The sequence below is a fragment of the Protopterus annectens genome, chromosome 10.part0, assembly GCF_019279795.1.
Source record: "Protopterus annectens isolate FY-2018-M chromosome 10.part0, PAN1.0, whole genome shotgun sequence".
NCBI classification, from domain to species: domain Eukaryota; kingdom Metazoa; phylum Chordata; order Ceratodontiformes; family Protopteridae; genus Protopterus; species Protopterus annectens.
Window position 1 is genome coordinate 697,637,099 of NC_056744.1, and position 72,089 is coordinate 697,709,187.

Below are 72,089 nucleotides of genomic sequence, written 5' to 3' on the forward strand. Positions count from 1 at the left end.
CCCAGGCCAATAATAGTTCAGCATAATATGTCTCTTGGTATGGTTTATGCCCATATGACCTGCAAAAGGAATGTCATGGGGTATGGCTAGAAGTGCCAGATGGTAGACTCTGGGTGCTACCAACTGCTGTATTCTCTCACCCTCTAGCCCTCCCTCAGGGGTCCATTCTCTATACAGTAACCATTTGTTCCAGTATACAGACTCCCTTTTCCTTGAGAATCAGGCACCTCCCTAGCTACCTCCCTCAAGCCTTGTGATGTAGGGTCTGACAGCTGAGCCTGTCTCAGCTTTCTCTTTGTAACCCTTCCCAGCTCCCCTTCCACTGAAAGTATGGTACCTCTGACAGCGGTTCCTTTGTCAGCCTGTGTACTACTACTCATCTCTGAGCTTGCAGCCACTCTGCCCAAGGAAACATCAGTACCCAGAAGCAGCTGTGGTTCACCTTCAGTCTCACTGCTACATGGTAGCTCCCTCCCTGAAGTAGCCACCTCACCAGTCCTGGCTTCAAGCATGCGGTCAGTCTGGGTCCCCCCCCAGGCTACCAGATCCACATGCCTGTCTCCAAGCCTGACTGCACGCAACTGCATGCACACAAGGTACTGCATTATCAAAATCATTACCTATCAGGACATCTGCAGGTATATCCTCAAACACACCTACTTGCTTGCTTCCTTTTCCACCTCCCCAGTCAAGGTGAACCCTAGCCAAAGGTATTTGGAATGGGGACCCTCCTAAAGCTCTGATTGGAGTAGACTGCCCAAGCAAGTAGTCTTTCTCTTTAACCATTGCAGGCTTCACAATGGCTAGGTCAAAGGCTGTGTCTCTCTTAGCAGTGGCCTGTTTCCCATCTACTAAGCTGGGATATAACCTCTTGTGGTAGTTTGGTACCCTTGTTATCTCCAGACAATTTACCACAGGCATTCTGTTATTCCAACTTGTTCGGTCCCCTACCTTTTGTTCCCCACCTTGGCTCTGTGGACATCTATATGATACATGGCCCCACTGGTTACATTTAAAACATTTAACACCTGATCCTGGCCTTCTATCTGAACTAGTGACTTCCCCTGTTACTGGAGGACTTTGTTGGGGTGGCTTAGGCTGCCCACCATGGGTTCCCTTATATCCATGTACAGCACTGGGTATCCCCTTCCTGTGCAGTGATGCCATACTTGCTAATTAGAGATCTCCTTTTTTCCCCAGATAATGTGCAGTGTTCCATTCCGTATCTGTCAACCAGATTCTCATGTCCTCAGGCAAAGTGCTAAGGGCTTGTTCCCTCACCAAAAGGTGTGACAGCCCTTCAAAAGTAGTGACATGACACCCACTCACCCACCTATAAAAATAAGCAGTTAACTCAGCAATATAATCACACACACTTTCATCTGCTTTGCGTCTATGCTCAGAAACTTTTTTCTATAAGATTCAGGTATTAACTTAAAACACTCTAATAAACATTTGTTTTACTTTGTTATAGTCTAACCAATCAATATCAGACAATTTAGAAACAGCAGTTACAGCTTTACCATAGAGTAAGGAGGTCAGGAACTGAACCCAGAACCTTTGGTCAGCATTATACTGTTTACATACCATTTCAAACATATGAATTAAACCATCAAAATGATCACCCTCTGTAAATTGTGGAAGAAAATAACTGACCTTTATTTCTTCTGTGGTTCGGTTATTCCCTTCCTCATTACCTACATGACCCTGGCGAAGAGCCACCATCTCCCTCTAATGTTGCCTCTGCCTCTCATTTTCTTCAGCCTCCAAATGTCGCAGTCTCTCTGCTGATTCTGCTTCAATCTCCAAATGCCGCAGTTTCTCTTTTGATTCTAATTCCAAACGTTTGGACTCCAGTTCAAGTCTCTTTAACTCAGATGGATTCTTAAGTCCTCTGAGGAAAAGTTGAACTGTTAATTTTCTCTGAGCTGTACATCCCCAATCCCAGTCTGGTTGTCTTCCTGGTTGCTGGTCTGTGATGCAGCTGTGACTAAGGCTGCAATCATTTCCCCTTTAGTCAGGTTGGCATATACTATTCCTTTGGCTTGGTACATCACAGACAACTGGCTCCTTGTCAGCTTGCCATAATCCTCTGCTGACATCCTTGCCTGCTCTCCCTGACTAACTAAGCAAACAAAAAGAAATAAATAAAACTATTGTGACATGAAACTGTGAATGTTCACCATGTGGCTGCTTGAGAGTACAAACACTTTCTGCTTATAGGCTACAGAAGTTCAATATCCACACCACTGTTCACCAGTAAGTGAGGTGGAGATCCCACCACTGCCAACCAATATGTGATGACCCACCACCTCTGGGCCAGTAATCAAGTAGCCTCAATCCTCACCACTGACACCTGTGGGGAACATTCACTAGGAGGATAACAGGTATACAGACACAGTATCTCCAGATGCAGCTCTCTGCATCAAGCACAATCAAGCACAAATTCCCTTAAGAGCACATAAGGAACACAGTCAGTCTGTGGGCTGGTTCCTCTCTCTTTCTCCAGATCCCCAATAAGACTCCACACTTGCACAGCTATAGAGTTGAGTCCTTAGCCTGGGTTCCAAGCCAAGTCTTCCAACACTCTCTCTGTCCAACCAGTGCTTCGTGTCCCTGCCCAAGTAGCTAACTCATACACTATTTGAGATTTGATTTGCGCACACACACTCACACACACACACACACACACACACACACACACAGACACACACACACACACACACACACACACGGGAAAGGCAGGCAAAGGTTTACTAGCTGTGCCCCCTTTTACCCAGACTATAAAGTAATTATCACTACCACCAGAACCCCTCACCAGCTACTTTAAGGCCCTTAACAAAGAGTGTCCAATTTTACTATGTAATATTAATACTAATACAAATGGTAGTTTGACCAAGAGCAAGGCTATTAGGAGTGGCACACAGTGTCACCAAATAAATATGCAAATACTCTCAAAACTTAAATATCTCTGCAAAGATTAGCCACAATGAAAGGTTTAAATATATGTAATAATAAATAATAAAAGAACAATTAAATACTAAGTATATATCCACAGTGACATCAGAGTTCAAAATCACAGGAAATATTTAAAATAACATTGAAGGACAGGCTCATACAAATAAAGAAAAACAACATCTAAACTAAGCATCACTATATTCCTCACTAAATCTAAGATAATCACTATTCCCTACTTACATAACAGAGCAAGGCAGGTGATGTGGTGAATGGTCCTTCTTGTTGTCAGGCCCAAGACAGAATACACAATGCTCTGTCTTACAAAGAGACTTCTCAAATAATATCTAAAATATTACTTCTTTGATAGCTGACAGAATGACATGACTTCTAGTCATCTGACTTCCAGTTCCCATGCAAACCCCCCATTGCTGAAAGTTGGCAGGATTTAGCACCTACCTGTAAAAATACACACACAAGGGCTTTTGCTCAGATCTGTGGCAGGTGCTAGAAGTCATAAAACATAGCATCTTTATGGCCTAGCCCGTAAAGTGATTTAATTTCAGATAAAAGTACCTCACAAAGAGGATCCTAGGCCTTAAACACTTGTCCTATATGGACAGACTCAAAAAACTCCAACTATTCTTCGTCTCATATCGCCTACTTAGAGGCGATCTCTGCTTAATTTACAAAGCCATGTCTGACCCAGCTCTGTTAGAAATGCTACATCTAAAGAAATCCCAATCCCTCCACACCACATGCTCCAGAGACCTCAACCTCATTACCATAATCAACAGAACTTGCTGGAGGGACAGGTTCATAACCCAGAGACTGCCCATGCTATGGAACAGACTTCCCATACATGTCAAACAGAGCACCTCACTGGCCCTCTTCAAGAGAAATCTTGATGAGTAGATGGGAAACAGAAAATTCACCCCGAGGATCACTCCAGTGGCTCTACTCAACAGAGGCACTGGGAACTAAGGTTGGGTGGCACAATGCCAGGGTAATCATATGGACTAGGCTTGTAAAGGCTCCAAGGCCATTAGCCTAGTACACACCTATGGACCTATATATTTAAGTTTGCTGGACTGAGGTTAACTTTCCAGTTTCCTCTATTAAAACATATACATTTAAATGGTTACAATAGTGCATGTACACTTCTGTTCTCTCCAGTAGGGCACACTGTAGATACATTTTAAACACAAGCACTTTACAAATACCTTTTCAACACAAACATCTTTACAAATCAGTTTGTTATATACATGACATATAGTTCTAATACATTTGTAACACACATATCTTGTATAAATCAGCTGAATATTCACAAATGACATATAATTATTTAAAAATTTCCAGCTAGCTGTGCTGCCAGTACCTCCTATCATCACAGAGGGCACTACTAATCACTGCTGCATGATGGACAGCAGCAAGCACTTAAAACACAGGACACTGGTTTCTAAATTCTAGAGCCAGTAAAACAACTATACTTACAGCTTTCTGCTTTCCAACTCAGATGGACCAAGCACCATCTACTACCATGAGATGGGCTATCCTGGTCCTCTTACTGTAAAAACACAACAAAGATTGCTTGAGACTGTAATGTTATAAATAAACAACTTAAAAAATACCTGTACTGGAAAGGCTCACATAGACTCTGCTACAGTTTGCTGTGATGGAAAGGTTAGTTTGCTTTTTATTGTTGTATTCTGTATTACTTTATTGCTTTTTTCTGTTTTGTATACTGTGATTTGTTTTCTTTACACTGTGTTTTACTTGTATTCTGCTTTTAACTGCATATTAAAACTTGAAAAGACACCACAGCTCTGTCTCTTTTGAGTCAGACAAAATGTGTTCCCACCCTCACACCTGGTTACTGTTGTGTTCTTAAACACCACTGTCCTTCTAGTTGCCTGCCCCTTATGTCAATTTGACCATATATCTCATTTCCTCTCTGCTTTTACTGGTTGGTGTGAGTAACCACATTATCATTTTGTGAAATCACACCCCTTCAACTATTTAAATGTATTGGCCATCCTACTGTATTCCATAGTACCAGAATAAAAAATTGACCACCCCCTTTTAATCTATCTTGCTGTTTTAAAAATAGTGACTCTCCTCTAAAACTTAACTCTTTAGAAAGGTAAAACTTAAGTTACCTACTTTCACATCTAACTCCTCTAGTGCACACTGCAGTGTTTAGAATAAAACTTTTTTTTTTATCTTACCTTTAAGCATCTATTGCAAGACCACCAGTTATTGGAGAACCCACATTCTGCCTCTTAGTAGTCATAGTTTCATAGTTTCATAGTATAGTACTTGGCTATCTGCCCTGGGGCATTTGTAAGCCTAGCCATAGTGATGTGGCTTTTGCCACCCCATGAAATGGTACAAAAATGTACAGAATAAATTTAGAATACTGTGCCTCTGTCTAGTAGTGACACAATGAAGGTCCCCTTATATAAAATAATTAGTTTACTGTGCCCCTGTCTAGCAGTGACACAGATGTGACCCCTGGGGTAAACTTACGATCTCCCATCCACTCATCAAGATTTCTCTTGAAGAGAGTCAGTGAGGAGCTCTGCCTAATACGAACTGGGATCTTGTTCCAAAGCATGGGAAGCCTCTGGGTTATGAATCTATCCCTCCAGCATGTCCTATTCATACTTGTGCTGAGGTTTAAGTCTTTAGCTCTCGTGGTCCTGATGGATTTGGATTTTTTGAGGTGGAGCATGTCCATCAGATCTGATTGGACATGGCCTTGTACATCAGGCAGAGATCACCTCTGAGCAGGCGGTATGCTACTGAAAAGAGCTGAAGTTTCTTTAGTCTGGCAGAATAAGACATATGTTGGAGACCCTTGATCCTCTTGGTGAGGTACTTTTGTGGTCTCTCCAGCTGTTGCAAATGCCGAGTGAGGTACATACCAAATGGGGCATTGTACTCAATCATGGGTCTGATGAGGGAGGAATATAGGGGTACAATGACATACTTGGATCTGGATGTGAATCCCTTCATGATGACATGTGCAACGTAGCATGTTTTTCTAACCACTGTCGCACCGTGGGTGTCAAATGAGAGGTTGCTGTCGACTTGGGTCCCTAGGTCTCTGATTCATTTTCCATACTCAGTGGGTTGCTGTCTATGTGATAATTTGTGGGTACTTTGTTTTTCCCAAAGGGGATGACTATACATTTTTTGGCATTTAGTTTAAGGCCGTGACTCCGGCACCAGTTGTCCATTTCTGTGAGGCCTTTTTGTAGGATGTGTGTGTCTGCCGGTGTATCGACTATGGCGCCTAGTTTGCAGTCATCTGCAAACTTTGTCAGCCACAGCCCTCCCATGTTTGCTTTAACATCTGAGAAATAAATGCCGAACAAGAGGGGTCCCAGGACAGATCCCTGTGGGACACCACTTGTGACTGGCTTTGAGTCTGACATTGCTCCAGCGATTTTAACTTTATGGGTTCTGTCCTTTAGCCAGTTTGCAACCCATCTAGTGACATAAGGGTTTACTTTTAAGCTGTTGAGCTTATCTATGATACCTGAGTGGGGTATTGTGTCGAAGGCCTTAGCCAAGTCCAGGTATGCTGTATGGACTGCTTTGCCCTCATCAATGGCTCTAGTGACTGTTTTGAAAAAGTCAACCAGGTTTAAAAGGCAGGATCTGCCCTTTACAAAGCAAAACTGGGTGGGGTCAAGTGTCTGTAGGTCCCCTATGTCTCTGTTTATGAGTTCCATAATGATTCTTTCCATAGCTTTGCAGACCAGGCTGGTTAAGCTTATGGGGTGGTAGTTTCCAGGGTCTGTAGAGGCACCCCCCTTGTGGAGTGGGACCACTGTTGCTTTACGCCAGTGTTCAGGTACATATCCCGAAGTAAGGCTAAGGTTAAATAGCATTTTTATGTGTGGGTTTAGCTCCTCTTGGAGTTCACGTAACACGCAACCCGGGATACCATCAGGTCCCATTGATGCTGTGGTTTTTTTTTTGTTTAGGGTGGTTCTCACTTGAACATCTGAGATGACAGGGAGATTACATTCAGCTGGGATAAGTATTTCTTCTTTTGGGGGTGAAGGAGGGGAGAAATTTGCACTGAACCTGTCAGCCAGAATGTTGGCAATATCTGTGGGTTCAGTGTATTTTTTGTTGTTGTGAACCAACTCTGAGCATATCTGAGGGTTTCCGCCCAGGTTTCTAACATAGCTGAAGAAGGCTTTGTGGTTATCTTTAGTGTCCTTAGCGATTTTTCTCTCAAAGTTGGCCTTGGATGTTTTTATGAGAGAACGTAGTGTTCTGCTAATGTTGATCAGAGATGTCTTCCCTTCATGGGATTTTGCTCTGACGTGCAGTAGCTTCCTTCTTTTGTTATACAATTTGTTTATAGCTGAGGTCCACCAGACAGGATGCTTACCTTTGGTGGAGAAGGACTTGGATTTGTTTGGGATTGCATGATCCATGCATTCTTGGGGATGTCCATAGAAAGCATTTGTGAAGGATTCGGCATTGTGGGATGTGGTATCCACTGGCACAGTGGGCTTAAAGGATACCATCTCAGTCTTAAGAAGAGTGAAGTCTGCTTTTGAGAAGTTTTTCACTGTGGTCTTTTGTGCTGGGGTGGAGGTGGGATATGTATATCCAGGGTGATTAGTTTGTGGTCAGATCTCACTAGTGAGGGGTATACTTCCAGTGTGGAGCATTTTGTCCCCACGTTTGTGATGATCAGGTCTAGTATATTATCTCCCCTAGTGGGAGAGGTGACTAGTTGTTCCAGTGCATTTGAATTTATGAATTCCAGGAACCTTTGGGATAGGGTATTAGGGCTAGAATAATGTACCCAATCTATGTTTGGGTAGTTGAAGTCTCCCAGTATGATGGTATTTTGTGATACATTCATATCCTCCAATGTCTTCAGGAAGGCTGAGTGGGGTTCTTGAGATTGGGAGGGTGGTCTGTAACATGCTACCAGTTGTATAGCAGTTTTGCCTATGGTTAGTTGCACCTGTATGGTCTCTGATGCTTCATGTGTTGCTACTAACCTGGAGGTGTGGGTGTCCTTGATGAATATGGACACTCCCCCTCCCTTTGTGGTTTAGCCCGGGTTTTGGGGCCGAAAAGCATGATACGAGGTACAGCCTGGTAGCGCTGGGGTGCTCTCAGGAGCCTTGAACCAGGTTTCATTTACTGCACAGATGTCAATGTTCTCCATGCTGAGGAGTGCATCAAGTGCCTGCATCTTGAGATTTAGACTTCTGGCGTTGAGCAGCATTACCCTTAGCTTTTCCATTTTTGTTTTCTAAGGAGGTGGGTTTGTCTTTTGAGCCTTGCCTAAAAAAGGCACTATGGGGGTGGCAAGAGCCTTAGCCAATATCCGGAAGCCCAGTGGTGACAGGTGTAAGCCATCCCTTGCAAAGCAGTGTGGCTTGTCCAACATGTCATCCCAGGCAGACAGACATTGGATCCCCTTAGAATTACACCAGTACTTGAGCCAATTGTTAAAGCTGATCATCTTATCTTTGTATTGTGGTATCATTCTTGGTGAGGGCAAGATGCTGCTCAGGGTCAGGGTCATACCAGCCTGGGCTACATAATCGGAGAGCTCATCTATGTCTCTTTTCATGTAGTCCAGGGATGTATGTCTCAGGTCATTCACACCAGCATGGACAATGACGGAGTCATATTTGTACTTGCTTTGGAGTGACATGAGTGCGTGTGTTATGTGGCAGATCCTAGCTCCCGATAGACAGCTCACAGTCACCTTCTCCTTGTTCAGCCTGGTCAGCGGGACATCAGTGTGTCTGACTATAGAGTCACTTATTACTAGTGTATCAGGCAAGGTGTTTGGCCTTAAGGGCTGTGATTGGTTGACACACTGATTTATTGAAGTATGTGTTGCATGTGTTTTGTTTTGAGGTGGTGGATTTTTGGATGTCTGCTTTGGGAGCCTCTGTTGTTTTGGTAAGTTTTTTCTTAGAGCCTCCGAGTATGTCTTTGTGTTTTTATGTGTTTGGTTTGCAGTTGTGGTAGGTCTATGTGGGACTGGGATTGTTGTGTGTGTGGTTGCCATCTCCTCCTGTCTGGTCATGCCAGCCCTGAGTTGAGAGAGTTCAGCCTCCAGTTTGGCTATATAGTTGCATCTCTCACATGTATTTGTGTTTGTTGGGAGGAGGAGAGGGTTGTCTGTGTACATGAGACAATTGCAGCATTGTCTCAAGATACCCAGATTGACCAGCTGAATTGGAGACGATGCCAGTAATCTACCACTCGACATGCTAGAACAGTATGAGGGAGTGCTGTACCTTTAAGGGAAGTGGATATTCACAAGGGTGATAAGTAGATGTAGTGCTTTACTTAGTACAAGAGTGCTTACTTAGTAGAGAAGTATTGAGAAGAAGTGCTAGGCTTATAATATAGTGAGTAGTCTGGTTATACTAAGAGTAGAGCTTCCTTAAGGGAAAATTTGAAGAGCAGACTTGGCAGAGCCAGAAAAAGTTTAACCTTGTTTAACCGGCTGCTATGCACAACAGCAAAGCCATGCAAACACGGATTTTAAACAGTGAACTACAAAGAGCTAGAAATGGTCCAAAACAACCAATTACTACAGCTTCTTGTGCTGAGGTCACTTCCTACAGGGACAGGTAGGCTGCTCAAGGCTCCCCACTCCCACTGGTGAGCAAAGAAACTTCCTTCTATCCAAGTAAGGTAATGGACAACACAGGAACTACACCACAGCCCAGAATACAGCAATGCCTGTAAACTGGTCTAAACTAGTCGAGGAGAGGCGGAAAACAAGGATTATTTTTTGTTTTTTTTTTTGGTAGAAACACACAGAAAATGCAGAAACAGTGATAAATTAGTTACACAGGCTAGCACACTTTAGTGGGCAGCCTCCACAGTTAAATTAAACAAACAAACAAACAAACTTTCAATCAAATTTGACTAAAATGTAACTTTAAGTGCAGATTTTAAAATAATGCAGCAAACAGTTAAAAACAGTTCAAGCTAGTTCAGGGTAAGCTACAGAAGCTATTCCAAGTGAAAAAAAAGCAAAGATACTTAAATCCAGAAAGTAGTCGCTTTTCTGAGTTCCCTGCTGCTAGGACCACTCTGCAGAACCACGAGGAGCTTGTCTGAGCAGTATAGCCAGAAAAAAACGCCCAGAGGCAGATTTTAAACAGTGAACTACAAAAGAGCTAGAAATGGTCCAAAACAACCAATTACTACAGCTTCTTGTGCTGAGGTCACTTCCTACAGGGACAGGTAGGCTGCTCAAGGCTCCCCACTCCCACTGGTGAGCAAAGAAACTTCCTTCTATCCAAGTAAGGTAATGGACAACACAGGAACTATACCACAGCCCAGAAAACAGCAATGCCTGTAAACTGGTCTAAACTAGTCGAGGAGAGGTGGGAAAACAAGGATTATTTTTTTGTTTTTTTGGTAGAAACACACAGAAAATGCAGAAACAGTGATAAATTAGTTACACAGGCTAGCACACTTTATTGGGCAGCCTCCACAGTTAAATTAAACAAACAAACAAACTTTCGATCAAATTCGACTAAAATGTAACTTTAAGTGCAGATTTTAAAATAATACAGCAAACAGTTAAAAACAGTTCAAGCTAGTTCAGGGTAAGCTACAGAAGCTATTCCAAGTGAAAAAAAGCAAAGATACTTAAATCCAGAAAGTAGTCACTTTTCTGAGTTCCCTGCTGCTAGGACCACTCTGCAGAACCACAAGGAGCTTGTCTGAGCAGTATAGCCAGAAGAAAAATGCCCAGATGCGGATTTTAAACAGTGAACTACAAAAAAGCTAGAAATGGTCCAAAACAACCAATTACTACAGCTTCTTGTGCTGAGGTCACTTCCTACAGGGACAGGTAGGCTGCTCAAGGCTCCCCACTCCCACTGGTGAGCAAAGAAACTTCCTTCTATCCAAGTAAGGTAATGGACAACACAGGAACTACACCACAGCCCAGAATACAGCAATGCCTGTAAACTGGTCTAAACTAGTCGAGGAGAGGTGGGAAAACAAGGATTATTTTTTTGTTTTTTTGGCCATCTTGGGATTAGTGCTTCTGTTTTTTCCTGGTGAGAGAAGGAGTGCAGGTACATTATTTCCTGGAGACTGCTGATCACCAGAAAGCTTAATAAGTGCTTTATAAGTGACAGTTTGGAATCTGTGCTTTTATTCTTATCCTGGTGAAAGTAGGAGCAGAGTGCATTGATTCCTGAATCTTTCTGGTTGGAAAGTTACTGTCTGTGCTTAACGTACCTGATTGGTCTGGTTGCTATTTGAGGCATCTACCAGAAAAAGGCTACAAGCCTGCAGCCCCTTGCATCATCTGGGACAAGACTGTGTTTCACCAAACAGGCCATGGCCTGCTTCTTTTCTTGGGATTGTTGCTAACATTTGGCTTCTGGTGAGAGAAGAAGCAAATGAGTATTGTATCCCAACAGAGTGAAGTTATGCTGAGACCAGCATTAGTAGTAGCCAGGCAGTAGCCATTCATGTGACTCCCCTCTTTTCATCATTCTTGACAAGCTAATGCTTTGTTTTCAGTAAGTACTACTTGATTTCTTCCTAACTTCAGAATATCTGCCTAAATACTTCATCCTTAAATTTTCAGGGTCTACGTATTAGTTTCCCCTCAGTTGTTTGGCAGTGCTCTGTACACACACAGACAGTTTGAGTGACATTTTTTCTGTAAAAGGCTTCAGTACTTAATATATTGAGCTCACATCCAGGCATGTCTAAAGCTCAGTTCCCTGTGCTTTCTCCTGTCAACCTGGTGAACTTGGGCATGCAATGTAGCAGTTGCCTCATGTACACAGACAACCCTCTACTCTTACCTCCCAGCACTATGACTTGTGAGAGATGCACATATATTGCCAAATTGGAAGCCACGCAGTCTTCAGCCAAGACTGGATTAGCCAGTCAAGAGGAAAAGGTTAACACCTGCACCACACCACATTCAGCACATAGCCCTCCAGAACATACACCACCACAGCCCTCACATAGTAACACAAAACACACACCTGTTTTTGTGGAGGCTCTCAACAAAAATGCAAACAACAGAGACCTCTGAGGCAGAAACACAAACAACCACCACATACCAGCACAAACCATGAGACACATAGCTCACATAAACAGTGTGCCACTCAACCAACGCTCATAAGGCAAAACAACTTACCCAATACACTAGTCATAGGTGACTCAATAGTAAGGCACACTGATGTCACATTCACTAGGTTGAATAAGGAGAGAATTACAGTCAGCTGCCTGTTGGGTGCCAGGATCAGCCACATAACACATGCACTTAGATCACTCCACAACAGGTACAAATATGACTTTGTCATTGTTCATGTTGGTGTGAATGACCTGAGACATACCTCCCTGGACTACATGAAAAGAGACATAGAGGAGCTCTCGGATCTTGTATCCCAGGCAGGCATGACCCTAGCTCTGAGTAGCATCCTACCATCACCCAGAATGATACCACAGTACAAGCAGAAAATGACTGACTTCAACAATTGGCTAAGTTTCTGGTGTCATTCTAATGGGATCCAGTATCTGTTTGCCTGGAATGACATGATCAACAGACCTCGATGCTTCGCCAGAGATGGCCCCTGTCACCCCAGGGATTCCGGATACTGGCCAAGGCTCTTGCCACCCCTATAGTGCCTTTTTTAGGCAATGTCCTGAAAACAAAATTACCACCATAACAGCTACAAGCAAATGAAATCTGAGGGTTATGCTACTCAACACTAGAAGTCTAAATCTCAAAATGCACTCCCTCAAAGCACTCCTTAAAATGGAGAACATCGACATCTGTGCAGTGACCGAGACCTGGTTTAAGGTTCCGGAGAGCACCCCAGCACTATAAGGCTATAATTCATACCACACCTTTCAGTCCCTAAACCTGGACCGAAACACTAAAGGTGGTGGTGTCTCCATATTCATAAAGGACATGCACAACTCTAGACTAGTAGCCCAACATAACACATCAGTGATACTTCAGGTACAACTACCACTGGGTAAAACTGCAATCCAGGTTGTGGCTTGCTATAGATCCCCCACCATGTCCCAAGACTCCCACTTCACATTCCTAAACACACTGGAAAATATTAGGGTGCAACCCAATGCCCTTATATTGGGAGACTTTAACTACCCCTCCATTAACTGGGAGAATTGCTGATGTACCAACACACTTGCTCAACATTTTCTGGAATTCATTAATTCCAATGCCCTGCACCAACTCATTCTTACCCCCACCAGGGGTAGAAACATCACCAGAAAAAATATACTTGTAGAGGAAATAAGGCAACCTCTGTTCTTCTTTTAAAAATACTTTAATGATCCGCCACAGGGGAATAGAACGCCATCCAGGAGCACAAAACCACAGCAAAGACAGCCACAAAAAGAGCATAAACGCCAATAGAGTCCACTGCGTTTTCGTTTCAGAAACTTCTTCCGATGAAACAGAATACAAACTGAAGTTTCATAATGCTCTTAAATACTCTCTACGTTGAAATTCAGCACATAATTCAATAATTAATTTGCCAATTAAACAATTAAAAATGCCAATACCATATATGGGTTTCCTGTATAAGGCTTAATTCACTACTTCTTTTTAATAAAAACTTCCATAGTTAAAGACTTAAAATGTTTAAAAACCTTACTAATATACAAATATTCATGACAAAGTTAAAAAAATTAAAAACACAACACGAAACAATCACTATACCAATTCAAAACAGTAATTGTAAATGTCTTTGAACAAAAACCATAACTAATTCTTATACAAATAGTGCCATCTAAGGGACATACTGTGTGTTACTACCTAGAAAGCAATTCATTATGCAGATCTAAATCAGTAATACTTTTTCACTTGCAAATTTTTCCTATACATGAAGTTATGAAGAGGGCTACAGAGAATATTTTGACAGATGGACAAGTTATACTAACTAACAATCAGACTGTTAGTCCCTACTAAGGGTACCCACAGTGTTCATTGTTAGAGTTTGGTAGCTCTCATCTTTAAGACTGGGGCTATAGAAATAGTCTCATTTAACCCAGGGAATTTATTAACTTCTAGGTCCAGTTGCCATAACAGTTCTTTATATTCGATCGAAGTTTGCCATGGGCCACCCCTCGGGTCCAGTTCTACCACATCTAACACAAAAAAAGTGTAAGCAGCTCCATCACAATTTAATGTGTGCCTATACAAGGCATTATTACCATTTTGGTTTTTGATACCATAACAATGTTCGTAGATCCTATTCCTTAACTTTCTCTCGGATTTACCAACATAAAATGCCTCACATTTTGTACATATAGCTAAGTAGACTATACCCTTCGTTTGACAATTAGCAAAGTGTTTACTGGGAATTAGAATATCCCTACTCTTAAGGTAAACTGTATCATTCGATACCACAAAAGAACACTGGTTGCATCTACCACATTTGAAGGTGCCAACCCTACCTTCCCTAATAACCCCACTTGGTTTTTTCCTTTCTAATACATTTTTTATGCTTTTCCCTTTTCTAAAGGTACATTTAAATGGTTTGTTGAAGACACCCTTTAGGTTCGAGAGTTCGCCAAAATTTTTCCATTCATTCTCAACAATCTTCCTGATTTTATATGCTTCTCCACTAAAATCCATCACAAAATTACCACTTTCATTGCTAGTTTCATTGTTACTATCTGGCTGCCAATTCATTTCACCTAATATGGGCTTGTATTTGTTGGCTCTTCCTATCTTGACTTCATTCTCAATTTCTTTGATTAAGTGGGGGGGGGTAACCTCTAGCTAAAAACATCTTCATCAAGGTCTTACATTCTATCTCGAAGTCTTCTTCTCTAGAGGACATACGACTCCCCCTCACATACTGGCCCTTTACAATACCTTTCTTTTGATGGTGTGGATGTGCGCTATCAAAAGCCAAGAACGAGTTTGAATAAGATTGCTTTCTAAACACTTTAGAATAAAAATTCTCTTTTCCCTTACCTATAAAAATATCAAGATATCTTAAACAACTTGAGTCCTTCACGTAGGTGAATTTCAGAAAAGAGGTAGACTGGCTTAAATATTCATAAAATGCTGTAAATTCTGTATCGGTTCCTACCCATAGGAAACACATATCGTCTAGGTATCTTTTATATAGTTTCCAGCACTTCTTGTAAGGTGAATTAATGACAAATTTACTCTCCCAGGCTGACATGATTATATTAGAGTAAATGGGGGCACACCTTGCCCCCATCGCTATCCCTTGCTTCTGCTTAAAAAATTCACCATCAAAAAACAAAAAGTTGTTGCTTATAACTAATTCCATCAAAGTTAAAATCAGCCTAAACTCATTGTTAGTGAATTTACCATAGTTCACCAGACCCTCCTCAAACCATTCTAGCCCTTCTGCAAAGGGGATGGAGGAAAAAAGATCCACTATGTCCATTGTTATGAACATAATATTTTCATCAAAAATACCCTTATTCAGATTTTTCAATAGGTCCCAAGAGTCCTTTACTATCCCAGAACTTTCCTTGACCACCATTTTTAACATTTCGTCCAACCATTTTGCAAGGTGCCACAGAACCTTCGGAGGCTACAATCGGTCTCAATGGGGGGTTATTAACATCCTTATGTACTTTGGGGACCCCAAAAATTGTGGGTACTCGAGGTTTAGTTACATTCAGGTACTTAAACAAGTCCATATCAATACTTCCTTCAAGGAGCAAGTCGTTCAAGGATAACCAAATCTTTTTATTACCTATGTTAATCTCATTCAAGGAAGCACATTCGTACCTGTCCACATTTTGTAGTATTTCCAGCCTTTTAGTTTTATAAAGAATCTGGTCCATTATCACTGTCCCTCCCCCCTTGTCAGGTTTGATCACTCTTAAGGTTGGGTCATTGGATAACTTGTGCAATAATGTTGTCTCTTCTTTTGTCAAATTGGGTGTCACCCAATTCTTGGATACCCCACTTCTAATCTTCCTTTCCATTAAAATCTCAAAATTCTTGAGCTGGGGGTTCAAAGGGGGATTATATGTACTTTTTCTTCTCAAAGTCTCCACATTCATTCCACCCCCATGATCATCCTGATACAAAAGTTCCAAATTTTTCTTTCTAAGAAATAGTTTCAGATCAATCAGAACCTTACTGATATCTGCTTTTTTGTTTGGTACAAATTTCAACCCCTTCATAAATAGGTTGAAAAAAGTATCATTTATTTCCAAAGTAGTGTAGTTGTAAATACTATAATCATTTTTGGTCCATACATATCCATTCTTACTGATACCATTATTCCTATTAAGTTGTTCAGGGTAATTCAATGGGGTATTTAATAGTGCCTGTATTTGTTGTGTACAGGTCCCTTCCCCCCTTGGTAATAGTTTTTTTGAAAATTATTTTGAGAATTTGACTGGTGGTTCCTTTCATAGTTATTCCTAATCCTTTCCGACCTTCTGAGCGGTGGAAAGGCCTCATAGTCATTATCATTCCTTATACTATTTGCAGCTTCGTTTTCCATCCCCTCTGCATCCTTATTATAAGCACCCCACCCTTCCCTTGGAAAAAAAGTGCCTCTCGGTTTGGGGTAATGAATATTTTCTTTATATTCATTCAAATCTCTTTCCAATTTCCTACATTTTCTTTGGAATATGGACTCAATACTCTTCTCAATACTACTAAGGGTTGCAAAATAACTCTTTTTGCTCCCCTCTACTGTGAACAATAGATCATTAGTAATTAGGTCATTAACTTCGTCGACCTTTTTATGCAGCCCTACCATCACTCTGTCATTTTCTTTAATAATAGCTTTTAGAATGGCAAAGCCACAGTTATCAAAAATTCCCACCAATTCCCCATGGAAATCGCTTCCTACTTTCACTTTGTTCGGGTATTTACACACCCTTAAGCCCTTAGGCACAATTTTCAAATTCAAACATTCATTAAGATAAGTGTTCTCAAGTTCAAGGTTTTTTAACTTAAACAAACAATCATTTAGCACATTAAGATTATTGTCATAAGATGAGTGCACGTCATTAGGCCTCTTTTCCGGCACATTATTAACATTAAAACTAAATTTAGAATTGAACACTTTAGAAAAGTCAGTTATTTGGGTGTCCTTATTGTTTACCAATCGTTCATTAGGAACATTTCTTAATGAACGAACACCAACAACAGAGTCTCTAAAGTCATAACCAGCGGTCCTCACATCCTTCGGTCTCGCTCCAGTATTACTCTCACCACTCACGCCAGATCTTACATACTCAATGTTGTCACTTTCGGATAAGAATATACTGGGAATGTCCAGTTTACTCACTTTCCGTTTTTTCGCGTTACCGTCGGTGGTAAGAGAACCTGCCTCATCCATTCTTGAAACCGTCACACTGGCTTTCGGCAAATGCGCTTCCTGGTTGCAAGGGAAAGAAAAAGCTCCCAATGGTGTACCTGCGCTCCCCTTCGTCATTAACTCAAGAAGTTGAGTTAATTGGTCGGAAAGCCTGTCAATCTTATCCGACCTGCTCATACGAGCAACACCTTCTTCCTGAGTAGCGGTGCCCTCCTCGTTCTCCATAATCAATACAAAAAAACAGCGAAAAGGAGACAAGTATAAAAAAACAGTACTTCACCAGAAAAAATATACTTGTAGAGGAAATAAGGCAACCTCTGTTCTTCTTAGAAACATCCTTGACCTGGTCATTACTAACATGGGCGACCATTGCTGTACACCAGTAATCAACTCCTCCCTGGTCAGATCTGACCACAAGCTAATCACCATGGATATCCACATCCAACTCTCACCCCACCCCCCCCCCAAAGGAAACCACTGTAAAAAAACTTCTCCAAAGCCAATTTTGGACGTCTAAAAACAGAGGTGGCTAACTTCACGACACCCATGCAAATGGAAAATAGGTGCATGATTGAATCATACACCAATACACTGTATGAGCACATACACAAGTGCATGGAATGGGCCATACCAAACAGAACCAAGACAATCTCCTCCAAAAAAAGGAACTCAATCTGGTGGTCCCCCACCATAAACAAACTCTACAACAGAAAGAAAAAACTGTTGCAGAAAAGGGTAAAGTCCCAAGACTGGAAAAACTCCCTTGTCAGCCTCAGCAAAAAACTGATATCCATCATCAAATCCTCTAAAGCTAGCTACGAAAACAAAATTGTTGCAGATTCTAATAACAACCACAAGGCATTCTATAGTTATGTCAAGAATCTACGTGTCAATACTCAGATCTGCTCTGAGTTACAGCACAATGGCAATACATATACAGAACCAACTGATATTGCCAACTTATTGGCCAACAGGTTCAGTTCGAACTTTACCTCCCTTTCACCCCCTAAAGGGCCTATCACAATACCTGAGGAATGCCAAGTCCCTATTTTCATGGCTACACAGGTAAAAAATGCACTGTCCAAAGCCAAGAATACAGCTTCCATGGGACCTGATAATATCCCTGGCTGTGTTTTACCTGAATTACAAAGTGAACTGGCACCACAACTGAGTACCCTGTTCAATCACAGCCTCATTTCAGGCTTTGTTCCTAATGAATGGCACACTGTATGCTCATCCCACTCCACAAAGGGGGAGTAACTACAGACCCTGGGAACTACCACCCCATTAGCCTGACGAGTCTGATATGTAAGGCTATGGAGCACATCATCATGGACCTTATAAATAAGGACATAGGGAATCTCCAAACTCTGGACCCCACACAGTTTGGGTTGGTGAAAGGTAGATCATGCCTGCTCAACCTGATAGACTTCTTTGAGTCTGTCACCAGAGCTGTGGATGAGGGCAAGGTAGTTCACACAGCCTACCTAGATCTTGCCAAGGCCTTCAACACCATCCCTCACTCAGGAATCATAAATAGACTCACTAAACTAGGCATAAACCCCTATGTCATAAGATGGATTGCCAAATGGCTCACTGATAGAACCCACACTGTGAAAGTAGCGGACTTCAAATTTGACTACCGACCAGTTACAAGTGGTGTCCCACAGGAATCAGTCCTAGTCCTCTCCTGTTTGGCATCTACTTCTCTAAAGTTCATGCCAACATAAAGGGACTCTGGCTGACCATGTTTGCAGATGATTGCAAACTGGGAGCAATTATTGATTCTCCAACTGATGTAGACATTCTACAAAAAGGCCTCACTGACACCAATGACTGATGCCAGAACCATGGCCTTAAGCTCAATGCCAAAAAGTGCATTGTCATTCCCTTTGGAAAAAAATTTGGTGCCCATGGACTACCACATAGAAGGTAGTCCACTAAACACCAAAGGTGTGATAAGAGACCTGGGGACACAGGTTGACAGAAACCTCTCCTTTGATAACCACATTGCCACTGTAGTCAGAAAGTCCTTCTATGTGGCACATCTCATAACAAAACGTTTCTCATCCAGGAAGCAAGAGGTCATAATCCCTCTCTACTCGTCCCTCATTAGACCTATTATAGAATACAATGCCTCATTTGGTATGTACCTCACTAGACACCTACAACAACTGGAAAGGCCACAAAAATAGCTCACTAAGAGGATCTTAGGCCGTAGACACATGCCCTATATGGACAGACTCAAAAACCTCCAGCTATACTCTCTTATTGCCTATTTAGAGGTGATCTCTGCTTGACCTACAAAGCCATATCTAAAAAAATCCCAATCCCTCTGTACCACACGCTCCAGGAACCTAAACCTCATTACCACAATAAACATGCTGGAGGGACAGGTTCCTAATCCAGAGACTTCCCATACTCTAGAACAAACGTCCCATTCACGTCAAGCAGAGCACTTCACTGGTCCTCTTTATGAGAAATCTTGACAAGTGGATGGACAATAGGAAGTTCACCCCAGGGATCACTTCAGTGGCCTTGTTTAACAGGGGCACTGGGAACTAATTTTGGGTGGCATGATGCCAGGGAATCTTCTTGGATTAGGCTTATATAGGCTCCAGGGCTGTTAGCCTAGTACACACCTATGAACCTAAACAAGGTAAAATGTTATTATGATAAGTATGAAGGGTGAAGTACATTTAAACTTGCTGCAAGAATTAGTTTTGTTGCAAAATGATGTGCAATGATTTTGAGAAAAGAGTTCAGGTGCAAGAATTGCTGTCTGGTGGTTTTCTTGATGGACTGCTGTTAAGAGACATAGATTTTATCATTCTAATACAATAATGTTTGTTTCTTTATATCTGGTAGTTTTTTTTGATGGACTGTAGTGAAAGTGTGCTCGCCTGTTTCAGTTTTGTTGAATCGTGTAGGCAATCATTAGTCCTAGACCCCTCTTGGCAGCCTCCCTGACTAGTTTTCATCTTGTCTTTTCATCAATTTTGGAGGGACTTCCAGGTCTTTGCAACATCACTGTTGTCCCATATTTTCTCCACGTTTTGATGACTGTCTTCACTGTGTTCCATAGTATATCCAATGTTGTGGAAAAATTTTTGGGGGGCAGGTAGCAGGGTTTATTTATCCCCCTACCTATGTTATAATGCATTTACGTCATTAAATGGGATTTCCACACTTTCTGCTGGCTCACTTGTGTTTTGGTTGTATTTTGAAAATTTTTTGTACCCTTCTCCTGACTGCTACCTTTCAACAATGAAATCCCTTTGATGCTTTGTAAGCTCTCGGTGAACCATGGCTTTTGCCGTAGCAGGCAACTGAGTAAATGTCAGGAAAATCTTACAAGGACAGCTGAACTTTATTTGGGGTTAATCAGAGTCTCTTTAATTGATGGCAGGTGTGTACCCAAGAAGACTGAATGCTGTAATTAAATCAAAAGGTGCTTCGACAAAGTATTAGTTTAAGGGTGTGCACGTTTATACAACCAGCTTATTGTGTGTTTTTTATTTTTTATATTTTTTCCCCTAACAGATTTGTTTGTTGTTCAATTGAATTGTACAGGTTATAGGTCACATTAAAGATGGGAAAAGTTTTGAAATGATGTATATTGGTCTCATTTTTTATATCACAAAAACCTGGCATTTTAACAGGGGTGTGTCCACTGTATGTGTATGAGTTTGTGCGTGTCTAATATGACCCCTGTATGTGCAAGGGTAAGAACTGGGTAAATATCAGAAGGACCAGTCTTTAAATGCATATCCAGCCTACAATATGAAAATATATAGACAAGATTTCTAAAGATATCTAAAGCTATGTCCCAAACAGTAATCACCAAAACATCTTACAGATTCAAAGGCATGAAAGTTCAGTTACTGCACCTAAGAAGAGGTTCATGGAGTATCTGTCAGCTGTGAAGTCATGCAGCCCTGAACTCTTGTGATGTAAGAAAGTAAATCTGAAAAATATAAGGATTATACATTTATGCTACTCAAAATGATAATGTTTCATTCTTTTATAGCAAACAGAAAAAAAGATCAGTCTAACATTTTAGTCATTATAATGGTAAATCCTAATTTTTGCTAAAGTCTACAGTAGCACTGTATCACACTGTAGAATGTATAACCAGAAGTCTGGCATCAAATATTCTTTAATAGAAGTACTCTATGCCTCTTGTCCTAACACTGAATCTGCCTAAGTTTTGTATAGTGTGTTTATCTCCTGTTCGTATTATGTTGAAAGTGAGTTACTTTACAGTACCTTAGCACTGAGCTGGTAATACATTATTATTTGGTGGATGTTTTTGCTGCAGAAGTGATTTTCCTGTTCATTTTTCAAAATGTAGACATCAAACTTAGGCAGCATAGACATGTATACATTAATAAATATAAATTCTGATAAAAGCAGTGAAGGAACTATATACTTTTTCTTAGTTAAGTGTGTTGTGGAATGGATTATGACGATTTAAAATTTAGCTTCCTTTCTTTGAAGGTTGCCTAAAGAAAGCATACCCTAAAGTATGTATATTCATATATTCATACATTCTCTTCTAAGTGTTTTATAATAACCTTTAAGTAACTGAAGTTAAAAACTGAGAAGTGACAGAATTACAAAATTATTTTATATGCAAATGATATGATGCTACATTTCATGATGATGGCCCTCAGAATTAAGTAAGTAATTTGGACCAAGTATGTTTTCTAAAAGAATAGAGTTGATATAAGAATAAGACTATATCTATCGTCTCAAGATATTATTCTACATTAAGCAGCGGATCTGAGCATTGCAAAAAGAGTATTTAAAATTGGAAAATAATAAATATTATTATTTAATTATTTATACATGGCATTATTTATACTGTTTATTACAAATACATAAGCTGTACTGCTATTTTAAGCCAGAGACTAAAATATCAATGTGCTTCTCAATAATATGAGGATCTAAGCTAATCTCAAAAAGCACATATGTTATGCAAGGAAATGCATAAAGGAGGGTTGCATTGACAAACTCAGCAATATTTTATATGGTTTGGAGCCCAGCCCAGAAAAAAAATCAGTCACAGAAACAGGAAGAAACAGAACAAAGGCTGTTTATGAAATATGAAGCACATGGGAAATTATAAAATTCAAGACTGTAAAAATAATAATAAGGATTAAAAACATGTACTTAAAGCACTTATGAGGCTGAATTTTCCTTCAACAGGAATACACTGTTATTATTTATGCATTTATGCTTTGTTAACTTGGTTAGCCTTACTGGTTAAACCTCATTTATAGATGGATCACAGGAAAAACTTTGCATTGTAAAGTATGCCACATAGTAAGATATTTAATCACATATCACAGACATTTTTTGGATGCATAAATATGTGAATGCAAGCAAGAATCTGCAGTTTTGAAATGTTTACAATATCAGTAATAGCATAAAAGAAATCATTAATTTACATTGATACAAGTCATTAGTTCAACTGTCATAATGATATTGGCTTGCAGGGATGGATACAGTGGACAGGCATCTAAAGAAATCTTTTACTTTGTACATAACACACCACAGCCACAACTTTGCTACAGAATGAGAAAAGGCCAGTGTGCAGCCTTGCATACTATTCAAGGAGATAGCAGTTCAGAAAAGGTAGCTAACTGCTCAGAAGTGCAAGAATTCACAACTGAGCACCACAGGGAGAGCTCAGTATTTTTAAGCCTCATGCAAATGTGGCAGTCAGTGGACATGGTCTATGTAATTTGGGCCTGTTAAGTTCACAAATGACTTTGCCATCCAGGATGTTGTGGAGTGTGATGAATCACTGAAGCTCATATTATACAACATTTGAGCGGGGCATTTTAAGTGTACACAGCCATTAACCATATATATCCACTATCTGCTATGGCAACAACAGTATAATTTTCTTTTTGACAGAACTGTGCAAATGTGCACCCAACAGCATCAGTGCTGCATGGGTACAACTACTTTTCCTGTTTCAAAGATAGGTGATTCATAAACATTCACCCGAGCATATAATGGTATTCTGGGCAAGCTAATTATATATGCCTATTAATACCACTTTTTCTAAGCAGTGTAGCTCTGCCAAATTCAGTAGAGAGTTTTCCTCTGCTCCAGTGAATGTTTATAAACTCAGCTGTGATCTTTTGAAAGCACTTATTCAAGATTTTAGATTAACAAGAATTAATTTATAATATAATATTGGCATGTGATCCAGACTCCACTGCTCAGAGGTTGGTCAGAATCAAAGTGGTTTATGACTTGTGGTGAGAGATAAACTTCTGAAGACAGTGAGGGATGTCATCAGAATCAGTGACTGTCTCATGACAGTCAGACTCCAGAGTGAAGACAGATCAAGTCTTCATAATCTCAGCCTATGCTTCACAGCAGAGCTATAATGGTAAAGGAATTAGATCTTTCAGGCAGCAGTTGAAGGATATTCTTGATAAAGTCAGCCAAAATGAGTTGCTCTTGATAACTGGATGCATGTATGCTCATATCTGTAGAGATGGAGCAGGATATAAGGATTGCCTGGGTCCACATGGTTAGGGCAACAGGAATAATGAAGGAAAGGCCATTCTAGACTTCAGTCTGGCAAAAGGCTTAAGGGTGGCCAATGCATGGTTCATCAAGAGAATCAATCACAAGATCACCTACAAGACTGGTCAATATGCAACCTAAGTAGCCTTCCTCCTACTTAGGAAAGATCAATGGCATCAAACCAGAGACTGCAAAGTAATCCCAAGTGAGAGACAACCTCAGCATAAACTACTGCTGACCACAATCACTTCCAAACAGTGGTTAGAGAAGGCTCTATGGTCAACATAGACTAAGCTGAAGACCTGAATGTTGAGAAGCACAAAAGCACAAGACTTCAAAAAATACTCAGGTCTCTAGCACCTCAAGGGGAAGGTGAACTAGGTGGGTCAAAGAAGAATGGCTGAGTCTCAACACAACATTTGTGAAAATGATAGAACAGATATGCAGTGAAACAGATACTTGAGAAGAAGCTAGAAATGAGGAGAAAGTCCAACAGGGCATTCCTAGACTTGGAGAAAGCATATGACAAGGTCCTAAGAAAGCTGATTTGAGCAGTACCGCGGTAGTTTGAAGGCCCAGAAACATTGGTACAAGCGGAAGTGGGTGTACATCAGAGTTCAGCTCTGAGCCCATTGCTGTTCATACTGGTGATGGACTACATTAGCAAATGGGTCAGAGGGGACAGATCAACAATGTTGCTGCATGCAGACGATGTGGCATTACAGGCAGACTCTAAGCTAGAACTTCAGCAAAGGATATGAGAATGGAATGCAAAACTGAAGGCACATGGGCTGAAACTAATAACAGATAAGATGGTGGTAATGGCAGCAAATTGGGGAAAACAGAAGAGCTGAGAATAGAGATAGAAGGGAAGACAGTGGAATAGGTAAACAGCTTCCAGTATCTGGGAGGGGTGGTTGAGGAGAACGGAAATCAGAATGAAGAGGACAAAGCTAGAATCAGAGGGGCTGCAGCCAACTGGCATAGAGTGTCAGGTGTAGTGTATGACAGAAGAATGCCAAAGAAGCTGAAAAGTAAGGTGTACAAAACAATGGTGCAACCAGTACTACTGTATGGTACAGAAACCTGGGCAGTAAAGACAGAACAGTTGAGAAGCTAGAGCAGATGGAAATGAAGTGCCTGAGAAGGGTGGTAGGATGCATACTGTGGGACAGACAAAGACATGAGGACATAAGAGCAGAAGCCAAAGTAGCTCCAATTCCAGAAAAGATCAAAGCAAACAGATTATGTTGGTTTGAAAACATGCAGAAAAGCAGAAGACAATCTGTTGAGGAAGATTTGGGACAGACAGGAAGAAGGTAAGAGGAAGCGAAGACATCCAGCAAAGAGGCAGATAGATTATGCAAAATAAGTTCCGCTGCAGTCAGCCATGAGTGCTGAAGAAAGCAACAAGTGTGGCACTGAATCGAGAGAGATGGCAACAGTAACAACATACCCTGACCCCATGTAGAAAAAATGGGAAGAAGGGGGCTGGTGGTGATGGTGAAGATGATATGAGGTCAAGCTAGAAGATGGTGGTGGAATGGAGAAATCTAGAAGTTACCAAAAGAAAGAAAAAGTACAAGAAGAAGTGTGATATAAAAAAAGGCAGAACAGGCTAAGAGGGTATACTGGTTGGATAGCAAAGAAATCTCTACCAACTTCTGGAAAGTGATTCTGCAAATGTCACAAAGAAGCTTTATCAGGTTGAAAGGTAATGTCTGAAAGATAAGGAAGCTAGTAAGCAAATGTCATTCATAAGCATTTGGGGGGGGTTAGCATAATGGTAAAGTTCTTTGTCTTATAGACACAAGGTACAGTGTTTGATTCTGACATCAGGTTATTAGCTAGGCTTAAAATGGTCCCTTAAGGGTAGTCAATCTAGTATTCACCAATGAACCTATGAAGGGATGTCAGCAATAATTTGCTCACCAATCCACAGGTCATCAAAGGCAAACAAAAATAGTACTTCATGTAGTTTCTAAATAAAGAAAACCTTACAGAAACTGTGCTGCACATGAACAGCTTACAATGAAAAAAGGAAGGAGAACTTACCATGGAAGAATAATAAACTGCACTAAGAGATATTAAGTCAAGGAAAGTAGCAGTCTCAGATGAAGTCACTGCAGATATGGTTAAGATATTAGGCACAATATGCAGAATGATAGTAAGATAGGAGGTAAGTACTTTGGGATTGGATCAAGATGCAGTATAACTGACCCAATGTCTGTAATTAGGCAGATTCACAGGATTAACAGGATGCATATGATTTTTAAGGTAATTGAGTCTAATGACCATGTATGCTTTGCCAGTACCCACCCAGCAGGCCATACCCCCTTTCTCTAGTAGGGCTAGTCCAGTCAAACCCAGACTGAATTTGAGGGTACCCATCCGACCATCTAGGTTATATTTGAAGGATGATAATCTATCACACCGCTTACCCTACAGAGGCTGTCCATTCTGTAGGTGGGTTAGGCATTGTGTGATGAATTTGTGTCTCTCTGTTACATTTTATTTATCTGCAGATGAAGATATGAGTCCCCAGTTCTGGTATTTGTGGACCTATAAGACTTTTATAGACTCTAACTCTTTATCTTCTTATGTCCTAGATTTTGAACACGTCTTTATAGTAACAAATATTCTTAAATAAAACCTGTCAGTCTAAGCATACTGATGATATTGCACTGATTTTACCTCCCTATATTAAATATATATATATATATATATATATATATATATATATATATATATATATATATATATGTATATAGGTTTACTATTGAAATGTCGATCCCGACATGTGCGACTCATCTTGCACGAACGCGGAACTGCGATCGCCACTACACCGACTCACAGATGTGCGAACGGCAAAATCTTGCCCCTATCCAACCCATGGTAGCATGGGTGTGGAGGTGTTGCGCGGCCGGTAATGTCGATCGTCGAAGTTTTCGCGGTTTCGGTTCACTAGCGAACAGTTTTTGCAGTTTCGGTTCGCGCAAACACGTCGATGAGGTCACCGTTCGAATGAAGTGCATTCGCACATTCAATAGTAAACCATATATATATATATATATATATATATATATATATATATATATATATATATATATTCACACACACACACACACACATATATATATATTCATATACAACCCATGTAACTGTTATTTTTAATTGAAACTGTTTGTAAATTATGTAATTGATGTCAAGTATGTCTGAATAATGGAACTTTTGCTCATGAATGAAACTGACTGTAAATGATGAAACAAAGCAAATGTCCGTAATGTCTGTATAATGATGTTTTTCTCAGCCAGAGAAAAGGGGCAGTGGTCATTTGGATTCTCCAGGTAAACAAATGCCAGTAAATGAATAAATATAGGCAATCCAAGACAGCTGGGTCTCTAATGGCAAAGAAAGCATATCTTAAATCTCCCCTCAAGAACTGATACAGAAAAAAGGGATAATGCTTCCAGCATCTCTTGGCAATGCAGTGTTTTTAAACCCATGATCTTCTTACTTAGAAACTACTGCAGTCTTTCTAATTATTTGATATGTCTACTGAGATACATCCCAAATGGGACAGTGTGCTCAATATTTACCCAAATCAATGCCGACTATAAGGGAACAATGACTTCTTTAGCTCTTGATAATATTCCCTTGGCAATTAGCTGCACTGACTAGAATTTCTGTCAGTTGCTGTTGCATGATGATTGGACGACGTGGAATTACTGACCCATTTTCCAAGGTACACAACTACATTTTCATTCTGACGTAGTGTTTTGGTTTAAGGTATTGTCTACATTGTATGCTAAGGAGAGGAGTTGTCTACCAAATATGACAATTTTTTTTTTTTTGGCATTTAATCTGAGTCCATTTTCCATACACCCAATGCTTATGAGTGTAAGTTCTTGCTGAAGACTTTGGGTGTCAGAGAAGGACTTGACAATAACTTCCAGTTTACAATAATCTGCAAACTTAATCAGAGGTCCCAGGTTCTTGTCTGGAGATCAGAAAAGTAAATGTTTCCTAAAAGAGGGCATGTCAACACTAATCCCTGGGGGGCAGCACTGGTTATTTTCATACTTTCTGATAACACACCTGACATTCGCACTGTGTGGGCTCTGTCTTTTTAGCTTTCTTGCTATCAATCTTACAACACAGGTATCTATTTTTAAAGTATTAAGCTAACTTTCAATGCCAGCTTGGGGTATGGCATTGAATGTCTTGGCCAGGTCAAAATATGCAATGTGAATTGTCAACACTCTGAGTAACTCTCTAGAAGAACTCAAATTCATTAGGCAAGATCTTCCTTTAACAAAATCAAACTGCTGTAGTTCCAGCCTGATGAGACTTTTGATATTGTATTTTATGATGCAATTTATAATATGCTCCATGGCTTTAGAGATGAGCCTCATCAGACTGATGGGTCTACAGTTCATGTGGTATGTCAGACTTAAGGGAAAAAAAACATTTAGCTAAACTTAGCTTAAACAGTTAAAAGAATTAGTCTACCTGGGTATAGTTAGCACTATTTATTAAACAGACAGATATACTGTCAAACCCGATGGACGAACTAGTTTTGGTCTTAAAAAGCAGTACATGTTCCATTGTGATATTGCATTCCAGACCCAAAACTGAGACATGGCTAAAGTCATATATAAAAGACACAGAGTTCCTTCCTCCAGGTTTCTCTTGCTTAAGGTCTGATAGACCCCACAAGAAAGGGGGAGGAGTTGCTCTTCTCTACCCTAACTCTTTCACCATCATTCCTTACCCAAACTCCATTCCCCAGTTCTGTGTAACTAAACTCATCATAGCACAGCTAAAACGGAATGATTTCAAAAGTCTGTGCTTGATAGCCATTTACATCCCACCTGGCAAAAATGTTTCTGTTCTAGAAGAAATATTAGCCTGGACCTCAAATAATATCCACAGTGAAACTATAATGCTAGGGGATGTCAACATAAACTGACTAGATCGTACAAATCCTTCTCCAAGTGCTTCCATCAACCTCTATAACTTCACTCAGCTCATTACTACTATAACCAGGCCTAGCAACAATAACAACAATGGCACCTTACTTGACTGGGTTTTAGTGTCCGATCCCAACAAAATTACATCAGCAGAAACTCTACCCTGCAATATCAATGACCATCTGCCCGCCTATATAACACGTGCCATATATTGAACCTTTCATGATCACCAGTACACACCCTCTAGACTGCTAGCTAACTTCAACGCTACAAGCTTCAATGAAACATTAAGTAAAATTGATTGGAGCATTATAAAGTATTTGCCGCTAGATGAAGCAGTTGAATTTTTCAACTCAACTTTCCTCAGTATACTCAATAGAATGGCCCCCTCCGGAACAAGAGAATAAAAGCAAATTATGCAATCTGGCTTTCTAGAGAAACAAAAAAAACTTATGAATACTAGAGACCGAGCATGGAAAAAATGGCATAATAGTAAAAACCCCATAGATCTCCAGCATTTCAAACAACTCCACAATCAAGTAAAGGGTCTAGTTATTAATGATAAAAAACAGTACTACCTCCATCTCCAAAACAAACACAACTGCAACCCAAAACAGTTCTGGAATTCAGTCTCCTCTCTATTAAACCCTGGCACCAAAAGCAATCCTTGCCCAAACCCTGACAAAACCCCTGCTGAATTAGCTACCATTTTCAACTCCTACTTTATAGACACTATATCCAAACTTGCCTCTACCTTTCCTAAAGCCACTCACAACAGCAACCTCATTGCAACAAACCATACCCCAGAAAAGCCTTCTCCCCAGACTTTCTCCTTCTCTCATATTCCCACTTCCACTATTACTAAACTGCTAAAACTTAAACCTGGTAGCATTGCCCCAGACAGCTTACCCCCAGAATACCTTCAAATGTCAGCCAAATCCATCAGCTACCCCATAAGCATTCTCATAAATAGATCTAGTGTACCATCCATTTGGAAGAAAGCTTACGTCATACCCTTACACAAAGGCAGTAATAATTCAGACATCTCAAATTTCTGCCCTATAGCCATTCTATCTCTATTTCTAAAATAATGGAAAAATATATTTAAATTCAACTTATGGATTGCCTATCCCAAAACCAACTACTTTCCACAACTCTGCATGGATTCTGCCCTGGCCAAAGTACTACAACTGCTCTCCTGTCCTTCCTAGACACTGTTAACCACAGCTGCAACGATGGTAAACTTGTCTCCGCACTCTTTTTTGATCTCTCTAAAGCTTTCAACACCATCTCCCATCCTCTCCTCCTTCATAAGCTCTCACACCTTGGCTTGTCCACACCTATCCTTAACTGGTTCACCAGTTACCTCACAAACAGGCAACAATCCACCAAATGGTTACACTCTTTCTCTCCTTTTCTCATTACTTCCACCAGAGTTCCCCAAGGATCCATCTTAGTCCCCCTCCTGTTCAGCATTTTTATTAACGACTTTCACTCCGCTCTCACTCATGGATCTGTAGTTCAGTATGCTGACAATTCTAGTATTATTTGCTCTGGTAACTCTGAAACCAAATTTCTGACCATCACCCAGAATGCTTTCTCCATTACCAAAACCTGGATGACAAATAATCACCTTGCCCTCAACCCAAATAAAACCAAACTCTTGCTCTTTACACCCAAAAAAAGTACCACTATTAATAAGTCTGAATTCATCATTTTCTCCTGCAACAAGACTGCCTTAGAGGTAGTTTCTCATACCAAGTTACTTGACGTAACCTTAGATGACAACTTAACCTTTGACCAACACATCCACAACACCATCAAAAAAACACACCAAAAACTTGGTACCCTCTACCGACAAACACATTTTAAACTACTCTACTAGAAAAACACTCGCCCAAACCCTACCTTCCCTCCTCTATGGTGCTCCCATTCTAACAAACATCCAATCCTCATTAAAAACTAAAATGGATAGCTGCTATAACAAAATTGCTAAATTTGTGACCAGGGAAAAACATTCTTCCCATCACTGTCACTCATTGCAATCTCTGAACTGGCTAGAACTCCCACAACACCTCACACATACAACTATCAACAGCACACAAATCCATCTATAATTCCTCCAAATGCCCAGTCCATGCTTCACTTCTGACTCTTTATCAACCAAACCAACCTCTAAGATCTGAAAATCAATCACTTATCCAAGTTGAGACCTAAACTCCCTGCAGACCAATACCTTTACTCTTTCACTGTAGCTAAACTCTGGAATGGCCTTCCATCTTCTCTCCGAACTATAAATAATGCCCCATCATTCAAAAAAATCACTTCACCATCTCTCCTCTCAATGGCTATGCCCTTGCACTATCCCCAATTCCTCAGTAACCTGATTCCTGACTTGACTCATCTCTGAGATACTCACACTCTTCTTCACTCTCCCTATTGTGCACAGTGTACCTCTCCTGCCTCACATAGTGTGTAAACAATTGTGTATGTGTAGATTATCATAATCTCTCTGTTGTATTGAATACCTTGCCAAGCATCCAAGTCTTCCATAAAATATAGCCATACATTGTCTATGTTACTGTGTTACTTCTGATTCTTATATTGTTACTCTTGTATATTGTTAAATGCTGTTATTAACTTTCTAAACAAATTCTTTATTACATACATTGTTTTTGGAGCTCTTCTCCCGGAGCCTTTACTGAAAATGGCCTCATACCAGCCCAGTGGACTTTCCTGGTTAACAAAAACAAATAAATAAACAAATAAATAAATATTGGGGGTTTAAGGGATTCAGAGAAATGTGAACTTTGGATATAAGTCTCTGGGGTAAAATTTACACTGAGTTTATTTATTTGTATGTTAGTGATGTCTGATGGGTTTGAATAAGTGGTGCCGTTGTGAATAAATTCAAAACAATGCTAGACATTATTTGTTAGTTTACTAGCATAGTGAAAGAAGGCTTTAGCATTTTACTTGGCTTTAGATGCTAACTTAAGTTCAAGGGCTGGTTAAGCAGACCTAGTAGTATATCTCTCAGCTTTTCAGAATTTCACAGAATGTCCAGATTTTTGCCTTATATTTTTGGCCCGTTCCTCATAAAATTTGTAGCTTTCTGCCAAATCTTTGAGGATTGAAATCACTAAATAATGATAGCCATTTGAGTTTCAGACTCAATATCTTTCAGAAAATACATGATAATGCAAAACCTGGCTTTTAATTACCTTCCAAACTTACAAGACAATATTTAAAATGCATTCTTATTTCTAATCATTTGTCCTCCCATTATTTTACCTTTGTCCAGAATTCTTGTGCTAACAGATTCAGAGGTATGCCTAATAGTATTCTGAAAGTTTTTAGTAATAGCTCAGATACTATCCTTGATATGAGGGGTTTTGCATATGCTGTATAATTTAAGTTTTTTTTTGTAATGTTTATTTATTTGTGCAGTACAGTGGTGTAGCACTTAGCATTGTCACCACAAAGCAAGAGATTCTCCCGTTTGATTCTTGTCTGGGTTGCCTTTTGTGTGGGAAATGCATATCCTCCCTGCATTCACATGGGTTTCCTCCCATATTCTAAAGACATGCATCTGGAACATTTCTCCCCAGGCCTCCTCTAAAAATGAGCTATGTCCCAGTCAGACTTTCCTGTTAAACAAATGTTAAATAAAATAAAAACAAAAAAAAATGTAAGGGAACGATGAAGGTGTTTTTTTAGAATGTCTCATTATATTTTGTTTTGTTACAACTCCCAGCTCTATACATTTATCTGAATAGGTACAGAATTCCTTTGTGAAGTTATTTGCTGTGTCAGACTTGGAGCTGATGCTGCCATGAGAGAATTTTGAAACCTTGTCATAAAACTGTATATCATTAGCACATTTAAAGTCCTTGAATTCAAGGGCTTTAGAGCTTTTGAAGGTGGAAGTAATAAGTTTATGGTCTGACTTGCCCATGGAAGGCAATACCATGGGGAAAAGTACATGAAGGGTCTACATTTATAAGTACCACATCAAAAATATTATTTACCCTTTGGGTGAGTTAACAATCGGTTCCTGTGAGTTTTAATTTATCATATATAATAATTTCTGTGCGTATCTGACATTGGAGGTGTAGGTGCTCCAGTTTACTGAGGGGCAGTTAAAGCCTCCCAATATAATAGCTTTCTTGTAAACAGGAAGTTCATTGAGTACATTTAGGAATCTTACATGATTATCAGGTAACATGGAAGGTGTCCAGCAAAAGATTATACTTTGAAAATGTGCCCTGTCTTGAATGATCTGGAGTTCTATGAGTTCAGTTCTGTGGGTCTCTGGGAATATGACTGGAGGTGATCTGGTCTTTATCAAATATGGAGACCCACCCAGTTGCCACTGATCCTGAAGGTATTGTAAGCACAAAACCTAAGTATGGAGGGAGTGTTTTCTATACATTTAAACCAAGTCTTAGCAATTTCACAAAAATGGAGAATTCCCAATGCAAGAGAGTCTCAAGATCAGACAATCTATTGCTGAGAATTCCAGCACTGAGAAAAGTGGTGCAGTTTTGGGATAAATCTATTTGTTACACTGGAATGTCCATTAACTGGACTCTACCTAAGACAAGCACTGTGGGGGCAGCAAATACTTTAGCCAGTATGTGTAAACTTTAGAATGAGAGGTGCATTGCCCCATACCATTACATACTTGGTCTCCCCCAGAATAACACAATTTAACCTATTATTATGAGATATTATCTTATAACTTCAAATGTGTGTACTAGCTAACAACCATCAGGGATTTCTTAAGCCTAGCCATGCATCCCAAATCTCTGACAAGTTCTGCTACTTTTGGTAGTGTAAGCAGGTACTTGGGAGATGAAACATTTATAAGCAGGAGTCTGGGAAATGAACCATTTATAGTCTGTCTGTGTCCATTAGAGACATAAATGCCAAAACAGGGGTGAATTTCCAGTTCCCAATCCAGATGTCCAAGTTACACTTGAACTGGGTTTGGGAGGAACTCTGCTTCACATAGCTGGGGAGTTGGTTTCAGAGAAGGGGCAGTTTTGGGGATACATACTTGTCTCTGCAACACATCCTATTTATATCACAGGTAAAGATTAAGTCATTTGAAATTCTAGTGCTATTTGTTTTTTGAATATGCAGGATGTCCAGAGTGGTGCCCAGTAATGCCTTGCATGCCAGGCACAGATCACCCCTCATCAAAACTTGTAGGAGGTAGAATTGAGGAATAGGGATTTGAAGTGGTCTGCACAGGACGTATTATTTACTCCCTGTATTATTTTAGTGAGGAACCTCTGTGGACATTCTAATTATTGGATATGCCTTGTTAGGTACATATCAAATGGGGCATTGTACTCAATGATATGTCTGATGAGTACCAAATACAGTGGAACAATGACCTCCTTGGATCTCGATGCACCTTTGTTTAAAAGCTGCACAACATACAATGATTTCCTTACTACTGTAGATGCATGATAGCCAAAGGCTAGATTACTGTCTATGTGTGCCCAAGAATCCTGGTCTGATAGGTCATATTTCATGCTATTTAGAAGGCAGCCTTGAATATAGTTAGTGCTCATCAATGCAGTGTTCTTAGCCTTAGAGAGAGAGAGAGTATTGCAGAGATGTGATAAAAACCCTGAACAGTGAGTAACAAGTTTTTCAATAAAAAAGAAAAAGAAAAAATGTTATTTCAGTTCTGTTTAAATATTTAAGTTGCACTTAAAGTTACCTGTGTTGTGTCTTTATACCTATCTGCTTTTTTCATTGTTGTAGTCAAAGTTATCTGTTTGCATTTATAGTTTGTTCTCAGACCTTAGTCTTGTTGCTGAATTTGTAGTTGTGGGAAGACCATGTTTCACCATTATGCTGCACTTCTATCTCCACAAGTAAAATTATTTGTAAAAGCTGTTTGCATTTTAAAACCTGATGGGTCTTAGTCTTGTAGTTCCATTCACATTTGTGGCAGAACTGTAAACTACTACCATATTTGAGCCTTATTTAGGGTTTACCTTCATGTGTGCGTTTTGCGCATGGGCAAACAGCAGATATTCGAAAGGGTGTTTGCAAAGTTTGCAAACATTGAACGCAAAATGCTTCGAATGTGCAATGAGCGAATTCACAGTGAAATCCGCTCATTGCAGATTTGGCATTTTCGGGTGGATTGCACTATAGTGGGGATCAGAAAATGGACCCTTTCCCCACTGTAGTGCAATCTCGGAGTTAGTATATTAAAGTAGGGAGGGTGGGGGGCGTAGTTCCCTGCATTGGGGTGCAGGGGGGCTTGCCCTACTGCATTACCCTTCATTACATTTCTTATTCAACATTTGTGTTCAAAAATCAGTGAATCTGCTTTTTGATTTGCTGTTTTTCGAACATTGGAAACTGTCGCAGTTTTGTTTTTCGTGGTTACAATTCGCTCATATGACCAATCACACGAGTGAGTTTCACCTATGTAAAGGTAAACCTTATTTAGTCATTTATTACTGCATTTTTCCATAAACAATTTACTGGTAAATTTCTGCAGAATCTGGTACCAGAAACAATAGTAGAATTACAGCACTGACAGTATTGTTTTTTTTTTCTTTCTGCCATAGGATTTGTTCTTCTGTGCTTTTATACTTGTTGATATCACAGTTCTGTGCTTTTTTCTGTTGATATTGCAGTTTTATATTTTCCTTATAATTTACCTGCTTAAAGTTGTACTTCAATGCCTTTTGGTACCCCTGTTCTTTGTGTCTGCCCCACCCCCACTGATACATAGGATCATATGATCATCGAAAGTCACTAGGCTAATGGCTATAAGGCCCTTACAAGCCTAGCCAAGTTCAACCCTTATTTCCACTATCAGTACCTATATGTGTTCTGTCAGTGAGCCAGTTAGAAATCCATCTAATGATATAAGGGTTGATACCTAGCTGGGTGAGTTTGTCAATGATGTCTGAGTGGATGATGGTGTCAAAAGCCTTGGCTAAGTCTAGGTAGGCTGTTTGCACAGATTTCCCCTTGTCAAGGGCCTTGGTGACTGTTTCGAAGAAGTCCACCAGGTTTAACAGGCATGACCTCCCTTTGACAAATCCAAACTGAGTAGGGTCAAGTATTTGGAGATTACCTATATCTTTATTGATAAGATCCATAATGATTTGCTCCATGACCATGTAGATAAGGCTTGTCAGGCTACTAAGTCTATAGTTCCCAGTTGTATAATGCAGTTATACAGGTGTTTGTATAAAGTATTGGTGTAGAACTCAGCATAGTTGCCAGTTCCATCTGGGGAGGAAAGTGCAGTGAAGCTAATTATATCATCCCATAAGAGGTTATAATCTGCTTTGAAGAAGTTTTTTAGTTTAGTTGCTGCTAGGGGTGTCAGGTGTGATAGTTGCTTCAAATGAAACTGATTTGTGGTCAGATCTCACCAGGGACATCCTCACAGTGATCCCCCATATTGATAGGCACCAGATCCAAGATGTTGGTACCCCATGTGGGGGTGTCAACCAGCTTGTCCAGGGCATTGAAGTTAACAAAGTCAAGGAACCTTTGGGCAAGTGACTTTGAGCACAAGTAATTTACCCAGTCAATGGATGGGTAGTTAAAGTCGTCCAAAACCATGGTGTTTGGATGGATCTTGATAGACTTAAGTAGATCCAAATAGGCAGTGTGGGTGTCCCGGTTCATGGAGGGGGTCCTGTAGCTGGTAATGACTTGAATAGGTGCCCTACCAGTTGCACCTGAAGCATCTCCAGGAAATCATACTGTTAACCAATCCAGTGGTGTATTTATCTTTAATGAATATTGATGCACCACCTCTTTAGTTTTCATAACTTCAGTTTGTGGTCTGAGTGTGTGGAAGGAGGTGTAATCAGGTATGGCTGGGGTGCTCTCCACAGCTTTGAACCAGGTCTGCATGACTGCAAAAATGTCTGAGTCTTCCAAGGTGAAGACTGCTTCCAGTGCATGCAGTTTCATGCTAAGACTCCTAGTACTTAGCAGCATAACCTTCAGGCTATTTTAGATGGAGTTTTTACATCAGGAATTTTGTCCTTGAGACACTGCCTAAAAAAGGCACTATGGGGATGGCAAAACCCTTAGCTAGCAGCTGAAATCCCAGGGCTGACTAATGAAGATCATCTCTGGCAAGGCATCGAGGTCTGTTGATCATGTCATCCCAGGCTGACAGATACTGGATCCCCTTAAAATTACACCAGAAACTAAGTCAATTATTTAAGTCAGTCATTTTCTGTTTGTATTGAGGCATCATCCTAGGTGAAGGTAAAATGCTGCTTAAGGCTAGGGACATATCTGACTGAGACACATAGTCAGAGAGCTCAGTCATGTCTCTCTTCATATAGTCCAGAGAGGTATGTCTCAAGTTGTTCACACTAACATAGACAACACAGTACCTGTTGTTGAGAGATTTGAGTGCATGTGTGATATGGTGGATCCTGGCACCTGACAGACGGCTGACTGTGACCTTTTCCTTATACAGCCTCAGTAAGAGGGACATCTGTGTGTCTCATGATGAAATCACCCATGACTAATATGTTTGATTTTGTGTTTTGCCTTAAATGTTTGACAGGTGAGACACTGGTGTGTGAGCTATTATGTGTATTGTGTTCTACAAATGAAGTATTAAGTGTAGCGTGCATGTGTTTGTGTTTGGGAGGTCTGTGGTGTTTAGGTATCTTTCTGGTGAGACCTCTAAATAAGTAAATATATATGATGTGGGTTTGGGTGGAATAGGAGGTGAGGTGTGCATGCTGACAACCCACTTATTGTCATATGTACTGACTGTGTGTGACAAAGCATGGATTCAAGGTTCTTAATAGAGTTGCATCTCTCACATGTTGAGTTTGTGTGGATTAGAAGTAGAAAGTTGTTGGTGAACATGAGGCAGTTGCTACATTACCACAGGATGCCCGTGTCGACTAAGCTGGCTGGAGAAACTGTGGGAAATTGTCCATCCATAGTGTTAGGTAAATTTATATGGTCAGGAAAAGAGGTCACACTTAGGAATGGCTAGTGGGTGAGAGGTGTGTAGGTACCTCTGAGGCTAGGCTTAGTGTTCCACCTGGCAGTAGAACAGGGCCATGAAAAACCTCTGAAGCACCACAAGCAAAGTGCTAAGAGAAAATTTAACAAGCGAAACATTTGCATCTATAACCACCAATGGTAACCACTGCTATGTTGCAGTGCATGATGGTGCATTACATGCAAACAAGCACAAACTTAGGGTTTATATAAAACAAGAAATAATCCTTTTAACTTAAGCTGGCCAATAAGGATGCTCTCTCTTGAGCTCTAGCCCAATCATGCAAATCACACAAGTGCAAATGCGGGGCTTAAACTAAAGTTTTTGAAGGGGATCCAGTATTGGCTTTATTTTATTGGAGCCCTCTCTAGCTAGCCAAATATATCCAGCATGGAGCTACCCTCACCGAGGGTCTTTTATGCAAGACTTGGGGAGGCATGGAGAGCCCTGAAATGTGAGTAGCAAGTGTTTCACCAAAAAGGAAAGAGGGAAAAAAAGTTTTTATTTTAATTCTGCTTAAATATTTAAGCTGAACTTATAGTGGTTTGTGTTTTGATACCACTTTGCCTGGTTCTGCTCTTTTACATGTTTTAGTCCAAAAAAAGTTATCTGTTTGAATTTTTTACTTTCTTCTGTGACTATAGTCTTGTAACTTAATTTGAAGCTGTGGGAAGACTGTATTTCTACACTATACTGCATTTCTATCACTGCAAGTATAATTACTTGTAAAAGCTATCTGTCTACATTTGGCTTATAGTTTTATTGACAGTTGTAGCAGAATTGTGAGCTACTGCAATATCTGTGCACTATTTATTAATTTATTACTGCATTTTTCCATAAACAGTATTATTGGTAAATTTCTGCACAGTGTGGTACCTTAAACCGTAATATGGTTATAGCACCGATGGTACTGTTTTTCTGCTCCAGGATATGTTCTTCTGTGCTCTTATACTTCCCGATATTGCAGTTTTTCTCCTACACTTTTGTATTCTGATTATCCTTTATCCACTTAACATTGCATTACAGTGCCTTTCTGTTCTCTTGTTCTTTCTGTCTATCCCAACTCCCACTGAGACAGTAAGCTAACGTTTCTGAAAGGGCTCCAGTATTGGCTGTATTTCATTGGTACCAACTCTAGCTAGCCTGATATATCCATCACAGAGCTAGCCCAAACTAGGGTCTTTTATGCAAGACTTGGGGAGGTGTGGAAAGCTATAAACTTTGAGTAACATGCATTTCTTCAAAAACAAAAGATAAAAAAAGCTTTTATTTTAACTCTGCTGAAATATTTAAGTTGTACTTATCATGACCTGTGTGATGGTAAGTCTTTGTACTTTTTACTTCTTTTTTCTTGTTTTAGCCAAAAAAGTTATTTGTTTCCATTTTTAGTTTCTTCTCAGACCTTATTCTTGCAGTTTAATTTGCACTTATGAGAAGACTGTGTTTCTACATTATACTACACTTCTCTTTCAAGTAGAATTATTTGTAAAAGTTATCTGTTTGTATTTTAAACTCTAATGGGCATTAGTCTTGTTGTTTCATTCACATTTGTGGCAGAACTGTTAACTATTGCCAGATTGGAACCTTATTTTGTCATTTATTACTGCATTTTTTTCATAAAAAGTGGTACTAGTACATTTCTGCATAGTTTGCTTCCTTAAACTGTAGTAGAAATACAACAATGAGAGTATTTTATTTTAATTCTGGTTAACTGGGTCTGAATGGAGAAAAGACAAAATCAGCAAGCAAAGCAGAATAGCATTGCTGGAATTGAATTTATCCGCAAGTCTTGGTGAGTACGTTTACAATGTGGACTCTGTTTTCACAAGATCTCACCAAGAAGACACTGATATATACACTGCATTTTATATGGCATATAACATAGACAGAAGTAAGTTAAAATACAAAAAAGGCAGCTAGGTGCACAAGTTCCAGGATAAAAAAAGTGCCCAATCTTGGTAGGTACACTGGTGCCAGGACTAGAAAAAATTACAATGTAGAATCCTCAAGACACAGAAACATTCCTACAATGGGGTTAGGCCAGGTGCAGGGGGAGGATGCCCCCCCCCATTGTAAAAGGAAGTAGTAGTCCACAAAAAATACAACTGACAGGCCAAAAAAGAGCCCTAAAGATGACAGATTAGACTACTGAGTATAAAAAAGAAACTATGTGTTGTTGCAGTTATACAAGAAGCCCAGAATTTCCAGACAGAATATATACAAACAGATTAAGAGAGAAATTAGAGTAAAGAAAAATACTTGCACAAGAAGAACTGTCAAAAGCTTCAAATGCAAATTTGTGTTCATTAATACAATAGAGCCATGAAAAACATTATATAGACAAAGAAATCTTGAGTTGTTTGGAAAAAGAGGCAACTGAGGAAGTGTGAAAATATAAAGAACAAAATCTAGAGATTTTTAGTAGATATAAAAATGAAACATGGACATATGAAAGAAAGAGAGATCTGATATGGTGCAATATTTATGCAAAGGAAAAAGCCAAATTAATCAATGCAAAAAAGCAGATCCAAAGATATTCAAAGAGAAATATAGGCCTTGGCACCCAGATACAGAAAATTTTATAATATGAAAAAATAAGATCACAAAGGGGGATATAGATCAGATGATTAGCAAAGTAGAATTTAAACAAATAGAAACTGAATTACGGAATACCTGCAAAGTGAAAGATTTAGTTCAGAAAGTCTAACACAGGTTATGTCATGGCATGATGGAACAAGTTCCCGACATAAGGAGAAACAGGTGGAGTGAGAGATGTGAAGAAGAAATATGGACAAGGGAAAGAAAAAATTTTTAATATGGTGCAATATTTATGCAAAGAAGGAAACATAAATAATCAATGCAAAAACATAGCAACAAAGCTATTTGAAGAGAAATAAAGGCAAAAAATCCAGATATGGAACATTTTACAATACAAAAATAGCAAGAAAACCAAAGTGGGAGGTAGAAAAGAGGATTATTAATGTTGAAGTTAAAGAAATAGAAACTGAAGTCATGGATTGCAGTCAGTCCCTGGGTTACAGACATCTGACATAAGGACACACCTCTCAACTTCTTAGAACAAGAAATCTGGACAAAGCCATAAATAAAAGTATGACATAGGCCCAAAAACAGGGACAATTTTTAAATATTGCTCTTACCAACTGTAAAGCTCCTGCACTGGCCCAGTAATCAAGGACCCTCAATCCTCACCACTAGCACCAGTGAGGGATGTACACAATGGGAAGATCACAAGTGCACACAGTAAAGTACAATTTCCCTTAAGAGAACACAGAGATCACAGTCAGTCTGGGGCTGGTTCCTCCCTCTTTCTCCAGATCCCCAGTAAGACTCCCCACTGGCACAGTTATAGAGCTGAGTCCTTAGCCAGGGTTCCAAGCCAAGTCCTTACAACACTCTACCTGCCCAAACAGTGTTTTGTGTCCTTGCCCAAGTAGCTCACACACACACACACACACACACACACACACACACACACACACACACACACACACACACACACTTTGAGATCTGATTTATACACAACCACACACCTGGGAAAGGCTGGCACAGGTTTACTAGCTATGCCTCCTTCTGCCCAGACCATAATGCAGTTATCACTGTCACCAGAACCTCTTATCAGCTACTTTAAGGCCCTTTCCAAAGGGTGACCAATACTACTGTGTAATGTTACTATTATCCAAATGGTAAGTGTGACCAAGAGCAAGGCTATTTAGGAGTAGCCTGTACAATGTCACCAAATACATATGCAAGTACACTAAGAGCTTAAATATGTCTCACAAATAGCCACAAAGATAGGTTTAAATATATTTAATAATAAATATTAAAAGAAAAAGACAATACTCAATCAACACTGTTACTTCAGAGTTCAGAATCACAGGAAATATTTTAAAACAACTTTGCAGGACAGTCTCAAATAAATACAGAAAACATCTAAACTAATCTTTACTATATTCCTATCTATATCTAAAAGATACTATGCTCTAAGTCTTACGTATAGACAATATGCAGGCAGAAGTGCTGATGGTGGATGTTTCCAGGTCAAAGACAAAATACAAAGTCTCTCTCTGAGAGAGTTTGTAAATTAATATCAAACATTACTGCTGGGTCAGCTTGGATGACATCACTCTTTCTCACCTCCCTTCAGTTCCCAGGCTAACAGAAACTAACATCTCTGTATTAAAAATACACATCTCTCAGATGTTTGCAGAACTTGGAAGTCGTAAAACAATAAAACACTTTTACATTCAAAACCTAGTAATTATTTCTGTTTCAAGACAATAGAAAAACCTCTACCTCTAAATATTGTGTCTATTTCACTGAAACTGAGAGATAACACAATTGTAAAAAATTTAAACTTATTTTCTTTAAATTTTATAAGTTAATTCTGTATGTTACACCTTCTACTATTTAAACATACATTTGCACAGGTATATAGTTTATATACATTTCTGTTCTTTTCCAGTAGGATACACGGTGGACACATCCTTGAAACTAAGTACTGTACAAACTCTGTTCAACACACACCTCTGCACCAGTAGTTCAATATACACATAACATATAGTTCTCTTACATTTGTAAGACAAACATATGAATAATATTAATATTCACAAATGACATAGAATTATTTACAAAATTCCAAATAGCTAGGCTGGCAGTGTCACACCAACTTAGAAAGTTGATAGAATAACAGGCTTTGCATTAGCATGGATTTTCTCAAGACTATATTGTCTGTAACTCAAATGTCTGTCATTATTTTCTAACTTCAGTCTTTAATGATTTGCTATTCTTTTGTCAGAAAACCACAATTTTATGAAAAGCGGACCAAAAATATGAAGCAAAAATCTGGACATTGTGCAAAAATCTGCACAGTTGAGAGGTATGCATAAGGAAGAATGGGCTGCTGCAGTGTCGGAAATAATGTGAAAATAAATAAAAATCTTTAAAGTTGCTCAAATCTTACCTTGAAAATGAAGAATTATGTTGTACTTTCCTTTTCCCTGTTTGTGAAACTGTTCCCATATCTTGTTAGAACAGTTACTTCCACCTTCATGGAGAACAAGAGCTCCAATTGGTTAAGAGATCACTGTGTTGATGATCTGATTGGTCAAGACCACTGTCTTGTACCATACAGTATTGAATCAGTTACTGTACTGTACAGTAGAATGGGCAAATTACATTGTGACTCACTAGGGTGCATGTGACAATAGGAGATCTGGCAGAGGTCTGAAAGTTCAGGAAAGAATGGAAAACATTCATGGGTGATGCCTGTAGTACATACATGTGAAGTGAAGCTTAAAAAGAGGTAAATAACATTTTTTTATGGAATGTTCTACTGTACTGTAGAGTATGAACATAGTTACTATACTGTTATTACACTGTACTTACAGTATTACTATAGTATACAGTATTTTGTGTAAGATTTATTTTATTTGGAAGTGTTTCTAAAGTGTTTTACATGCAAAAAAGTAAAATAAATACTAGACTGAGGTAAACATTTGACTAAGTGACTTAATAAGAACCATATGTACTTGTTTCAAGTTACATATTAATTTGACTTAAGGACAGACGGAAAAATGGATCTCTTTAACCCAGGCACTGCCTGCACCTGCAAAGTGAAGGATTTAGTGTAGTAAAATTAACTCTGATAACATCACGAGTCCCCAAATTAAGGAGAAACCAGTAGAGTGGAAAGTATCTGATTAGGTGCCATTTGAAGATACTTTGGAGCCTTCAGTAGTAAACCAGTGTAAGTGTTCAGTCTGAGTTGCACAGCAAGGGAGGGAACAGGAAACCGTAGCAATTCTGATGCAATGTAGTATAGTGATAGGCCAATGAGTTCACATATGAAAGAACAACACATGACCCAAGATGAAGCTGAAGAGAATATATCATAGAAAGATGTGCTAGAACTTTCTGTAGAATGCCTGCAGGAAATGGAGAACAGAGAAAATAATGAAGTTTAAATCACATGAGATCACCCTTTTTTAGGCAAGGTTCAAATGACAAATTCACCACCATAACAGGAACAGGCAAGCAAAAACTGAGGGTGATGCTACTCAATGCTAGAAGTCTAAATCTCAAAATGCACTCACTCGAGGCACTCCTTAAAATGGAGAACATTGATATGTGTGCAGTGACTGAGACCTGGCTCAAGGCACCAGAGAGCACCCCTGCACTACCAGGCTATAGCTCATACCACACTTTTCGGCCATGTAACCTGGACCGGAACAAAAAAGGTGGAGGTGTGTCCATATTCATTAAGGATATCCACACCTCCAGGCTAGTTGCTCAGCATAATGCAGCCAAGGTTATCCAAGTGCAACTAACTCTGGGCAAAACTGCAATCCAAATTGTAGCTTGCTACAGATCACCCACCATGCCCCAGGATTCCAACTCCTCTTTTCTTGATGTACTGGAAAATATTAGTGTTCAACCAAACACACTAATAATGACCGATTTCAACTACCCCACCATTAACTGGGAAAAGTACTCATGTACCATCTCCTTCGCTCAATGCTTTCTGGAATTCATAAACTCCAATGCCCTGATCAACTTATCCACACCCCCACCAGGGGCAACAATATCCTAGATCTAGTCATTACCAACATGAGTGACTGGTGTTCCACACCTGAAGTCAACACCACATAGGTCCGATCCAACCATAAGCTAATTACCCTAGATATCCACTTCCTGCCCCCACACCCCATTAAGGAAACCATGGTAAAAAATTTCTCCAAATCCAACTTCATGCTTCTTAAGACAGAAGTGGTGAACTTCATGACACCCATGCAGATGGACAATACAGTTACGACTACTGAATCCTACACAATTGCACTTTATAAGACCTTACATGAGTGCATGGATCGTGCTATCCCAAACAGAACCAAGACACTATCCTCCAAAAAAAGGAAGCCAATCTGGTGGTCCCCTGCCATAAACAAACTGTACAACAGAAGGAAGAAACTGTTGCAAAATAGAGTAAAACCCCATGAGTGGAGGAGCTCCCTGGTCAGCCTCAGTAAGAAGCTATGATCCCTGATAAAATCCTCTAAAGCTAGTTACGAAAACAAAATCACCACTGATTCTAAAGACAACCACAAAGCATTCTATAGCTATGTCAAGAATCTCAATGGCAACACTCAGATCTGCTCTGAGTTACAGCACAATGGCACTAAATATAAAGACCCAACTGATATTGCCAACATCCTGGCAGATAGGTTCAGTGCTAACTTTACCCCCCTCTCACTCCCTAAAGAGCCCATCTCTATACCAGAAGAATGCAAAGTACTTGTAATCACAGGGGCACAGGTAAAAACCACATTCTCCAAAGCCAAGAACACAGCATCCATGGGACCAGACAACATCCCAGGCTGCATTCTACATGAACTACAGAACGAACTGGCACCCCACCTAAGTACCATGTTCAATCATAGCGTCACCTCAGGCTTTGTGCCTGCTGAATGGCACACAGTGACGGTTATCCCACTCCACAAGGGGGGAGCCACCATGGACCCCGGGAACTACCGCCCCATTAGCCTGATGATCCTGGTCTGCAAGGCCATGGAACGTATCATCATGGAACTTATAAACAAAGACATTGGTAATCTCCAAACTCTGGACCCCACCCAGTTCTGGTTTGTAAAAGGCAGATCATGTGATTTGAACACCAAGTCACCAGACAAAGGTAAGGTGGTTCACACACACACAAGGTAGATCCGTTCACACAGCTATCTAGATCTTACTCTGGAATTCAAAGAGATAAACTCACTAAACTAGGTACTAATCCTATGTCACAAGATGGGTTTGCCAACTGGCTGGGTTGCCAACAACACACCAATAAAACCAGAAAGTAGCAGACTCCTCTAATCCGACCACAGACCAGTGAGGAAGTGGATGCTCAGTCCTGGGTCCTCTCCCTCCTTTTGGTATCTACTTCTCTGTACTCTGAACAGGGCTAGAACCTGAAGGACTTTGAAGTTCGAAGATGACTGCAAACCAGGAGCTAGGAACCATAACCTAAACTCTAATGTGGACATCCTACAAAGGGCTCGGAGATAGATGATGCTTGCAGTGTCAAGCCATGGCGCCAAGGCTCAATGCCAAAAGTGCATTGTCATCAAAAACTCTGTCTGTGCCCATGAAACACAACAGGTAGTATACTTAACACCAAAATAAGAGAAGTTGGGACACAGGTGAACAGTAACAAGTCCTAGTCCTAATTTTTGATCCACACCACACGTGGTCAGAAATCATCTCTATCACACCTCATCACAAGGTTTCTCATCAGTATTCCCCTTACATATTTATTATACTTATTTTATCAGAGCTCAGTTTCAGCAAGGCAAACTAAGCTGTGTTCCAAAGGTGTGTTTACTTGTATCTTTACCCATCAGGCAAGCTAAGTACATTTGATTTTGAAATCACACATTTTACAAAGAATTTTTTTTAGTATGATCACTACTTCCCTTTTTTTATTTGTGCACTTATTTGTATTTTTTGTAAAATAAATTATCTTCCTCTCACTGTTACTGATGTTACTGATGTTACACTGTCTTGAAATTGCCTTCAGCAAGGGATCCAAAGGCAGGAAAAAGGACTAGGACTCTTGTCCAATGGTAAAGACTTCATAGTGAACCCCCTCTAACTGAGCTGACAAAGGCTGAACAAGGAGAAGATTTCTTATCTTTTCTTAGACAGAACAGAATCATACATGCACTCAAGTAATTAGACCACAGGTTACAGTATTATTCCATCATAGTCCATAAAGGTGTAAATGACCTGACACATACTTCCCTGAACTACATGAAGAAAACATTATGGAGCTCTCAGACTGGTGTCGACCTAGCATTGAGCAGCATATTAACATCAAGGAGGATGAGGCCACAATATGAGTAAAACATAATTGATTTTAACAGTTGGCTGTCTTTCTGGAGTCATTCTAAGGAGTCCCAAAATTTATCAGCTTAGGAGAACATTATTAACAGGCCATTTTACTTTTCCAAGCTGTTCTGCACCTGTCCCCTCTATGTTTTGAATACTAGCTAAAACGTTATCTACCTTCATAGTACCTTTTTTAGGCAATGCCAAATTGACAAACCTACCTACTTCCCAAAATCAACTCTGAACCTCTCAGCAGACTACAAATGCTCTACTTTGTACAACCATGTAAATAATAAAATGCAACTGTTGAACTGCTGAACCTAAAAGAAAGAACAAGAACAAGCCCCCCAGAACAAGCTGCCTAATTTGGCCCAAATTATTAACCACACTATACAACAAAAAAAAATTAAGGAAAAATTCATGAAGGTTAATTCCCATCAAGATAAAATCTTTCTCATCAAACTAAATATTCACTGAGCCTGGTGATACAGTGAACTTGTTAATGGTTCATTTCCAACTTTACACCCCTCTTACCCTCAATCATCCCCCAGGAAATACCCTCAAACACAATCCTTTCAACAATAACTAGGGAACATGTACAGACTGAACTCATTAAAACCAAGCACACATCTTAAATGGGTCCTGATAACATTCCAGGATGCCTCCTGAACAGTTTAAATTATGACTTACCTGGACCCCTGCTGGAGTCACTCTTTAACTATAGTCTTAAAACAGGCTTTGTGGTATGAGAATGGAGAACTGTAACTGTCATCCCTCTTCATAATGGAGGACCTTCAATACATCTTGGAAATTACATACCCATTAGTTTGATTAGTCTTATTTGCAAAACCATGGAAAGAATTATCATGAAAATTATCAGCAAGAAAATAGGAAACCTTCAGATACTGGATCCATCCCAGTTTGAATTCGGCAAAGGAAGATCATGCTTACTGAATTTGATGGACTTCTTTGAAAAGGCCACTAAGGCAATGGATGAAGGCAAAGTGGTGCATATTGCCTACCTTGATCTGGCTAAAGCATCAAATACAGTACCCTACTTGGGTATTGTCAACAAACTTATGGAACGAGGCATAACATGCTGGGTAGGTAGCTGGTTCATGAATAAGACCCAAGAAGTTGAGATTGGTGAGGCCACCTCCACAAAGAGGCTGGCCACCAGTGGAGTTCCTTAGGGCTGTGAGCTGTGCTGGGCCCATATATATTCTTCTTTTTGCAAGTCAAAGCCAATATTAAAGTCCCTTAGCTGACCAAGTTTTCAGATTATTGCAAACTGTGGGCAGTGACTGAATTTCTCCAAGACAGGAACACCCTTCAGGAAGATCTAATACAGACAAACACTTGGTGTCAAAGCCATGGCTTAAAACTCAATGCCAATAAATGAATTATAGTACCCTTTGGGAAGTCAACTAACCTGGGTAGTTATACAGTAATAAAACTCTCCTGAAAGTTCATTCACTAATCAGGGATCTGGGAAGTCATGTAGAAAGAAATCTAGCCTTTGACCAACATGTGCCCTTGTTAGTAAAAAAAATCCTTCCATGTTGTTCAACTTATAAGTAAGGCTATGGCATCTAGGTGCAGAGTGGTCATCATGCCACTGTACTTAGCCTTCATTAGACCCATCATAGAGTATAATGTCTCCTCTGGTATGTACCTGACCAGAAACATGCAGCAAGTGGAACATCCACAAAGGTTTCTTAATAAAAGAATACAGGAAGTAAACACACTATGCTAATTGTCTCAAAGCCCTATCTTTCTACTCAGTATCAAACGGACTTCTGAGAAGTGATCTTTGGCTGGCATACAATGTATCCCTTGACCCTGTTTTGATTAACATTTTCCACTTTTCCACATTCACAAAGCAAACAGCATCAGAACTACTAGAATAAAAGACCTAAATGTTGCTTGTGACATAAATCAGACATGTTGGAGAGACAAATATGTTTTTCAGAGAATTCCCAATCTCTGGAACAGGCCTCCTGTCCATGTGTAGAAGAGTTCCTCCCTAACCCTATTTATGTGCAACTTATCCCAATGGATGGGCAATCAGAAATTCACCCCAGTCTGGTGTCTATGTCTCTGATAGACAGAGGCAATCAGTAAACTACCCCCCCCCAATACAAATCAAATTTGTGGATTTCATTTGGGTTGCATGGCTAGGCTTATAAGGGCCCTAGTGATCATTAGCCTAGTATACACTTATGAACCTATGATCATTGGCAAAGTTATATTTGATTTTATTTCCTGAGAGAAGGCTTTGGGGGGTAAAGTTAGAGATTAACTGTTCTGGCAGAAGGTTTGCTATATATTTTGGCTCAATGTAGGTGGTTCCATTTGCAATAAGCTCTGCATACAAATGTGCATTTCCTTTGAAATTGTGGACATAGCTAAAAAATGAATTGTGATTGTCCTTGGCCTAGGAGGTTAGATTTACATCAAATTTGTTTTTTATAAACTTTATTTGTCCTTTGAGTTGTTGTTTAGTTTAATGAGAGCATGTTTATCTTGCTTGGTGATGCACCTCCTAATTTTTACATGATTTTCTTCCTTCTGTTATAGAGCCTAGTGATGGTGTCTTTCCACCAGGGTGCCTATTTTTTGAGTAAGTTCTGTACTTATTCCTAGAGGATACAGCTGCCTCTCTGTAGCTATTAACATATTTGTGTAGGGTTTCTTTAAGCAGTTCTGTGTAGGCAGCAGTGTTTTGGGTGTTAAGGGGTTTAAAATGTTGCCAGTTTGTTACTTAACAGTAGCAAGTTAACCTTAGAGTAGGTCCTGAATGTTTCAGGGTTACCTGAAATTCCGGGTTTTATCTTATCTTCAGAGGAAACTATTTTGTAGTCTGACCTTACCAGAAAGGACATTAGACTAGGGGGTGTGCAGCGCTCTGTCATTTTAATGAAAACCAGATCCAGTATGTTTGCACCTCTTGTTGGCATACTGACATTCTGGTCGAAGGAGTTTGTGTTTACAAAGTCTATGAATCTTTGTGCCATACATTTGGTGTTGTATATGATTCCCAGTTAATAGTAGGGAAATTTAAGTTTCCCATGAATATGGTATTGGGTAGAATGGTGAGTGTTGCCAGTAAGCATAAATAACTGTTATGGGTTTCATGAATCATAGAGGGGGACCTATAGCTTGCAAGGAAATGGTATGGGATTTTGCTATGATGATTTGAATATGGAAAAGTTTGAGTGCATTGTCCTGTTTTGCCAGTCTTGAGTTATATTTTTTTAGGTAAATCAAGACATCTTCACCTTTAGTCCCTGTCTGTGTAGTAGCTGATCTAAATGTGTGGAAAGCATTATAGCCTTGCAATGCTGGGATACTCTACAGCTTTATACCATGTCTCAGTGACTGAATAGACATTAGCATCATCTTGGATGAGGAGAGTTTGTAGGGTGTGGAGTTTCTTCATTAGACTCCTAGCATTACACATTAACACCTTTAGATTTTCTTGGTTTTCATTTGCTATGTCAGAAGGATTGTCAGGGTTGGCTTTCACTATAAAAGGCACTATAGGAGAGGACAATGTTCTGAAGCCTAAAGGGACAGGTGCTGACCATCTCTACCAAAGTAGAGTTGTCATTTGACCATCTCTTTCCATGCTGACAAATATTACACCCTTTAGAATGACACCATGACAGGCAATTATTAAAGTCTTTAATCTTCTGTTTGTATTGCGGTATCGTCCTTGGAGAAGGTAGAGTACTGCTCAGCGTTAGGCTCATACCAGTCTGTGACACATATTCCGAGAGTTCCATAATGTCTCATTCATTTACAGCCAGATGGACCATGACTGAGTCATACTGCTACATGTGGCCAAATGACCTTAGTACATATGTAATATGGCAGGTCCTGCCTCCTAATAAGCAATTGACTGTGACTTTCTCCTTACTCAACCTGGTGTGATGGTCATCATCAGTGCATCTTACAACAGAGTCTCCAATGACGAGAATTTTGTCTCATGTGGTTGTTTGACTTATGGGCTTAGAAGTAGAGGTTACATGAGATGCTGCTCAATGTGTTGATACGTATGTGTTGGTTTGAAAGAGTGCATTTGGGGCTGCTGAGGACATTTGTTATGTGTGTTTCATCTAGGAGGTCTTCGGGTTTAGGAATGTTGCATTTTAAGTGCTTCAGGATATGGGGGTCTATGTGTCTGGTTCATGCTGTGTGTGATGGATGCAGTATGTACAGTACTGATGACCTAATTGGCATTAGGAATGCTTTTATGTGAGACCTTTGCCTCTAGTGACATTGTCTAAATACATCTCTCACATACCATATCAGTTTGTTTGAGAATTAGCTGTTTTTCAGTGAACGTGAAGCAATTTCTACATCTAATTTCTACAAAACCTCATTTCTGTGTGACTCACAAGAAATACAGCTTTAGTTTCTTTCCTAGGTTAAATATGCAATGTAAAACAGAGTGCAATTAAAACACAGTGTAATGAAAATCCACCATCATATTCAGAACAGAAGAAAGCAATAAAGCACTACAAAATACAAAAAAACAATATAAGGAAAAACAAGCAATCTTTCCCTCACAGCACTCTATGGTAGACTCCAACTGACCTTTCCCAAGAAAGCTTAAAGAGAAAGTCTACTTCATAAGTAAGAACTAGCTTAGTTGCCCTTGTGGGCCTTTTCAAGACTAGCTAATATCCATTTCAAAGGTGAGAATCAAAGCCTGTACTTTGTGTTAGTAAGGTTAACATCTTAACCATTATGACAACACCCAACCCCTTTTATTTATACATAATGCAAGGGTAATGCTACTCAATGCCAGAAGTCTCAACCTCAAAATGCACACACTCGAGGCTCTCCTCAGCATGGAGAAAATCGATGTTTGTGCAGCGACGGAAACCTGGTTCAATGTTCAAGAGATTACCTCAGCACTGCCAGGTTATAGTTCATATCATACCTTCCAGCCTCAGTTAGCAGATCGCGGTACAAAGGGCAGAGGTGTATCCATATTCATCAAGGATATCCATATCTCCAGGCTAGTAGTGCAGCATGATGCCCCAGAGATCATCCATGTGCAACTATCAGCAGGCAAAACCACATTTCAAGTCGTAGCCAATTATAGATCGCCCACCATGTCCCAAGATGCTCACTCTGCATTCCTTGAGACATTGGAAAATATAAAGGTCCTACCCAACACCATAATCTTGGGTGATTTCAACTACCCTGGTATAAACTGGGCAAACTACCAATGTTCCAACTCCTATGCTCAGCAATTCATAGAATTTATAAATTCAAATGCCCTTGAACAACTAGTATGTTCCCCCACTAGAGGGGACAACATATTGGATTTAATCATCACAAATATGGGCGCCCATTGTACCAAACCCATTATCACCCCTTCCTTGGTCAGATCCGACCACAAACTGATAACCCTGGATTTCCTCACTCCTCCACCTCCCCCAATCAAAGAAACCATAGTCAAAAACCTTTCCAAAGCAAGCTTCAAACTACTTGCATCCGAAGTGGAAAGCTTCACTATTCCCTTGCAGAAGGATAATGATATCCAGGATGTGGAATCCTACACCAAGGCACTCTATATGCATCTTCTGGATTGCATGGACCATGCTATCCCAAATAAAACCAAGACTCCTTCCTCAAGCAAGAAGAAACCAGTCTGGTGGACCCCGGCCATAAGCAAACTTTACAATAAAAGAAGGAGACTTATACAAAAAAAGGCCAAATCTCAAGTAGAAAAATCATCCCTGACCAGCATTAGTAAGAAATTGAGGGCCCTCATCAAGTCAACTAAAGCTAATTTTGAAAAGAAAGTTGCCAAGGATGCCAAGGATAACCATAAGGCCTTCTATGGCTAAGTCAAAAACCTAAATGGCAATGCTCAGGTCTGTTCTGAGCTAGTACAAAATGGAACAAAATACACTGACCCTTCTGACATTGCCAACATCTTGGGGTTCAGTGCAAACCCCCCCCCCTTACCACCTACAGGGCCTATTACCATTCTAGGGGATTGTGTAAGTCCAATTATTACTGATATTTTGGTTAACAAGGCTCTATCTAAAGCTAAAAACACTGCCTTCATGGGACCAGATGGTGTCCCAGGCTGTGTCATACGCGAGCTCCAAAAGGAATTAACCCCGCATCTTAATACCCTGTTCAGTCTCAGTCTCTCCGCAGGATATGTGCCCATAGAATGGCGCACGGCAATGGTGGTCCTGCTACACAAGGGTGGGGCCACAACTGACCCTGGGAACTAACGACCAATAAGCCTGACCAGTCTGATCTGTAAGTCTATGGAGCGAATCATTATGGAACTCATAAATGGAGAGATTGGGAACCTCCAGTCGCTGGACCCCACACAGTTCGGCTTCGTCAAGGGCAGATCATGCCTCCTGAACCTGGTGGATTTCTTTGAGACAGTTACTCAGGCTATGGATAATGGAAAGGAGGTACACACGGCTTACCTTGACCTTGCTAAGGCATTTGACACCATTCCCCATTCAGGTATTATTGATAAGCTCACCAGCCTGGGCATAAACCCTTACGTCACAAGATGGATCGCAAACTGGCTCTCGGACAGATCCCATAAAGTAAGAGTAGCGGGAGCTATGTCCGAATCCAGACCAGTAACGAGTGGTGTGCCTCAGGGCTCTGTCCTGGGGCCCCTCCTGTTTGGCACATACTTCTCAGAAGTACAGGCAGGCACTGAAGGGCTGTGGCTGACTACGTTTGAGGACGACTGCAAACTGGGTGCTATAATATAGTCTCCGGCCGACATGGAGATCCTCCAGAAGGGCCTAAATGAGACTGATGCATGGTGTCAAAGCCATGATCTCAAGCTAAATGCAAAAAAATGCATAGTAATCCCCTTTGGAAAAAACAGAGTACCCGCAAACTACAAAATAGGAGGTAATCCCCTGAAATCTGAAGAAGAAATAAGGGATCTAGGGACCCAAGTAGATAGTCAGCTTTCCTTTGATAACCATGTTGCCAAAGTGGTTAGAAAATCCTTCTATGTGACCCATCTGATCACGAAAGGGTTCGCATCAAGATCTAAGGATGTAATGGTTCCCCTCTACTCTTCCCTCATCAGACCCATTATTGAGTACAATGCACCAATTGGAATGTACCTGGCTAGACATCTCCAGCAGCTGGAGAGACCACAAAGGTACCTAACCAAGAGGATTACTGGCCTCAAACAGTTGCCCTATGCAGCACGATTGAAAAAGCTAAGACTGTTCTCTGTTGCATACCACTTTCTCAGAGGCGATCTCTGTCTAACATACAGAGCCATGTCCAACCCAGAATTGTTGAACATGCTCCATCTTAGCAAAACCAAATCTACTCGAGCTACACGCTCTAGGGATATAAACCTCAACACAACAATGAATAGAACATGCTGGAGGGATAGATTCCCTTCGCAGAGACTTCCCTTACTATGGAACAGGGTCCCGATCTACATAAGACAGAGCCCCTCACTATCACTCTTCAAGAGGAACCTTGATGAGTGGATGGGTAACAGAAAGTTCACACCGGGGATCACACCAACAGCACTCCTAGATAGGGGCCAAGGGTACTAGCTGCTAGTACAAGGGTCTAGGGAACTACTAAAGGGGCGGTGAATACCGCACAACGTGGCTGGGCTAATATATGCCTTCGGGCAGATAGCCCAGTACCAGCCTATGAACCTATGAACCTATGAACCTATGAACCTATGAACCTATGAACCTATATGCATCATTCTTAGTGAATGAAGGACTCCTGTTACGACTAGTGCCTTCACTGCATTTGACACATGCCTGGAGAGTTATAAAATGTCTCTCTGTGTATCCAACAGTATTTTGTTTTCTAAGTCACTCACTCCAACTTGGATCACCATCATGTTGTAGTCATAAGAGTCTTTAGAGTGCTTTTGATGTCAGAGATCCTGGCACCTGAAAGACAACTCACAGTAACTGTATTTTTTTCCAGCCTTGTGAATGGAGTATCTAAGTACATAACTACAGAATTGCCTCTCACTACTATATTTGTACTTGTACTATAGCATGAAATAACAGACTTGAGGGCATTTAATGCCCTTAGCTGCTTAATGGAATGGCAACAGCTTAAAATGCTTTCATAGGTAGCTCTCAAACCAACTCATCAGTTACTTTATTTTTCCCCTCTCAGTTTAGTTGCCTGGTCAACCAAGTCAAATACATTTGAGAATTCTGGAACCACAATAACATCCCAATTTCCTTTGTACAGATTAGTGGAGATACAGTCATTTTGCCTGGAAATGCTTGTTTTATTGTAATGGCTAGCCTGAATGTATGCTGAGAGAGTGATATGAAATTGTCTTCTTGCATGTATTATAACAGATGGCTGTGCACATCTTTCGTCAAGTATTTTACCCACAGTTCTCCACATACTTTGTAATTGTCAAAATTTGAATGCGCTCCACTTTATAAGTCAGGAATGATCCTAATCCTTTTTCTTTTGTTTGTTTGTTTGTCAGCTACCCGGGATAGACATTGCTTTTTTTAATGCTTCTATTTATCAGCAGAAAAAATGTTAGAAAGCAGATCATGGCTTCATTGCTTTAATGTGTGCAGGTTTTTTTTTGTTTTCTTTTGATAGTGGCTTGTTTACTACAGCAGATATTATTGGGTCAAGAATGGAAGTTAGTCACAAAGTTGCATATTTATTATTTTGGGTAGTTGGTTTACTTGATACAAACATAAGGTTGTTTGTCTCCCAGTAGTAATGAACACAATGTTTCTGCCAGTTTAATGATGCACACTTATGGAAAAATGGTTAAAATATAATTAGTGTCCTTGTCCCCCATGTCATTTATGCACTCACAGAATTTTACAGGACAATTGAAGTTATTAATTTGTAGATTCTATAGCATCCTGATTTTGACTATCTTTTTTGTTATTGGCACAGATTATGCATTTTTTTATCCCCATAGGTTGTAGCCCAATGACTCCTCTACCTACACCCAGATGGGCATTTTATTATGTGGGGGGGGTGTGAAACTTGAGCATCTCAATAGCCCTCTGGCTCATTTATTCCTGTTTTGGATGCATAATCCATCCATTCATTCCCCCAGTGTAGAGAGGAGTCAGGTGGTAAGGAGTTTGATAGCATTCTGGTCCTGGGAGGCAACCTACCCTCCCCAGCAGAAATCCCTTCCCCTTCATTTGCTATCTGAGCTCTACTGCATGTTGCCTTCACAAAGAGCATGCCTATGCATATTGAATCCATGTGGTATGCGCTCTGTCCAATGGTGATGCATGTTCCTTAGGTTTATGCTCTATTGCTGTAATACCCACTGCTCCTGCTAGGTATCATCAAAGTGGTGAGTCAGTGGCAACTTATTACCATCTACAGATGCCCATGCTGCTGTTTGAACCAGGGTTGCCTGTTCCACAGTGAGGGCTTTAGCCTTCTAAGTTTTGCATGTGTTTATAAGTGTTTATCTTTGTGTGTGTGTGTGTGTGTGTGTGTGTGTGTGTGTGTGTGTGTGTGTGTGTGTGTGTGTGTGTGTGTGTGTGTGTGTGTGTGTGTGTGTGATTATCATCTTCAGATTTATATATTCTCCAGGCAGCATTACTATCCAACATCAGTATCCCGCCTAATAATTGGTCTGAAGAAAAGCCTGCAGCTTGACATAGTTTGAATTTCCTGTGCTTTTTATAACTGATAGAACAGGTAGGAGAACAGTTCTCCAAGCTGCAGTGATGGATAAATAGTTAACAATGATTTTTCAAAGGTTACCAGAATCTGGGTAGTGATTTATATGTTGGTAGAAATTCAGTCCATTGTATTAGCTGTATTAGTTATGTTACTGACTCTACTGGCTGACTGTGTTCACTGATGATACCCAGACTGACTGTTAATTTGCCAGGGTATGTTAAATCCCCTGTGATTGTAAGCTTTTTATCCATAAAGCAAGAAAGGGCATCACTTAGACATTTGTGTATGCTGCATGGCTTTAAGCAGATATTGGTTATTGTGACATGTTTGCCCCATCCTTTATGAACTTTCCTTAAAGATGCCATTCTATTTATGACTACAGGAGGCTGTTTGGAAGCTGTGTGAAGTCAGTTTTTTTTTTCATTCTTATTTCTCTCTTTCCCTTATTGTGACAGCCATTCCAGTGCCCCACATCCTTCACTAGGTCTGCCAGTTTGCCTATCTACCCCTGGCCAATACCTGAATTTGTACTGGGGCCAGTGAGGATCTTAAGAGGAGTTAATGGTATCCTACATCAAACAGTTTTTTTTTTTTTTTATTTTCAACCCACTCTGTTTTGTTTCTCCCCTTTGTTTGTGTCTTTCGGCTTTTCCCGAGGGGTCGCCACAGCGGAACTCCGGCCCGCTAATGATTGGTAGTTGATTTTTATGTGCCGAGTTACCAGTCCTGACGCACAACCTTCAATGAAGGTACGCCCATTCACGCATGTCTCCACTCAGAATGACACGCTAGCTGAAAATCGAACCAGACAGCGTCTTACTGTGAGGTGACAATGCTACCGCAGCACCATGTTTAGAATTCATCAGCTTTATTACAGATATAGACAGTCTGGTGAAGCAGATTGATTCCCTGCTTTAATTTTACAATGTTAGCACATATTCAGTTGATGAGTCTGTTCTCATGTTTGTGTTTTTTTCCTTTATCTCATATTATGAAGTGCATCACTCTCTGATTATTTATTTTATTTTCATTTTTATTTGTATTTTTACTTATTAACCATGTAAGTATAATGGTCTAAAGACCCTTCAGGCATAGCTCTGGTCAAAGAGGTATTCTTTAAAATAGTAGGAAAAAATATGACAACAAAAGATAGACCCCTGGATTCACTATCCTTCTGTGGAGGACTAGCTTAGTCCTACACAGAAGCGGCCTTTAAGAAGCAGGACGGCAGCGTGCCATGCATATTAATAAAGGTGCACTGCCTGAGCTCCTAATCTTACAAAGAGCATGTAAGAGTGCAGGGGGTGTGTCTGAGAGCAGAGCTCTCAGAATATACACGCCCCTGCAATGAAGAATAGCAGAGTAGTAATAACAGAATGAGCGAGACCGCTCATAGGTGTTCGCATACCCCCAGCAACATCCCCCCCATGTGTACAAGAGCAATAGTTAAAACAACAAATATAAAGATGTTTTTTATTTTTTTATGAAACAGATTAAATTTAACCGTAGGTACTCCGGTTTGCCCATCGCTTAGCTATGGTTAACACAGCTTAAATGGAGCAAGAGGATATAAAGCAAGCTATATGCAAATGAAGCATTACAGCAGTATTGTAGTGGGCAGAGCATTCGCCTTACAAGCAGTCATTCCCAGTTCAAGTCCCACTCCAGTATATTCCATTTTCCATGTCAAATCACTTTATGACCAATATTTTTAGTTTTATAACCTACTAAATAACATATATTTGTGAACTGGAGTACTGCATTAAATGCAGATTTGAGGTGTCATTGTCATAATGTTGCAAAGCCCACAGATAATCACAAGTGCCCCATATAGTATATGTACACAGGAATCAGGGATACAAATGGAAGGTAAAATGTGTAATGAATGATAACTCCATACAGTTTCCAAATCCACCACCTTCCCAAAAACCATTAGACATTACTGTCTAAATTAGTGCAGTGGTAAGCGGGTATAAGCACTAGTAAGCAAGGGTAAGCATATTTAAGCAGTAGTAAGCGGGAATAAGCATATGTAAGCAGTAGTAAGTGGGTTTAAGCCCTTTTGTGCTGGGTAAGCTATGCACACACTGGTTAAGCAATATTGAAGCTAACACTGTAAGCATATTTAACCGGAGGTTGGCATTGCTTACCTTCGTGCAAACCCACGCAAACCCGCTTAAAAGTGTCTTAATCACTCTGTATCCAACGGCCCTTGTTCTGCCCAGCAACAAAGTAAACAGCCTCTGAAAGGCTCGAACCCAGGACCCTCCACAACATAGCCAAAGTGATTTACCAGTAAGCCATCACAGCAGTACATAAGAGTGAGGTATAGGAAAATCAAACTGAACATGTGAAAGGAATCTATATATAGTCTTATGTTGTATAACCTACTGCATAACATAAATATGTGAATTGGAGTACTGCAGTAAGCCCAGATGTGAGGTGTCATTGTAATAAAGTGTTGAAATCCCCTAATAAACACAAGGACCCCATACAGTGTATGTACACATGAATCATGGATACCAAACACATATATAACATGTAATGAATACTAAATCAATGCCAAAAAGCAAATATAATGCAAATTAAATATTAAGCAGTGCTAAGCATTGCACAGCCCAGCTTAGTAGGTGTAAGCAATGTGTTGGCCAGCTAACTCAATTTGCCCATTGGTTTGTTTGTGTCTTTCGGCTTTTCCTGGTTAGGGGTCGCCACAGCGTAACTCCGATCCGCTAATGATTGGTAGTTGATTTTTACATGCCGAGTTACCAGCCCTGACACACAACCTTCAACGAAGGTACTCCCATTCATGCATGTCTCCACGCACAAGACGCTCTAGCTGAGAATTGAACCGGACAGCATCTTACTGTGAAGCAACAACGCTACCACAGCACCACCACCGTGGATTCAATTTGCCCATTGGTATACCTCTTTAAACAATGCCAAACTTAGGTAAGCAGGTTTGCCCATAGTTTAGCCTTTTTAAAACTGTCCTATCATGGCAAAGTGTGGGAAAACAGCCTTATTTAAACCCAACAGGTGGGAATACATCTCATAACTGGTTGTAGCTTCCCCTTGTAGGCATTATGCCTGGAATGGGAGAGGGTGTATACTTTCAGGCACAGTGCTGGGGCATCCAGTAGTCCAGAGTCATGGCATGACTCCTTGTGAAAGACCATGAGCAGAGACTGCTGCAGGGCCAGTACCAGGGTTCCCAATATAAAGTGGAAGCCTGGGACCATCTCGCCTGTGACCTCACTAGTGCCACTGACATACCCCAAACTGGTGAGCAGGTCAGGCATCACTATGCCAACCTGAAGCGGTGAAATAGGGACCTCTTGGATCAGTGGATCCAAGAAGCTAGGAGGACAGAGAAGGTCCCAGCCGTGTGTAAGTATCACTCCACTACCTGTTTAATAATTACCAGCTCATGTATATTATGGATAGGTGTGGCTAAATATTCCTCTTATGTCCTTCACAGTGGCAAGTGAGCGGGCTACGAACCAGGAGGCCCATGGATGTCGCCTGGAGCAGTTGTGATGCGAGGCAGGTTAGTAATACTCTTGCATATTCTGTCATAGTAAATAAATCTAAAAGTAGTAGTAAGTCAATTGCCTGTATAAAACCTGCATTGTTTAAGGCATGTACTGCATACACCAGAGAATATGGCAGGAAGAGTCTCTTATAGGTTGTATGTAACTAAAAGTATAATAGCCTGACAATAAAGGTCTAACTGCTGGACTGCATGTGTTTACTCTGGTATCATATGGCAATGTAGATTTGCAATTACTTAATAGTAATGTTGCATTAAGTAGTGTTACCCACACTGTGCAACATAAAAAAAATATGTAGGAATGTCTGTATATGACTGGTGTAATCCCGAGAGTTCATATAGTACAACTGAGAGAGACATAGAAAACAGTGAAAAGACAAACAACAAAATCCAAATAACACAAGCAACTGAGATGTGAACTGTTGTCTTTTTAGCACAGACAGCCATGGTTCGAATCCTGGGAGCGGTAGTTGGCTGCATACAGAATCATACCTCACAACTGTACAGATATGTCCAGAATGTATAGTAAATCGGCCCATATCTGCTGCCTGTCACCCTGTCCACCCTGGGAAATCAGTGGGATGATCCCAGACGTTTAGGCAGCAAACAAGAAATACAACTGATTGTCACACATCTATAAGAGCAAACCTGTCACTCTAGCAACTCCCCAAAATGTTAGGAGAGTAATAAGCCAAGTATGTCCCATCTACACCCCAATGTTGTCAAGCTGTGACCAGAGTGTGTACAGTAACAGAGTGAGATGTATGTGCATAATACTAATGTGGAATATGGTAATTTGTGTGACAATATTCAGGTAGTGCTAACAAACATTGCTCATACAGGTCCGTCAGATATGAACACTGTGGCTAGAAATAAAAGATTGATATCCTGTACTGGTACTGTTTACTTTGGTATTGTATGGCATTGTTATTGTTGCAGTTACTCTGAATAATAAGGTATTACTCATCACTGTCACCCATACTGTGCTACATAATATAACTGTCTAGGAAATCCTGTATAAGAGTGTTGTAATACAAGGTCAAAATGTAAAACCACAGGAGAATTATAGACAGAAATCAGATAAGAGATATACAGCAATATCTATATAGCACACACAACTGTAATGGACAGTGTTTTATTTTTAGCAGACACAGCCATGGTCCGAATCCTGGGAGTGGTAGTAGGCTGCATACAGAATCATACCCCACAACTGTACAGATATGTCCAGAATGTCCAGTATATCAGCCCATATCTGCTGCCTGTCACCCTGTCCCCCTGTCCCCCTGGGAAATCAGTGGGATGATCCCAAATGTTTAGGCAACAAACAAGAAATATAACTGATTGTCACACATCTATAAGAACAAACCTGTCACTCTAGCAACTCTCCAAAATGTTATGATAGCAATAAGCCAAGTATGTCCCATCTACACCCCCATGTTGTCAAGCTGTGACCACAGTGTGTACAGTAACAAAGTGAGATGTATGTGCATAATATTAATGTGGAATCTGGTAATTTGTGTGGCAACATTCAGGTAGTGCTAACAAACATTGCTCCCACAGGTCCATCAGATACGAACACTGTGCCTAGAATTAAAAGATTGATACCCTGTACTGGTACAGTTTAGTCTGGTATTGTATGGTATTGTGAGTGTTGCAGTTGCTCTGAATAATACGGTATCACTCATCACTATCACCAACACTGTGCTACATAATATAACTGTCTAGGAAATCCTGTATAAAAGTGTTGTAAGTCACTAAAGGTTTAAGAGGGAAATAGTCTACATATGTCCCGGTTCACCAGCATGTGGTCAAGACATGGCCAGAGTCTGTGCAAAAGGAGATGGACAGGTATGTGCATGACATCAACCTGGAATCTGGGAGTATGTGTAGAAACAGTTAGTGTTAACAAACAATTCCTCCACAGGTATACCAGGTAAGAGGTGTATACTGCAGGTAAAACTAGTTCATGTATATAGTTGTCAACAGCCATACCACTGTCCAAAGTAAGGCAATAGGGTAGTGTACTAATACTTGCAAGGTACAGATAACAGCACTGACTAGGAAAGTAATGCGAACTACAGGAATATACTAGTTGTAAATTGACATCTTTCTCCCCCCCCCACACCATATCTGCAACAATAAACTAAATACCCAACTCAGTTGGTATGTGCTGACTTAACTGTAATGTTGGGACATATGTCCTATTGTTCGATAATTATTTAAACCTGTTTCTATGCATGTGCTATGTTGAAATACTCCCACATTAGTGGCATGGTGCTATCAATGTACCTGCATGTTGCTGTAATTACCACTGTGGTCCCATATATGCATGTGTTCTGTTTGCTATGCAACTGCTCCATATCTGGTGTCTGGGTTAATGGGAATATCTATGCATGCTGTTAAAACTAATCCTGGAATGAGTTGACTATTACTAACCCACATATGTTAATAAAACATAAACACCACAGAACGTATGTGAATGCGGGTCCCAGCAGACCCACCTGTCCCACTTCAGATGTCATGGCACCGGGCACCAGCACATCTGGGACCCAATCCAGGACCTCCTCATCCATTGGTCCTGCACCACCTTTGGGTGGAACCGCCTGAAGGGATGGGGCTCACCCCCCTCCGGGAGCGGGCGCAGAAAGGAACCTGACACCCATCGCCTGGTCCGGGTCACAGTGCGTAGTGAGTTCAACCAGCAGTTTGAAGATCTGCTACTCCAGCTTGAGGGCCGCATGTCGCGACTAGAGGGTGGGCCTTTCTCTCCAACTCAGTTCCCAGTACAGCCACCTTCAGGGCTGTGAAAGTGCAGTGGTGACTGCCCATGGGTGGTGACCTCAGTCCCACTGTTTCCACTAGGGGGCTCATGGTCTTCCGATTTCCCAACATCCCTCCCCATCAAGGTGTTTACCTCCCACATGTGTCATATACTGCCCCTGTTTGTCTTGTCTGTTAACCTACCCAACCTACGTCCAAAATATACCTACTATCCCTACCCAATATCCCACTCTCAACTGAAAGAAAAGGGCAATCTGTACCTTAAAAACAATTTCACACCATACATAGCTGTCCATTTCGCACATGTGTCCACTAGACACATGCAATCTGGTCTAATTGGCTTCACAACATATTATTATTGTCCTCACCCCTCTCACAGGGGTTTGAGTGTCCAAATCTATCCCCAAATTCAGTGTATATTCACAGCTGTTGCTGTAGAAGAAACAGGCAGCTATGGACCTTCCCTACACCCTTCCTGCACATCCCTAGCTATTTTCCCTACTGCCTTTCCCTCTTTGTGCTCATTTTTCACCACTTTCCTATCAACCCTTTTTTCTTTTCTTTTAAAGAAATTAGCATGGGGGTAAGCGGGAGTAAGCACTTTTAAGCAACAGTAAGTGGGTTTAAGCCTGTTTGCGTGGGACTTAGCAGTGCTTACCTCTGCGCAAACTCTCTTACAACTGCTTAAAAGTGCCTTAATCATGCTGTATCCAACAGCCCTTGTTCTGCCCAGCAACAACCTAAATAGCCTCGGCAAGACTCAAACTCAAGAACCTGCACATCATAACCAAAGTGATTTACCACTAAGCCATGTGAGATATACATAACCCTGATGTTTTCACAAACATATCATCCAGCACAGTTATTCAACAGTACAGGAAATGTATTTATACATGTAGATGTATGTGTGTGTGTACATATATTTATATCTAAATATTTATATATATATATATATATATATATATATAAATATGTGTATATATATATATATATATATATATATATATATATATATATATATATATATATATATACACACACACACATATGCATCCATCCATAGATATATATGTCTACATATATATATATATATATATATATATATATATATATATATATATATATACACACATGTATATACATATATATATCTATAGATATAAAAGAGAACATAAATATGTATATGACCACATGCACCATTAATGGGAGTGAGGGGGCCCATGCAACATACGTTTTGTACATATTGATACCCCCCACAGCCAAACAGGTCTGCTCTGCAATACAATACCAACTGTTGCAAATCGCATAATCAGAACTTTACACAACATGGGCACAAGATATTAACAGAAATCCATCCCATCTGTATGATGTCAGGCTGGTATCAATAACATATCATGCAGTACAGTCTGGCTACCATAAGGAATGTACAATGTGGAAACAATAAACATTCCTAACATACATATATATATAGATAGATAGATATAAATGTAAACATACACACACACACACACACACACAGATATATATATAGGAAGATACATATGTAGAGGGTGCACACTATACGGAACAGCCAGTATGCCTACAGCTGCCACCTTATCAGCTGGACACTGTATGAGTCACCCATACAAATGACAATTGTTGCCTGGAACATATACCCACAGAGAGGTCAAAGTATATAACACCACACACAGGTTTGCATACATGAGAAAGCTTTGTTTATGTACTATTACAGTTGTATATGCCATGTCATATAGCTGTTTAGACTCTGAAATACATATAAACAGACTAATGCAACTGTCAAACAGATAAATGAATACAGTATTCTGGAAAGATTTACATATGTTGCTGTCCAGGCCAAGGCCTTCAAGTTGTACAACAGTAAAGACAGACTGGGCCACAGGATAACAATCAATCAACAGTAAGTAATGTAGATTTATAGTCCATATAGGTATGTATATGTGCATACGTACTATATGGGTTTCTATTAGAACTCCAAACACTTGAAATGTCGAATGTCATATGGTCGACACCATATGATCGACATTTCAAGAGTTCAAAGGTTAAACATAACTGTGCCATTCCAATGCAGAATGGGAGAAATTCCCTTTTCTGCACTGAAGTGCGATCTTGGAGTTGGTATATTTAAGTAGGGGGGGGGGTGCAGGGGTGCTTGCCATCCAGCCTGCACCGTTAAGGTAAGTTTTTTTTTTGTTTTGTTTTATTAAATATTCAAACTTTTAAACTTTGATCATATGTTGTCGAACATATGGGATTCGAAGTTTTGAAAGTTTGAATATATAATATAGACCCAATATATTTATATATATACATATATATATATATGGTTCCACTTCATATCATCGAATTACCATTTCATCGAAATGCAAATCATCGAGACCAAATCGTCGAAAACTCATTTCATCGAAAACTCATTTCATCGAATCTCAAATCATTGAAAACTATGAAACAACTACAAATAACATCCCAGACACTTTGTACTATGTTTATGCAGGGGGGCAACGTTGCACTACAGTGGGGTTAGGAAATTACCTTTTTCCCCCACTGCATAAACGTAGTAAAAACATTGTGGAATGTTATTTGAAGTTGCTTCATAGTTTTCAATGATTTGAGATTCGATGAAATGAGTTTTCAATGAAATGAGTTTTCGATGATTTGGTCTCGATGATTTGCAATTCGATGAAATGGTAATTCGATATATACATATATATATATATATATATATATATATATATATATATATATATATATATATATATATATATATGTACTGGAGAAGCGAAAAACAAACTAAAATAAAAACAAAAACAAAAATGCAGAAAGGTAGCAGTCTGATGATACAAATCCACAAGATGTGAAGAGGTTTGAACGCAAAATTAGTTTAATAAAGGAGCGTTTTCGCTGCTTGAAAAATCCGCAGCTTCTTCAGAAAAAACTTAAAAACAAACAGTGAAACTTTTTTAAAAGGATTTAGAGGAAGTGTTAAAATTACATCACTTCCTGTTAGGAACCTCATGACAACACGCTCATACTAAAGAGTTACTAAAAGCGCTCCAAAGAGTCAAACGGGCGCAAAATTAGTTTAATAAAATAAAATACCATTTTCGCTGCTGAGAGAAATCTGCAGCTTCTTCACAAGAAACTTCGTTAAAACAAAAACTTTTTTTAAAAAAGTTTAGAGGAAGTGTGAAAAGTGCATCACTTCCTGTTGGAATCCTCATGACAACACGCTCATATAAAAACATTGCTAAATCAGCTACAAGGATAAAATATGTTAGGAATGGCTGGATGTTATATACCATAAAACAGTACTAGATAAAATAGCAGGTTTGAAACTACCAGTAAACAAAAATAAAAAAGAGATAAGAAAAGATACAAAAAGATGAAAAAAAAAGGGGGTGGAAGTACGAGGGGAAGGGGAGAGGGAGGGAGGGAACAAAGGGGGAAAGGATGGGGGGGGAAGAGGAAGGGAAAGAGGGAGGGGGGAGGGGAAGGGGGGGAGAGGGAAGGGAAAGAGGGAGGGGGAGGGAAAAGGCAGGAAGAGAGGGAGAAACAAAAGGATCAATGAAATTATCTAGTATAACTCCTCAGTTTGAGAACTGCTGAAATATTGCAGTTCTCATTCAACCCTGGGTTATTAAATGCATTAAGTGTTATTTGCCATTGAAGTTATTTTCATTCTAATAAACATGGGGTAGGGCCTCCCTAATATTATTGGGTAAATGGTCAATGCCCATAAAGGAAAATAGTCTGTAACAGGCCAACAATGATATTGTCCACACAGGGAACATGGCTACAAACACATAGCACAAAGTGTGGTGCAATACAATATATGTCCCACTGGTAGGTAAGCTGTAGCCATACCTATTGAGTTGTGTGTACAGTTTGTTGTTGCTTATATGGTGGGGGGGGTGACAGATGTGTATTAAGAACTATGGTAACCTTGCTTTATGAGTTGCTCAGACCTGTTTCCATCTTTATGTCTTTCAGGCAAGATGTCACATGGATGCCTACCTGCTTATTCAGCAGCTGAAAATGACATAGTGGTGAACTACCTCATTCAGCACTACCCTGTCCTGTTTGGCCAGGCCACCCATGAGCAGCAGGAGCGGGCCGCCCTGTGGAATGGCCTAGTCCACAGGGTCAATGATGTCGGACTGCATAACTGCAGTTAGGAGCAGGTCTGGCATCATTGTTCTGACCTGCTTTGCAATGCCCGTCGGCATGCTGCTGCAGTCTGGGGGATCCCTTGCAATGGGGGGGGCCATGCCATCCATCCCCCCGACACTTGTTGAGGAGCTCCTCGCCAGCCTCATGGCACCTGCCTGTCCTCACAGCTGGCAACTGCCAGACACCATTGTGGAGGTGGGTGCTACCCACATACCGGCTGAGGAGTGTGCAGGTAAGGCCACTGGGCATATCAGTAGACTACGGTTGCATATGCATCCACATCTGTACAGGTAGATCATGCTTATCTGACATGTCATATATATAGTTTGTTGCTGCATAGTAGAAATAAACAGATGTGCATATGTGGTAGTATTGTGGACTTGTACTGTTGATGTACTGTAATGCTGCACCCACCCTGTAGCAAAGCCACAGGTGTGGCCACTGACTTCGTATCTCTCACACTTTTCTGTAGGTCCCTCCGGTACACCACCAAAGCAGCAGCCTATAGCTGGTGAGTATGGTTTATGTTGATGCTTGCCAATACACCAGGCATGTAATGGCTATGGTATATTCCATGCACACATCTAACACACCTACCCAGAATGCATGCTGTACATGTTCGAGTATTGTTGCTGTTAAATGCACTGCATCACAGTGGTGACCATGATGGGGTATTGGAAGGCTATGTCAGACACCTGCAAGATAACTAACATCCTGTCATTTTGAAATGTGTCCACGAGGATTAACATAATGGTGGGACACATGGCCTACAGTAGGAACATGTGTGAAACATCACCCTTATACAGTGCAACAACGGTGTATATAATAGTATTACAATGTCAACTGTTACAGATGTACACTATGGCATAATGTATTGCTGTAGTCCACATTATTAGCTGGGACTAGGTTGCACCTCGTGGTGTTCAGTGTATGGGACACTGCTAACTGACACACATGTGTAGGCCTTACTTGTCAAACATCTGCAAAAAGGCTGAAGGTGGGGACCAGTGCACTGCAGCAGGGATCCTAAGGATGCTACAAATGGCTGTATCTGCACACAGTCAGGTTCAGGAATTGTGGCAGACATAACCCTACCCCCACAGCAATAGTGATGGCAGTATGTGAACACCAAGGGATGTGCACATGAGTAGATCTAGCAATCATGCAGATTTGGGGGACATGTGTAGGGCAGACTGACCATACACTGGCAAATGCAGATGGCCCATGCTAGTATACCCCTGCCAGGAATAGTGACTGCTGTAGTACACATAACAATAGGTGCAACAAACCATCATGATAAGGGTGTGCACACATATGCCCACATGGAGCGTATGCATCGCGGTCAGCATTCACACACCTAACACATTTCGTGGACACTGCATTATTTATTTATTTATTTATTTGTTTGTTTATTTTACATTTGTTTACTGGGATAGTCCGACTGGATACATGCCCATTTTCAGTGGTGGCCCAGGGAGAAAAGCTCCAAATAGGCAAACTTACATAGATTACACAATAAGTTAGATAACGTTAGAAAATATAAAGCAAAGTGGTTATGTACAATGGTTTATTAGTGTTTCCTAGTAGGGACTCACAATTCTCATGGACAGACAAAATTAAAAGCAAGAGATGTCAGATTGGATATAGAGCTTGGTGACGTAGTTGCATGTTATGATATTTACAGATTATGCTTTCAGTTTATAACTCAATCAGGGTTGGTACATGGGCAAAGCCAGTTCACTTTGAAATACTGTTTGAGGTTTTTTTTTTTTTAAGAGACTTTTGCAGGATTGTAGAGTTATATAGTTTGGCACTGACTCTAAGTATTTCCTTAGGCTTTTGGCATGTATGGTTGTATGTTTGGCTGTATTTTGAATTTGTTTTTTTGCACCAGTTTATAGACTATGTTAAGCCGTATTTTATACACTTGCAGGTAAATTTTATAGCTGCAGGTTATAATTTTCAGGGCGATGTGAGGGAGAGCAGAGTGAAATTATTGTGATCGGGGCATTATTTTAGGTGTAAGAAGAAAGATACTGGGGGCAAATTAGTTAGTTTTCAACAATATGGAGGGAGCCAAATTACTGTGGGGGACAGCCTAAAAAGTGCATTTAGACTCAGGTCAGCAGTATACAGTACTTGCTTTAAATTCTAATCTATGTTCTGCTTTTAAACACAGACAGCAACTTTATCAGTACAATTTCGTGAAACTTTTTAGCATTAGGAGCCTTATTTAAGGGCTAGGAAGTTTGGTGCTGTTGACCCAGTACTGCTGAATTAAACAGTTTAAGTGGAAAAACTTTAGAAAAAGTAGTAACCTTAGTTAAGTTTGTTATTGAGGGTAGACCAGTGTGGCTGTTCATTTTATTTTTATTTTTAAGAAAATTCCCAACTGGATGCAGACCTTCTAACTTGGAGCGGGGCTACCGCTGACTCCAAGTATTTCCTTAGGCTTTTGTATGTTTAGCTGTATTTTGAATTTGTTTTTTGCACCAATTTATAGACTATCAAGTAAAAATAAATCAAAAATAACCCCTGAGCTTGTGGTATCACACCAGCAAAAGACAGTATGAAGTAATCCAAATAACAGCAGGGGCTGGTGTCAAGCGGCCACAAACCAAAACTAAAATAGTATGCACAAACCAAATGGTGTAGTGAAAGGGAACCTTCCACTAAGTCACTTTAGAACTGACAAAAAAACCAAACTTCCTGGTAGAAAACACCACGCTAATTCAAGCAATGTAGAGAAGTGAAGTGAATCCTTCCTGGATAAAGAATTCCAAATTTCAAAGTAGAAATCACCACGCTAACTCTAGCAATGTGGAGCAATAATTCCTTTAATCACAGTGAGCGCTTTCGCCATGCGGCTTCTTCAGACTGTTACACAATGATCAAAATTCAAACAGTTAACTTATAACATGTCCCCTCACCCCATTGGTTAAAACGTCATTGCATATATTCAAACATTAAAACACATTGCACCTGATTCTATACACAAGGCATACATATAAGAAACAAGCCGCTTCGTACTCAACCAAGCGGTAAAAACTAATACCACAAGATCAACATTCCATTATTAAAAACACAATACTTAAAACAATAAATACATCAGATCCTGAGTAAACATTTAAAAAACTGCATGTTCCTTGTCACGTTAGAACAAACTAAAACCATAGTGACAAAGCCCTGTAATACAGCTGCACAAAAGTACATGTAGTCACTATTTGCGTATTAAAACTAACCTACATATAACACACTGGAAATGTATTCAAAAGAGCAAGTTTGTACTTACTGCTTCTTAAAGATTTAATCCATAAAAACGTTAAAAACTTTTAAACTCAGCAAGTAATGCTGCTGCTTGTGCTTATCCACGGCTACGCTATCAAAAACAGTGAAACGCGTAGTTCCTGACTGTATCGTCAGCTGAAATTTAAAGGGACATCGCTCTTACTTAGAGTCTTTGAAGCCGGGTGCTGTAGTGAAAGTCCACCTCAAGCAGGCTAAGTATAGAACTGTGTGCAAAAGCATAACTATTCTACTTCATCCTATCTAATAGAACAGTAAAACAAAAATAATAATGAACAATAAAAAATAAAATATAAATGAAAATATTTCGAATGCCTCAAGCAGAATCATCTTACCCTGAGAACACCAGTTAACACATAAGATATCTCCTGAGGGTACGCATGAAGCATCTACATGCATTGCTTCTAAAAAGCTAAACTGAGGTAAACTAAAACTGGAGCGGAACGTATAAAGTATACTTCCGTCCCCATTGAAACTAATACAGGCTACATGCTCTATACACACTAAATGTTGGTGTGCGCATGTGCTGCAAAAAATGACATGGCCAAAGTCTATTTAACTTCGCACTTTGACATATCATAAGCCAGCAGCGGTAAAGTTAAACACTAGAATACTACGTTTAGCTATGCAATAACTTCCTGAGTGTAGTGATCTCATAAACCGGACCTAACAAAGGACAGTGAGTGGAACTCTGCCACAGCTATGGCTAGTGTATGTGGGGGAGAGGGTGTAACAAGAAAGGAATAATGAGGGAAAGGAAAGAAAGGAAAGGGTATGGCAGACACAAGAAGGAATGGAATAAACAAAAAGGGATGGAATAAACAAGGTAGAAAGGGAATGGCAAAAAGGCAAAACGGGGGGTAAGAATGGATGTGCCACGGGGAGAAGGGTAGGAAGGGAGGAAGGGAGTGGGAAAAACAAGGAGGTGTGAATCCCATGGAAGGGAACTGGAGTGGCACTGAGCTGGAAAAAAAGCGCAAAGTGGGTAAGAACAAAGGAATGTATAGATCCAATGAAAGAAAAGGGTGAGGAAACTGCGGTGCACTAGGCTAGAAGATGAAGTACAGGACGGGTATGAACATACACCTGTGTACAAGATGCCTTCATAGAAGGTGCTAATGATATCCTTGCAAGAGAATGAGGGACACATATATAGGGAGGTACAAAATGAATGACAAGGGTAAATACATTATTGAGGTATTCTACAGAACCTATTGTTTAGGTACAAATAATCTCCTTTTTCGAAGGAAGGGTCTAACCTGTACTTTATCATTAAGTCCTGGATACATCTCTGCCCTCAATCTAATGATCCATTTCATCTCATTCTCCAGGGTAAAGTTAACAATATCACCTCCTCTTTTATTCGGTGTGATTTTCTGGATAACAAAGAATGTAAACGAATGGTTAGACCCTCTCTCTTTCTGGTGTTTGGCCAGGGCATTTACCATCGATGCTGTCCTAATGTGGTAAATGTGCTCCCTAATGCGTTCTCTGAGTGACCTGTTGGTTTTGCCAACATAGAACGCTTGACATGCTACACAAGTCGCCATGTAAACAATATTGGAGCTTCCACATGAAGTTTTGGTATAAAAATTGTAATTTCTTTGATTTGTGGGATGGATAAAACTCACTGTCTCATTGATGAACATGCACTGATTGCAGCTACCACACGGTGTAGTGTTCATCAACTGTGTATTAAATGGCTCTACCTCTAGATTGCTCCTGGGTTTGCACAAAATTCTCTTTAAATTAGGTTGATTCTTGTAAGAGATACTTGGGCACAACCCCACTATCTTCTTTATGTCATG